Source organism: Meriones unguiculatus, chromosome 5, assembly GCF_030254825.1.
Source record: "Meriones unguiculatus strain TT.TT164.6M chromosome 5, Bangor_MerUng_6.1, whole genome shotgun sequence".
NCBI classification, from domain to species: Eukaryota; Metazoa; Chordata; class Mammalia; order Rodentia; family Muridae; genus Meriones; species Meriones unguiculatus.
The window spans coordinates 48,324,332-48,396,420 of NC_083353.1; the positions used below are offsets into that span (position 1 = coordinate 48,324,332).

Below are 72,089 nucleotides of genomic sequence, written 5' to 3' on the forward strand. Positions count from 1 at the left end.
CCACTTATATCCTGGACATGGAATACCATAGTAGCTAAAGAGAAAACATACAAGCTGCCAGGAGGGACCTACATGTCTCTCGTCATCCAAATAGCTAAAGATGACATGCACTGACAGATATATCTAAATCTTATACAATAAGGACCAGTAAAGCATGCAGATTCCAGGCAGATTATAATTTCTATAGAAAACCTTCTGGTGAGTTTTTCTCTCTTCAGGAACAAGCCACAGAGAATCTTCTAGCCTGTCTCCACCCAGCTGACCCTTATCAGCTGAGTATGGTTTTGAAAACCAGGAGATAGGACCCACACTCTCAGACCTGCAGAATGCGTTAAGGGCCACTTCACAGGACACACACTCTCTGATATGCAAAATGGGTTAAGGGCCACCTCATCCAGCCAAGAGGAGAAGATAGGAGGGAGTAAGCTGTCACAGGACTGGTATAGCCTGTTGTAACATGTAGTATGATTGCACTTTATACAAAGCAACAAAATAAGCTGCTTCCCAGAGGCATGAAACTCAGTACATGGAACCAGAAAAAAATCACTCATTTGTGAAATAGGTCCTAGTAGAAGAGGCTATTGGAGAATAGGAAGGGAAGGCTTTTGTGCAGATTAGGAAATAAAACATGCACAGAGCAAGAAATGACCAAGCAGAACCTGAGAGCTCCTCAGTTAAAGCCAATTGTGAAGGCTACAGCTGCTCAGGGGTAGGGGGAGGAATTGAACTCCCTGTACTGCAGGAATTCAAGAAGCCATGACTTTAGCCTGTGTCAGCCCACAGTTACCCAAATCATGGACAACCCACAATCCATAGCATCAGCACATAGAGGGGGTTGGTGGAGACACTGTCCCTGCTCAATGAAAATGGCTGGAGGTTACTCAATCAGGTTGTCTAGCTTTGGCACAATCCTAACTTTAAAACTAGAAAGATACTAGGGAGAAATGGCTGGTACTTCGGGTAAGGCAAAACCATCAGTGAGCATATGCCGGTGCTGATTCCAGAGATGCCAGAAATAAATGAACTGTGGTAACGTTATAGGCAAATCATGAAGAACCTTTGGGCTAAGGAATCCTGACTGTTTCTGAAAGCCTGGATGAGAATTGTGTTGTTGAACTTTGAAGCCTTTATACAGCATCTCTGAGCTCAGAGTATGAGTGAGGATGTCTTACAGGGTTTCCAAATCAGCCTCCAGAAAGAGCAAGAGTGGATGTACCTGAGGGGCAGCATGGCACAGACTCCAGGCAGAAACACTGGACCCTGCACAGTGCTGAAGCACAACCTGCTCCCCCAGCACCCAAGGAGCCTCAGGAGAGGCTTGGCTTTGCTACTAAGAGCTGTGACCTCCCTCCCAGTGTGCTCATTGCCTCAGTGACAGGAGAGGGAGGTCAGTTCCTGTCCATCTCTTCACATAGGTTCAAGTAAAGATGAGCTTTGGGATAAGCCTGGAAATGAAATAAAGACAGCAGGACAGGGTGAGGGGGTTCAGTTCTCTAAAGTTTCCTCAAAGAAAAAAGATTCACGTTTTTCTCTCATAAAAAATTGCACAGAGTACATGGGGGAGAATATAGAGAAAAGACAAAACATGCAACCAGCTCTTCCCAGAATTCCTGATCTCAGTGAGGCAGGGAAGGGAATCTGCCACTGTCACTGTGCATTGATAGTGTCCTGGAAACCTCATCATCATAGCATTTAATGACACTTCCTATCAGGCCAGCAGAGGCTAGGAGCCGACAGCACTACTTTGTGATCTCTGAAATTGAGCTGAGAAGAATAGAGGCCATGAGCAAACACTAGAATATACATTGCAGTCCTGTGGGGAGCTCCCTCTGTGGAATGAGAGTTTGAATCTATAGACTCTATTACTTACACAGAATTTGGAAGTTTTATACCTCACAGCACAGAAGATGTTACATGAAAACAGTTGTGTGCACACCAAAGTTACAGATGCACAACTCAGGAAAGTGAGCTCTCCAGACCTTTCACTTCCCTGATAATTTATCCTAGGAATAGGTAAATCAGTAAAAGAAATGTAACTAAACAGCTTATCCAGGTATACAGTGTGAGTTATTTAGTTCACAGAAATGAACATAAATTCTATAGTAATTTTAAAGTCTATAAATTAAGGAAATGAGTATGTTAAGAAGAAAACTTTTTTGTTACCCCTTGCAGAACACAGTCCCTTGTGGTGTTGGTCTGTCAGAGCTCAGCATCTCCTCTGTAGCTGCTGAAAACCCCTCTTTAGCCTTCTCCTCCCACAGCCTGCCTGGGTTCCTACCACCTTCTGAATTTGCTCTTGGGTGCAGAGCACTTACCCAGATTGACATGGCAGGGGAGGACTGTGCGCTTGAGGAGATCCTGTAAATCTTAGGTGAAGGGAGAATTTAAGGCCTCTCTGTGACATGTTATTTCTGTGTCTGTAGAAGGTGACATGTTCCTGATGGGGTCATGGAGACCTGGCATCCCAGTGGAGAATCTTCTCTGCCTGGTGATCTTACTCCCTGTGTCCTGATAACAGCCTCCTGGGGAGGGCTGAGAACAAACTTTATCTGAGCTCCCTTGCCACACCTGCTGGAGTGATCAGAAAGTTTGCACCAAATGGACAACCATGTCTTTTGTCACGTTGAACTTTTGATATAATTCTAATTAATTTAGCTCCCTGTGATGCCTCTCTTCTGAGATTCAGGAACTCCCATGAATTTCCTACCCACCCAAGGGTCTTCCTTCTACAGGGTGTGACCTTTCCCCAGGTCAGTCTTCCCTTGGAGCAGCTTTTTTATTAACTGTTTTCTCCAGCATTTCCAAACATGTAGTTGCAGGATTTTAGCTGTGAGTGAAATCTGAAGGTGAATTGTGAAAGAAAGAAGATGCAATGCAAGGCACTCAAGGCAGAGCTGGAGAGCCAGGGTGACCACAGGCAGATGGGACACAGCTGAGGCTGAGGACAAGCTGGGTTCTGCTCCATGAGCAGCCTGAATGTTCAGGTTCATCCTCGCTGACAGAGGCAGGAACTGGGTCTGCAACTATATGCAATTGTGTTTCAGAACCAAAACAGTTCTATGAAACACATTATGAGCCCTGGTAAAAAACATGACACTGTGAGCTGTAGATGAAGCCCTTAGTCATCCAGCCCAGGTCATTATTTTTGCCCAGCAAGTGCTCTTACCCACTGGTCATCTCCTCACCCACAAATGTGGAGTTTTTACAAAACAGACAACCCTTCACTCTGAAGGCAGGTGCTGGAGCCCTGAGGTAGGACTGGCAGTCTTCTGAGGCTTTGATACAGAGTGTGCTGTGAGCTGAAGCCCCTGCAGAAAGTCTCTACAACACAGCATGTTAATAGTGAATCACGGTTCTGATGCCAAGATAGCCTCATCTTAGGGATTCTCACCATCACTAAATAATCAAATAGTCACTGTTCTCTCACACATGGACCTTTAGACAATGATTATATCCTTTAAACTGCTGATGAACATGAAGAGACAAACATTGGTGTACCTAAGGCTCACAAGAATCTGATACAGTAGAATATTGGATCATTTTTGAACGTATGTCTTGAGCAGAAGATAAAGCCATCTAAGATGGACATCAGCATGAAGAAGCTCATGAGCAGCAGGATGGTCCAGGTGGCCCTTTGCTTTGGGGATACTTTTGGAGAAAGGCTGGTGCTGTGAATATGCAAGGCCTGCTCTCTGTGCCTGCACAAGAGAGACACCACAGACCTACTTGAGAGGGCCATGACTCCAAAAAGAATGCTTCCCAGAAGATGAACAGTGCTGATCTAATGTACTTCCTGGGGAAACTGAGGCATACAAAAGAGCAATATTCAGTAATATAGAGTAGGTGGTGTGAGGTCACATTAATGGTAACAACCATGGAGACAGATGATAAGGTTGCTAGAAATGGACGAATAGAAAGAAGACAGGGCAAACAACCACTATAAGTTGTAACATGTGGCCAAGCAGTTTGTCACCTTCAGTGTCTAGGATTGAGGGGGATGGCCTGCAGATCAGTCAGGAGGCAAGAGGTACAAATGGAGAGACCCCCTTAGAAATCTATTTAAGAAGAAAAGCAATTTATATATGATGTCATCCCGTCCTCTGAAACATTAAAATATCTGCCTATGAAGTTTACAACCAGCAGCAGCAGAAGGTGGATTAGGTCACGTAAGCCAATGGACAGGTCAGTGAGGCTGGGCTTGTGTCCACTATTGAATGTGAGGACGTGGAGGAGGGGAAGGATACTGTTACATGAGCTCCTGATGCTTATGTCAGAGAAGAAGGGGTTTCTGAGGTTATTGTTAGTGGACAGTTTGCTGTTCTGATACATCTTATGAGGTCGAGAAGCATAGAGCAAACCTTGCAGGAAAACCAAAAGATTCTGTTCATGCCAGACACAGCCTTGGCCATAGATCCAACCATGCCTCACCTCAGGAAAACCTATCAGCTCAGCCCAATTCATCATTTTCCACTTAAAACCTCAACTTCAGTTCACCCCAGCCCCAGAAGGCCTCATATAAATTAACAACTGCTGTGCATCACAGAACACACTCCCTTTCTCGCTGCCTCCTGTGCAAGCATCTCTGGGAACTGTCCCTGCCTTCATCTGCTGTTCTCTTGCTGTCAGGTACACAAACAGCTAGTTTTGGTGGATTTGAAGGAGGACGATTACATTAAATTAGAAATCGAAAGATAGTATGTTTGTGGGTTTGACAAGGACAGGGCCATTTATTTCAGTTCTCTCTTCATTCTTTTACTCTACTAGCAAATATTCTTAATGAATTTCTCTTACAAAAGTTGAGATTTGTGAACTCCAAAAACAGACTTCTTCAAATTTCACCCACAACCTGACACCTTCATAGAGTGTGACTTGAGTGCTCTGAGGCTGAAGTCGACTCCTGTGGACTATGTGGACAGCTTTGTGCCTGTGTCTGGGACCCAAAGGAGTGACATGAGATGAAGTGTACACACCAAACATGGAAGTGTGCCCAGCCCACGGTGGTCTCTGTGACGTGCAGCTGCCACTCTCCTCATGAGGGATGTGTGCATGTGGCCTGGGAGAGTTAAGGCAGCTCCGTTAATGACTGCTCAGCTCTGTCCCTGTCTGAAACAAAGAAACAGACATGGGGAAAGAAAGCAAACGATGTAACCTCTGTGCAATCCTCTGATCTGCTCCCATGGTCTTCTGTCTCTTTGAATCCTGACATGTGTCTGTTCACCTCGACCATGTTTCAATACCAGACGTAGAGGTGAACAGACACATATGGTCAAATATTAGCAAAGCAGATTCTAACATTTCCTCTCCTTTCGCATGAGAATTCACAGTGGGTTGTGTGAATGCAAATAGAAGTATAGTTACATGAGCTTCCAAGCCATTCCATTATATGGTTCCAATGGAAGGGAAAGCATCCAAGCCAACATGAATGGTAGATGCTCTAGGATTCTGATGTCATTTCTCCATCCAGTTATTTCTCAAGACTCCAAGGTCCTGAGTCTAAACTTTACACCAGGAAGTTTGTCAAATGGTCTGCTGGCAGAATGTCTCTGAGGGAACACATGCATTAACTTTCACTGTAACATCACACATACGGAGGAGGTGATGTAACCAACAGCAGTGCTTGTGGTGGTGGGCACTGGTCGGTATGTTTAATAGACAGAGACAGGAGGACCCCAGCTTTGAATCTAGACAAGATATACCCGTAAGGGCTTTCAAATGGGTACGTGGGTAGAAAACTTGATCTTGAGTCAATTCTCACAACCTATGTAAAGGGAGAGAGAGAGCCAACTCTGCAAATCTGCCCTCTGGCACACATAAGGACATTGAAATTTTCATGTTTTACAGTGAAATGTATTAAAATCTTAAAAAAATATTTCCTTGGTGATGGCCTGTAATGTGGGAAGTATATGCTGAAATAAACCGTTTTCTCCCCAAGATGTTTCTGTTCATAGTTTTATCACACTAGAAAGCAAAGAAGGACACCTGTGACTGCCACAGTTGTCAAGATACAGGTGTAGTAGGATTCTGTCATTCTTATTGTCCCTGTCCTCTGTCCATTTCTGTTCTGGAGATATGAGTAAGATGTGATGAGGTATTAGAAATATAATATAAGATAAACATACTAAAAGCTGTACTCCTAAAGAAGCTAAACAAGAAAGAGGACCATGGGTGAGATGCTCAATCCTCACTCAGAAAGTCAAACAAGAGAGAAATCAGAAGAGGGAGAAAACCGGGAACAGGATAGGAGCGTACCACAGGAGGCCTCTGAAAGACTCTACCCTGCAGGATATCAAAGCAGATGCTGAGACTCATAGCCAAACTTTCGGCAGAGTGCAGGGAACCTATGAAAGAAGGGGAAGATAGAAAGCCTGGGAGTGTAAAGAGCCCCACAAGGAGAGCAACAGAACCAAACAATCTGGGCCCAGGATTCTTTTCTGAGACTGATACTCGAAACAAGGACCATCATGGAGATAACCTAGGCCCCCTGCACAGATGAAGTCCAGGGCAGCTCGGTCTCCACGTGGGTTTCCTGGTAATGGGAACAGGGACTGTCTCTGGCATGAATTCAGTGGCTGTTTCGTTGACCATCCCTCCCCTCTGAGAGGGGAACACCCTTACCAGGCAGCAGAAGAAGACCATGCAGACAGTCCTGATGAGACACAGTGGGTTGCTCCTCCAAGAGTCTCTAGTTAGACTTGTCAGGACACCTATCACACCCTCACAGTGTGGCATGTGGTGGTGAGTCTGGGATCCAATGTGAATGGTCGCCTTGAAGGAACAAGAATAGATATGCAAGAGGTGAGTAACTAGGGCAGAATTGGTGTCAAGAGAGGGCACAGCTACCACTGCAGTCACTCCAAGACTGAGTTTTCCAGGCTTTGTTCTGAGTTGGGTCTGAGGACTCAAGCAATGTAACCTGTGATGGGTTTGGCATGTGTGTGGGTGCGGGGCTCTAGCAAAAGGATGGCAGGAGGCTCCTTCTAAAGAATTCCCATCAGGCTGCTTGTAGGCTTCAATTCTCAACCTGGGAACCCATCTTGGGGCAGGTAGGACAGGCAGACTGGAAACTATAGCACTAGGGAGAGATTAGTTACAAAGGACAGAAGGAAAAGTGAATAAAATGAAGTGAAATAATGCACTCATCTGGTGCTGAGGGTGGCTCCAAGGTCCCTTTTCATTGGAGTCATGTTCTTACATGAGGCGGCCTTTGTCTTAGCAGGTGGCAGGCAGCAGCAGCACAGATGTCTGAGGCCGTTCATGATTGTCTTCTTCACCCGCTTCCAGTTATTTTATATAACTTTGTTTTTAGTTTCTCTCTTAACTCAACTATCACAAAACAATTGAGACTAATATTTGTTTAATAACAAGCTTCACAACAAAATACTGAGCAGTTATTACTCTATTCTTAACTCTCTAAGCTAATCTGGTTTCCTCCCAGCACGTATCCCAGAGATACTTGCACTTTGTAGTTTTCCTGCCTAGCTGCTTCTCCTGGTGTCTCTTAGACTTCTCCCTTGGCTAAATCCCCTATTTCCTCCTCTAACTCCTCCTCCCCTGGCTGGCAGGCAGTTGAACCCTATTCTCTCCATTGCTCATCAGTTTGCTGTCAGCAGCCTCATGGGCATACCTGGGACTATTGAGGAGCACAGTTTATATAACCTCGAGACAGGTGATTCTCAGAACAAGGATTTCATCCAGATGTGAGGGGTACAGAAGGCAGCATTTGAATAACACAGTAACCTTGTACCTACAGAAAATCAGGGCAGAAACCCAGGGCAGGAACCTTGAGGCAGGAACTGAGGCAGAGGCTACAGAAGAACACTGCCTGCTTACTGCCCTTGCTCCTGCTTGCTTGCTCTGTCATACCACCTGCCCAAGGATGGCACCTTCCACACTGAGTGGAACCTACCACATCCATCATGAGTTAAGAAAATATCCTGCAGATTTGCCCATAAGACAGTCTGATGGAGGATTGAGGTTCTTTCTTCCCACATGACCCTAGCTTGTGTCACCTTGATAAAAATTCAGTAGCAGTGCAGCCCACTTCCATATACCATGTGAAAGGACCTTGCAACATGCTTTGAAGGGACCAAATAAAATCTCCTAGTTATCTTCAGTAGTCAACTTGATACATTGACCTGAGTGAGTCTCAATAAGAGAAGTTGTCGTTTTAAAAACAAAACAAAATTCCAATCATTTGAGTTTCTCTCCCCTTATTTTGATGTTGGCTATAGGCAGGCTGTATATTGCTTTTGTGTTTAGCTATGTGCCCTGTATCCCTGACCTCTCCAAGACTTTAAACATTAAGGGGTGTTGGATTTTGTCAAAGCCTTTTTCAGCATCTAATGAGATGACCATATGATTTTTTTCTTTCTGTTTGTTTATATGCTGAATTACATCGATGGCTTTTCTTCCTGAGTTCTTAGATGGAACCTTGAGTTTATGACTTTTAATATTTTTCCCCTTGATACCTGATGTTAGTCACATGGTCTAAATAACTATAAAACAGTCTCACCTTACAGCCTTGATTTTTAAATAACTCTTTTAATATTTTAATACATTTCACTGTAAAACATGAAAAATTCAATGTCCTTATGTGTGCCAGAGGGCAGATTTGTAGAGTTGGCTCTCTCTCTCCCTTTACATAGGTTGTGAGAATTGACTCAAGATCAAGTTTTCTACCCACGTACCCATTTGAAAGCCCTTACGGGTATATCTTGTCTAGGTTCAAAGCTGGGGTCCTCCTGTCTCTGTCTCTTAAACATACCAACCAGTGCCCACCACCACAAGCACTGCTGTTGGTTACATCACCTCCTCCGTATGTGTGATGCTACAGTGAAACTTAATGCATGTGTTCCCTCAGAGACATTCTGCCAGCAGACCATTTGACAAACTTCCTGGTGTAAAGTTTAGACTCAGGACCTTTGAGTCTGGAGAAATAACTTGATGGAGAGATGACATCAGAATCCTAGAGCATATACCATTCATGTTGGCTTGGATGCTTTCCCTCCATTGGAACCATATAATGGAATGGCTTGGAAGCTCATGTAACTGCACTTCTATTTGCATTCACACAACCCACTGTGAATTCTCATGTGAAAGGAGAGGAAATGTTAGAATCTGCTTTGCTAATATTTGACCACATGTGTCTGTTCACCTCGACTTCTGGTATTGAAACATGGTCGAGGTGAACAGACGCGTGTCAGGATTCAAAGAGACAGAAGCCCATGGGAGCACAGCAGAGGATTGCACAGGGGTTACATCGTTTGTTTTCTTTCCCCATGTCTGTTTCTTTGTTTCAGACAGGGACAGAGCTGAGCAGTCATTAACGGAGCTGCCTTAACTCTCCCAGGCCACATGCACACATACCTCATGAGGAGAGTGGCAGCTGCACGTCACAGAGACCACCGTGGGCTGGGCACACTTCCATGTTTGGTGTGTACACTTCATCTCATGTCACTCCTGTGGGTCCCAGACACAGGCACAAGGCCATCCACGTAGTCCACAGGAGTCGACTTCAGCCTCAGAGCGCTCAAGTCACACTCTATGAAGGTGTCAGGTTGTGGGTGATATTTGAAGAAGTCTGTTTTTGGAGTTCACAAATCTCAACTTTTGTAACGAAACTTCATTAAGAATATTTGCTAGTAGAGTGAAAGAATGAAGAGAGAACTGAAATAAATGGCCCTGTCCTTGTCAAACCCACAAACATACTGTCTTTTGATTTCTAATTTAATGTAATCGTCCTCATTCAAATCCACCAAAACTAGCTGTTTGTGTACCTGACAGCAAGAGAACTGTGGATGAAGGCAGGGAAAGTTCCCATAAATGCTTGCACAGGAGGCAGCGAGAAAGGGAGTGTGTTCTGTGACGCACAGCAGTTGTTAATTTATATGAGGCCTTCTGGGGCTGGGGTGAACTGAAGTTGAGGTTTTAAGTGGAAAATGATGAATTGGGCTGAGCTGATAGGTTTTCCTGAGGTGAGGCGTGGTTAGATCCATGGCCAAGGCTGTGTCTGGCATGAACAGAATCTTTTGGTTTTCCTGCAAGGTTTGCTCTATGCTTCTCGACCTCATAAGATGTATCAGAACAGCAAACTGTCCACTAACAATAACCTCAGAAACACTTTCTTCTCTGACATAAGCACCAGGAGCTCATGTAACAGTATCCTTTCCCTCCTCAATGTCCTCACATTCAATAGTGGACACAAGTCCAGCCTCACTGACCTGCCCATTGGCTTATGGGACCTAATCCACCTCCTGCTGCTGCTGGTTGTAAACATCATAGGTAGATATTTTCATGCTTCAGAGAGGACAGGATGACATCATATGTAAATTGCTTTTCTTCTTAAACAGTTTTCTAAGGGGGTCTCTTCCTTTGTACCTCTTGCCTCCTGAATGATCTGCAGGCCAACACCCTCAATCCTAGACACTGAGGGTGACAAACTGCTTGGCCACATGTTACAACATATAGTGGTTGTTTGTCCTGTCTTCTTTCTATTTGTCCATTTCTAGCAACCTTATCATCTGTCTCCATGGTTGTTACCATTAATTTGACCTCACACCACCTACTCTATATTACTGAATACTGCTCTTTTGTATGCCTCAGTTTCCCCAGGAAGTACATAATATCAGCACTGTTCATCTTCTGGGAAGCATTGTTTTTGGTGTCATGGCCCTCTCAAGTAGGTCTGTGGTGGCTCTCTTGTGCAGGCACAGAGAGCAGGCCTGTCATCTTCACAGCACCAGGCTTTCTCCACAAGGCTTTCTTTTGGCCCAAAGCAAAGGGCCACATGGACCATCCTGCTGCTCATGAGCTTCTTCATGCTCATGTCCATCTTAGATGGCTTTATCTTCTGCTCAAGACATACGTTCAAAAGTGATCCAATATTCTACTGTATCAGATTCTTGTGAGCCTTGGGTACACCACTGTTTGTCTTTTCGTGTTCATCAGCAGTGGAAAGGATATAATCAACGTCTAAAGGTCCATGTGTGAGAGAACAGTGACTATTTGATTATTTAGTGATGGTGAGAATCCCTAAGATCCTAAGATGAGGCTATCTTGGCACCAGAACCGTGATTCACTTTTTTTTTTTTTTTTTTTTGAGATCCTCTTTTGGTTTATTTGCCATGTGAGTATCTTCTTTTTTTTTTCAATGCAGTTTATTCAGGAACCATGAACAGATATCTGACCCTGGGGAAATCAACCTGCTGTGTTGTAGAGACTTTCTGCAGAGGCTTCAGCTCACAGCACACTCTGTATCAAAGCCTCAGAAGACTGCCAGTCCTCAGGGCTCCAGCACCTGCCTTCAGAGTGAAGAGTTGTCTGTTAGGTAAAAACTCCACATTTGTGGGTGAGGAGACGACCAGTGCGTAAGAGCACTTGCTGGGCAAAAATAATGACCTGGGCTGGATGACTAAGGGCTTCATCTACAGCTCACAGTGTCATGTTTTGTACCAGGGCTCATAATGTGTTTCGTAGAACTGTTTTGGTTCTGAAACACAATTGCATATAGTTGCAGACCCAGTTCCTGCCTCTGTCAGCGAGGATGAACCTGAACATTCAGGCTGCTCATGGAGCAGAGCACAGCTTGTCCTCAGCCTCAGCTGTGTCCCATCTGCCTGTGGTCACCCTGGCTCTCCAGCTCTGCCTTAAATGCTCTGCATTGCATCTAATTTCTTTCACAATTAACCTTCAGATTTCACTCACAGCTAAAATCCTGCAACTAGAAGTTTGGAAATACTGGAGAAAACAATTAATAAAAAAGCTGCTCCAAGGGAAGACTGACCTGGGTTAAGGTCACTCCCTGTAGAAGGAAGACCCTTGGGTGGGTAGGAAATTCATGGGAGTTCCTGAATCTCAGAAGAGAGGCATCACAGGGAGCTAAATTAATTAGAATTATATCAAAAGTTCAACATGAGAAAAGACATGGTTGTCCATTTGGTGCAAACTTTCTGATCACTCCAGCAGGTGTGGCAAGGGAGCTCAGATAAAGTTTGTTCTCAGCCCTTCCCAAATGGCTGTTATCAGGACACAGGGAGTAAGATCACCAGGCAGAGATGATGCTCCACTGGGATGCCAGGTCTCCATGACCCCAGCAGAAACATGTCACCTTCTACAGACACAGAAATAACATGTCACAGAGAGGCCTTAAATTCTCCCTTCACCTAAGATTTGCAGGATCTCCTCAAGCTCACAGTCCTCCCCTGCCATGTCAATCTGGGTAAGTGCTCTGCACCCAAGAGCAAATTCAGAAGGTGGTAAGAACCCAGGAAGGCTGTGGGAGGAGAAAGTTAAAGAGGGGTTTTCAGCAGCTACAGAGGAGATGCTGAGATCTGACAGACCATCAGCACAAGGGACTGAGTTCTGCCTGGGTAACAAGAAAGTTTTCTTCTTAACATACTCATTTCCTTAATTTATAGACTTTCAAATTACTATAGAATTCATGTTCATTCCTGTGAACTAAGTAACTCCCACTGTATACCTGGATAAGCTGTTTAGTTACATTTCTTTTACTGATTTACCTATTCCTAGGATAAATTATCAGGGAAGTGAAAGGTCTGGAGAGCTTACTTTCCTGAGTTGTGCATCTGTAACTTTGGTGTGCACACAACTGTTTTCATGTAACTTCTTCTGTGTGTGAGGTATAAAAAATTCCAAATTCTGTGTAAGTAATAGAGGCTGTAGATTCAAATTCTCATTCCACAGAGGGAGCTCCCCACAGGACTGCAATGTATATTCTAGTGTTTGCTCATGGCCTCTATTCTTCTCAGCTCAATTTCAGAGATCACAAAGTAGTGGTGTCGGCCCTTAGCCTCTGCTGGCCTGATAGGAAGTGTCATTAAATGGCTATGATGATGAGGTTTCCAGGACACTAACTATTAATGCACAGTGACAGTGGCAGATTCCCTTCCCTGTCTCACTGAGATCAGGAATTCTGGGAAGAGCCGGTTCCATGATTTGTCTTTTCTCTATGTTCTCCCCCATGTACTCTGTGCAATTTTTTATGAGAGAAAAACGTGAATCTTTTTTCTTTGAGGAAACTTTAGAGAACTGAACCCCCTCACCCTGTCCTGCTGTCTTTATTTCATTTCCAGGCTTATCCCAAAGCTCATCTTTACATGAACCTATGTGAAGAGATGGACAGGAACTGACCTCCCTCTCCTGTCACTGAGGCAATGCGCACACTGGGAGGGAGGTCACAGCTCTTAGCAGCAAAGCCAAGCCTCTCCTGAGGCTCCTTGGGTGCTGGGGGAGCAGGATGTGCTGCAGCACTGTGCAGGGTCCAGTGTTTCTGGCTGGAGTCTGTGCCATGCTGCCCCTCAGGGACTTCCACTCTTGCTCTTTCTGGAGGCTGATTTGGAAACCCTGTAAGACATCCTCACTCATACTCTGAGCTCAGAGATGCTGTACAAAGGCTTCAATGTTCAAAAACACAATTCTCATCCAGGCTTTCAGAAACAGTCATGATTCCTTAGCCCGAAGGTTCTTCATGATTTGCCTATAAAGTTACCACAGTTCATTTATTTCTGGCATCTCTGGAATCAGCACTGGCATATGCTCACTGATGGTTTTGCCTTACCCGAAGTACTGGCCATTTCTCCCTAGTTTCTTTCTAGTTTTAAAGGTAGGATTGTGCCAAAGGTAGACATCCTGATTGAGTAACCTCCAGCCATTTTCATTGAGCAGGGACAGTGTCTCCACCAACCCCCTCCATGTGCTGATGCTATGGATTGTGGGTTGTCCATGATTTGGGTAGCTGTGGGCTGACACAGGCTAAAGTCGTGGCTTCTTGAATTCCTGCAGTTCAGGGAGTTCAATTCCTCCCCCTACCCCCGAGCAACTGTAGCCTTCACAATTGGCTTTAACTGAGGAGCTCTCAGGTTCTGCTTGGTCATTTCTTGCTCTGTGCATGTCTTATTTCCTAATCTGCACAAAAACCTTCCCTTCCTATTCTCCAGTAGCCTCTTCTACTAGGACCTATTTCACAAATGAGTGACTTTTTCTGTTTCCATGTACTGAGTTTCATGCCTCTGGGAAGCAGCCTATTTTGTTGCATTGTATAAAGTGCAATCATAGTACATGTTACAACAGGCTATCCCAGTCCTGTGACAGCTTACTCCCTCCTTTCCTCTCCTCTTGGCTGGATGAGGTGGCCCTTAACCCATTTTGCATATCAGAGAGTGTGGGTCCCTTGAAGTGGTCCTTAATGCATTCTGCAGGTCTGAGAATGTGGGTCCTATCTCCTGGTTTTTAAAACCATACTCAGCAAGGCAGATGAGCTGATAAGGGTCATCTGGGTGGAGACAGGCTAGAAGATTCTCTGTGGCTTGTTCCTGAGGAGAGAAAAACTCACCAGAAGGTTTTTTATAAAAATTATAATCTGCTTGGAATCTGCATGCTTTACTGGTCCTTATTGTATAAGATTTAGATATATCTGTCAGTGCATGTCATCTGTAGCTATTTGGATGACTAGAGACATGTCAGTCCCTCAAGGCAAGCCTGTATGTTTTCTCTTTAGCTACTATGTTATTCCATTTCCAGGATATAAGTGGTTTCAAATCTGGAATCCCTGAAGCCGTGATGTTAGGAATATCAATGAGGATGCACATCCTCTGTAGCTGCATGACTCTACTAAGAGTTTTAGGTTTGTAGGGTTGTGGTTTCTGAAGAGATGGTGAAAACAGCACAGCTTGTGCCCCACTCTGCAAAGCTGACAGCTCACTAGCTGAGCAGTCTGATAGTGTGATGTGCTCATAAAGACCAAGTTCCTTTTTCTTCTTTCTTTTCTTGTTAGCTCAGTGGAATTAAAGAAAAAAAAATGTGCATTTCCAGAAATGACATGAGAAAAAGCATTTTAGAACTCTTTAGCCTTTTAGTTAGCCAATGCTGATACACATGCAATGCAAACTATTAGTTAAAATCTACAGGTGTGTATTCCTTCCATGAAATAAGTATAGAATATGCACCTGCCTCTCAGTGCAGAGACCATAAAATGACATTCAGAGTGTGTGCTTCTGATGACATTTGTAAATGTAGTTTGTAATTCTAAAAAGCTGTAAATAAAGCTTGGAAACAATGGAGCCCCTTCAGTCTCTCCGTTGTTTTCCTGGGCTGTCACAGCACAACTCTAATATCTGAGTTATTCAAAGTAGAGACAACTGCCATTTTATCTGCTCATTGGAAAACAAAACTGCCCCCAACCTACTGTGTTCTGCTTCTTGTGACTGGGATTTTGAAAACTAACCCCTGAGCTTTATAAAGAATAATTGAGCACCACTCATTTAATCAACACTCTACTGATATCTGGAGTACATGGTCCATAATCTTATAAAAGATTAACCTTTTCTAATGTTGCTACAGAACATTTATTTCAGAAAATCTGCTTTATTCAATGTTTTCACCAACCATCTGCTTCCAGTCTAAATCCTGACATGGTACCCTGTACTTGTGAAATTTTATCCCCTTTGCCTGTCCTTAGTATCTTCCATGACAATGTCCCATGGTTGTCACACGCCAGTTGGATTTGCCAGGTGTGGTGACAATGTCACATGGTTTACAGAAGTATAAAACAATTTCACCCTACACATATGACTGTCACTGATAAGTTTTTATTATGTCACAGGAATTTATTTACAAAATTACATCTGCTGCATGCATGGTGTCTGTGCTGGAAAGTTTTATGGCAGCTTGAAACAAGCTGGAATTATTTCAGAAGAGGCACCGCAGTTGAGGAAACATCCTCAGCAGACCGGCCTGTGGGCAAGCACCTGGTACAAGTCTTGATGGATGTTGATTTCATATGGATGGCCGTGCTCACTGTGAACAGTGCCGTCCCTGCCTACTGGTCCCAGGTGCTACAAAAGTAGGTTGAGCAAGCTCTAAGGAGCAAGCTGGTGAGCAACACTACTCCATGGCCTCTCCATCAGTTCCTGCCTCCAGGTCCCTGTCTTGAGTTCTCTCCTAGCTTCCATGGCTGGGGAACTACAGGCTGTGTGGTGAAATAATCCCTCCTCTCCCCACAGCAACAGAAACCTTGAGAAGACAAAAGATGGTACTAGGCCGTGAGGTATGACTACGACAGACCTGACCTTGGGTTTTTGGAGAACTGTGGAAAGGTTTTGAAACTTTGGACTGTAAAATACATAGAGTGCTGATACTTTAGTGGATTATTTGGTGTGATATTGGAATGTAATGCTGAGAGCAGAGCAGATGATGGAGGCTTGTTTTATGTAGTTCTGTAGGGAAGCTTGAGAGTCCCTTAAAAATTCTAAGAGGGTCACTCATATTTTGAGTTAAGAAACACTAAAATGTTTGGTCCTTGTGGATCTCCTGTCCTTTCCAGTCGTACTAACTTGCCCTTCTGTCATATGATTCCCTGCACTCTGCCCAAGGTTTGGTTATGAGTCTCAGCATCTGCTTTGATACACTGTTAGGGAAAGTCTTTCAGAGGCCCTCTGTAGTAGGCTCCTGTCCTGGGCACAGTGGTCTATTCTGAGACTGATTCTCCAACCAAGGACCATGCATGGATATAACCTAGAACCCCTGCTTGGATGTAGCCCATGGCACCTCAGTATCCAAGTGAGTACCCTAGTAAGGGGAAAAGGGACTCTCTCTGACATGACCTCAGTGGATGGCTGTTTGACAAACCCCCCTCCCCTGAGGGAGGAGCAGCCTTGCTAGGCCACAGAGGAGGACATTTCAGCCAATCCTGAAGATATCTGATGAGCTAGGGTCAGATGGAAGGGGTGGAGGACCTCCCCTGTCAGTGGACTTAGAAAGGGGCAGGGAGGAGTTGAAGGAGGGAGGGTGAGATAGGGAGGAAATGAGGGAGGGGGCTACAGCTGGGATACAAACTAAATAAACTATAAGTAATATAAAAAATAAAAATTTAATTAAAAGAAAAGAATCACTAAAATGAAACCTTTGCCTTGCTGGAACAATTAAAATCCTCTATTTTCTCAGCTTCAGCACACTGACACTGTGGTCTCAATACTGTTGAGGCTGCATCACATGCTAGTAGCCTAACTTGGTAGCTCAGGAGTCTCTGAGGTGTTGAAGGCCAACTTGGTCTATGGAGGGAGTTCGGGACAGCCAAGAATACACTGACAAACCTTGTGTCAAACAAACAAACAAATAAACAAAGAGTTTCTCAGGTGGTATTGGTTCTGAAACATGGAGGGATCATGGAGTGAAGCTGTAACTTGGCTCCATACAACTGTGTTAGAGTCCTTGAAAACAGCCAAGAGGACACTGATGAAGCCTCGGCCCCTTTGCTGTGCAGAGCCAAGCCACTTGGAGATGTCAGTATCACATACCAGCAGCACCTGCTGTGGGGTGAGCCAGTTTGAACCTAGGAGACAAGCTGTGTGGAAGGCTTTGCCAGTAGTGTGGAGGAGCCCAGAAGGTCACTGGTGAGTTCCAGAAGCCTGGCACTGAGAGTTATGCTGTTAGACTTTGTTGAACTTGATTGTGACTGTGCCCTGGTTCTTTCCTTTTAAATAAGAAAATACTTATTTATTGTTATTTTACAGGAGCCCACAAAGTCTCTTGACTTTGAACTTCTAAAGGGATTTTGGAGACTTCAGGGAGTTTAGAGTTCTAGAGAGACCATGGGTTTTTAAGACAGACTTTGAAAATGTTAGAGAAACTAGAGTTTTTAGAGAGTTGTATTTTGTAGAGTCTTTGAATGTTGAAAGTGACTTAAGAGATTGAAGTTTAAAAATAAAAAAACATTGAACTTTTATATTGCAATGTTGACATTGGTTTAATATCTTGGGAACAACAAAATTGAGAGACAAAGTTATAGTGTAACAGAGAAGTGTTTAGTGTCAGGTAGACAGGGGGTCAGCTGTGGCAGCTGTTTTTGTCTTTTGTTTGTTGAATCAACACACTAGACTCAATTGGGAAGGGAACCTCAGTTGAGAAAATGCCCCCACTAGGTTGGAGTATGGGCAAGTGTGTGATCCATTTTCTTTATTGATGATCAATGAGAAAGGGCCCACATAACTGTGCCTGTGGACTATGGGCTCAGGGTTCTGGATATTTAAGAACACAGACTGATAAAACCATGAGACCCAAGCTAGTAAGCAGCATCCTTCTGTGACACATACCTCAGTTCTTGCCCCAGGTTCCTGCCTCAGATCCCTCCACACCTTCCCTGCACAAGGGATTATCAGCTGTAAGATGAAATAAAGGCTTACCAACCCCATTTGGTTTTGGTCATGGTGGTTTATTTAGTCTGTGTCTAAATCAAAGAAACTACAATAATTCAACAGCATGTACACGACATTTATTAATATAAACCTGGAGCCAGCATATCAGGTACCTGGTGAGTACAGCTCCATTATGGAGAAAGGGAATGTTGACTCCTATGGAGTCTGCCTTTCAAGACTGAGTTGGACCATTTTTCTTTAATTAATTCTGTAATATGGGACAGCTCCAAGTCTGTTATAACTGTAGTTCTATTTACTCCATGACTTCACACGCTGAAGGAGAAAGACATGGCATATGTCCCTGCTGACATTTGCCCACTCTGCCATTTGCTTGGAGAAGCTCTGGACTGAGAGCAGAACCAAGCAAGATGCAGGTACAGAGCAGCGATCAAAGACTGAATAGTCCACCAGAGTTCTCTAAAAGGACTATGTGCCAATGTGCTACTATTTTCTGATTTATCTGTCTTTTATCTACTCTGTTTCAGGAAGGGACAGTGCTGAGCAGTCATTATAAGCTGCCTGAACTCTCCCAGAGCACAAATATAAGGCACTGTATGAGAAAACCAGCTGCCAACACATCCACACAGACGATCATGTGCTGGAACTCTCCCATGTTTGGTGTGTGAACATCATGTTCTTGCTCACCCAGCTTCTCTCTGACAAAAGTACACTGATGTCCACGTGTTCAAGAGGAGGTGACTGGAACCCCGCCTCAGAGTATTGAAGGACACACTTGGAGGAAACAGAAGATCATGAATAGAATCAGAAACATCTGGATCATAGACTACAACCTCCAACATTTTCTATAGAAATTTTCTAAGAAATTAGGATTTTCAGTAAAGTACAGATAGCCCTGAATAGAATAAGTGCATATCCAATCCATGTGACCGCTTTTATTGGGAGGTCTATTTTTTTCTTTCACACATCCTCCTCATTCAGACTCCACCCAAAATAGTAAAACTCTGTCTATAAATTACCTGGCCATCAAGATGTTGTTCGGGAAAACCAAGTAAGATGCTGCTCCTGCTCCAGTAAAACCCAAACCTGCAAAACATGAAAGCACATAATTGCTCCTGTTTTTAATGTTGAGGGAGCTCACACATTGTTGAAGCCACTATGGGACACAGGTTCCAGCCATGGCTCAGCTTATGACAAGTGAGAGCAGGAGGATGGTCTGTGGGGTAGGAGTTAGAATTGAGGTCTTCAGTGGAATAAGCATTCAGGAGCATCTGCATGTTTTCCTGAGGCCAGAAGCCTGGTCTGGAGTGGTGTCTGAGGTCTTACTCATGGTGAGTCATTGTTTTACTTTACTCCTGAGCCACTCTTTGTTTCCACATAAGATGACTTCACACTATTCTGACATAAGGAACACCTCTTTTTTTTTCTGAAATTGGCATTGGAATCTCAGCCAACAGCTTCCTTTTTCTCTTCTACATCTTCAAGTTCATTTGTGGGCACAGGCCCAGACCCACTGATGTGCTCATTGGTCTGCTGGCCATAATCCACCTACTGATGCTAATGTTCATAGCATTCATAGCCATGGACATTTTTATTTCTTTGAGGGGATGGGATGACATCATATGTAAACTCATTGTCTACCTGTACAGAATTTTTAGAGGTCTCTCACTTTGTACCACCAGCCTGCTGAGTGTCCTCCAGGCCATCATCCTCAGTCCCAGAAGCTCTTGTTTAGCCAAGATCAAGCACAAATCTCACTATTACATCTCATGTGCACTTCTTTTTCTGAGTGTCCTCTATATGCTCAATAGCAGTCACCTCTTAGTATCGATTATTGCCACTCCTAATTTGACTAGGAATAACTTCATGTATGTTACTAGGTCCTGTTCCATCCTACCCATGAGTAACCACATGAAAAGCACATTTTCTAAACTGCTGGCCATCAGGGAAGCCTTTCTTATTAGTGTTATGGTCATCTCAACTTGGTACATGGTGGCTCTCTTGTGCAGGCACAGGAAGCAGGCCTGGCATCTTCACAGCACCAGGCTTTCCCCAAAAGCATCCCCAGAGCAAAGAGCTAACAGGACCTTCCTTCTGCTCATGAGCTTCTTCGTGTTGATGTCTGTCTTGGATGGCTTTATCTCCTGCTCAAGAAGCATGTTCCTAAATGATCCAACATCTTACTATATCCAACTCTTTGTGGGCCACTTCTATGCCACAGTCAGCCCTTTTGTGTTCTTGAGCACTGAAAAACATGTTGTTAACTTGTTCAGGTCTATGTGTGGGAGGACATAAATGTTTGAATATTCATTGATCATTGATGGGCACATTTCTTTATAAGAGGACCCAATACACTGGCATCAGAACTGTCAGTCAGTGTTCACATGCTTGGCGTACATGAAAATATAATGGTTTTTTTTCTGTTAAAATTATTTACTAACTTGTGTGGTCACAAAATGTAGCAGAAAATTAAACCATATCCCTTTTGTGATAAAACCAGGGCATTTTTGTTTCATTTTATTTTATCTTATCTTATTCCTCAATGAGTCTTTAAGGGAGTCCTATGAGGTGGCTCTCATGCATCATGGCCTTGGACAGCTCACAGTATTTTGAAGGATGTAACCATGTCTAACACATTTCAATAATTCAATTTCCTGTGTTATAGCTATTGTGACAAATTAAATAAGGAGGCATTTCTTGCCATAAATAGTTATACACTCCAGAAAGAAAGGAATTATTCAAAGAACATTCAGAACAGAATTCTTTGCAAGAAGCACATGTGATGTATACAGCAATGCGAACAACAGCGGGATTTAAAATTCTCAGAGTTATCAGTACTTTTGACCCAAACACAGCCTCTGCATGGCATAGGACCTCCTTCAGTTTTACGGTGTAAGGCAATTAAATAAAGCACCGGGCACCGAGGTGCCCTGGAAACAGGAAAGACCCACACCACTGGCCAGCTCCCTAGAGGTTCAACACTCTACACTACATTTCTTTCAAAACCAAATTCTTCATCCTTTCATCTCTGCTATAAATAGATTTGGATAAAGTCTGTTGCTTGGGTAAACATTTCTACTCATGAGGCAGTTTATCAAACTCTAATAAGGTGGTTTAATAAGCCAAACAAACATATTTCATCTAGATTACTATGCAGGGGACATGGCAACACAGGGGGCATGAAAAGCCTTGTTTAAGTTAATTTGGGACTCAGCTTTTGGACTGATGTCTCCTGGGCCTATTGTTCTCATCCAATGAACTGCTTCCTGGCTTCAGCCTGATTGTCACATCTCTTGGTTGTTTTCTGTGTCAGTTGAACATAGACAAAACACGAAATGTTAAAGGGTAGGAAATTTTTTTCCAAGCAAATGGACCCAAGAAGCAAGCTGGAGTTGCCATTCTAATATCTTAAAAACAAAAAGACTTCTAACCAAAATTAATCAAAAGAGATGGGAAAGGACTCTTCATACTCATCAAAAGGAAAATTCACCCCCCCCAAAAAATGTTAATTCTGAACATCTATGCCCCAAATTCAAGGGCACCCACATTTGTAAAAGAAACATTCCTAAAGTTTTAACCACACATTGAACATCATACATTAAAAGTGGGGGAATTCAGTACACTACTCTCATCAATAGACAGGTCATCCAGACAAAAACTAAGCAGAGAAATAATGGAGCTAAAAGCCATTGTGAGTCGAGTGGACCAAACAGAAGTCTAGAGAATATTTCACCCAAACAGAAAAGAATATACCCTCTTCTCAGAATCTCATAGAACTTTCTCCAAAATTGGCTACATACTCAGTCACAAAGTGAGTCTCAACAGCTATAAGAAAATTGAAATAACCACCTGTAGCCTATCATACTCTCACAGATTAAAGCTATATTTCAACAACAAAAGAAATAACATAAAGCTCACAAACTCATGGAAACTGAATAACTCTCCTCTCAGTGACCACTGGGTCAAGGCAGAAATAAAGAGGTTAAAGACTTCCTAGAATTCAAGGAAAATGAATGCACAGCATAACTGAACTCATGAAACACAATAAAAATGGTAGTCAGAGGAACGTTCAGACTTCATACTAGCAACCTAGTAGCACCCCTGAAAACTCTAAAAAGAAAAGGAAGCAAATGCATCCAAGAGGAGTAGAGGAAAGGAAATAATCCAACTCAGGACTGAAATCAATAAAATAGAAGCAAAAAGACCAATACAAAAAAAAAAAAAATCAGTGAAACAAAGAATTTGTTATTAGAGAATATAAAGAAGATAGACAAACCCTTGTCCAAACTAACTAAAAGACATAGACAAACTATCCAAATTAACAAAAGAAAAAATAAAAAAGGATGACATAACAACAGATACCAAGGAAATCAAAAAAATCATTGGGTCATATTTCAAAAACCTCTGCTCTACAAATATGGATAATCTAAAAGAAATGTACGAATTTCTTGATAGATACCACTTACCAAAGATGAATCAGATAAACAACTTAAATAGAATTCTAGCTTCTAGGTAAATAGAAGATGTCATTAATTGTCTCCCAACCAAAGGGAAAAAAAAGCCCAGGGTCCTATGGTTTTAGTACAGAATTTTCTGTATTTTGAAAGAAGAGCTAATAGCAATACTCCTCAAATTATTCCACAAATTAGAAACGGGAGGAACATTGTCAGATTTATTTTGTGAGGCCATAATCACCCTGACACCCAAACCAGGCCAACTCAACAACAACAAAAAAGAAAATTATAGACCAATTTCCCTTATGATCATTGATTCAAAAATACTCAATAAAATATTTGCAAACCAAATCCAATAACACATTAAAAAGATCATCTATCATGACAATCATACCAGGGATCATCCAAGGGATGCATAAATGGTTTAAAATACAAAAATTAGTCAATGTAACCCAACACATAAACGAACTGAAAGAAGAAAAACCATATGATCATTTTATTGGATGCTGAAAAGGCCTTTGAGGAAATTCAACACCCCCTCATGAGAAAAATCTTGACAAGATCAGGAATACAGTTACATACTTCAACATAAAAACAGCAATATATAGCAAGCTGATAGCCTACATCAAATTAAATAAAAACTCACAGCAGTTCCACAAAAATCTGGAACAATACAAGGCTGTCCACTTTCTTCATATCCATTCAATATAGTACTTGAAGTTCTAGCTAGAGCAATAAGACAACTAAAAGGGATCATGGGGATACAAATAGGAAAGGAAGAAGTCAAAATATCATTATTTACAGATGATATGATACTATACATAAGCTACTCAATAAATTCTACAAGGGAACTCCTACAGCTGATAAACACCTCAGTAAAGTGGCTGGATACAAAATTAACTAAAAAAAATAATCAGTAGCCCTTCTTTATACAAATGATATGTGAGCTGAGAAAGAAATCAGGGAAACATCATCCTTCACAATAGCCACAAATAATATGCAATATCTTGGGGTAACTCTAAATAAGCAAGTGATGAGCTGAATGACAATAACTTAAAGTCTTTGAAAAAAATAAAGAAGATATCAGAAGATGGAAAGATCTTCCATGTTAATTGGTCAGTAGCATCAACATAGTAAAACTAGCCATCTTACCAAAAGCAATCTACAGATTCAATGCAATGCCTCAACAAAATTCTAACACAATATTTTACAGACCTGGAAAGAAAAAAATACTCAACTTAAAATTGAAAAACAAAAAATACAGGATACCTAAAACAATCCTGTACAAAAAAAAAAAAAAAACTTCTGGCAGTATCACCATCCCTGATTGCCTGATTTCAAGCTCTACTACAGAGCTATAGTAATAAAAACCACATAGTATTGACATTAAAAAAATAAAAACAGGTTGATCAAAGGAATTAAATCAAAGACCCAGATGTAAATCCACACACCTATGGACACCTGAGTTTTCACAAAGAAGCCGCAGATATACAATGAGGAAAAAGGCATCTTCAACCAATTGTGCTGGTCTTACTGGCAAATAGACCCATTCAATAAGCCTACATAAAATTCATATCCAAGTGGATCAAGACCTCAACATAAAACCAGATACACAGAACCTGACAGAGAGAAAGTGGGGAGTTGTTGTGGGTGCATTGGTATTTTTTTCTAGTACCTAGCTATATGAGAGTCTCCATAAAATGACTGCCCTTCTTGACAAGGGCTCTGTGAGTTACCCAGGCTGCTCTTGAACTAAGTATGCTCCTTCCTCCTCTTCTCAGTCCTGGGTGCAGGTCTGTGCACCATGCCTGCTGGGGAGACTAAAACACAGAGCATATAGTTGCACTCAGGCAAAGCACAGCCTCTTCCTAAAGTCTTCAATGAGAATGCGGTGTCCATTCCGTCCATTCAGATACTGGGATACAGTCAGACATGGCCTCAGCCTCAGCTATGTTCCACCTGCCTGTGACCACCTCAGCTCTGAGCTTTGCCTCTACTTCTCTGGTTTTCATTTCATTTCTTTTTTATTCACTTTTAAAATTTACTAACATCTTGAATTCAGATTTTTGAAACCAGGAAATACAGAATCAACACTAAATGGAAATGACATGCTCCATGGGAGAGGGGTGTCTCAGGAAAAGGGTTGGTTGCATTTCACAGAGTGTAGGAAAAGCACACTCAGAACCATGGGAAGTCAGCGGAGGCCCAGGAGTCCTCAACCCAGAATAGAAGTATCACAGTGAATAAAAACTTTTTGAAATAAGTCTAATGAGCAAAGTGAGAAAAGTTAGTGTTGGGGGGTTGGTCTGGTGCTGTATACTCTGATGCTAATTGTTGACTCCCAAGATCTGGTTACTGCACAGATGAGAGCAAATTCTCATCTACAACAGTCCTTGAGTAAAACTTGCCTAAGGATTTTTTCTTGTTTAAACAATAAAACCCGACACACATGGCAGGGTGCATGGCTAAGGTTCTAGGTTCTAGAGGACAGGAAGACCATGGGAAGGAGAGGAGAGGAGGAAGAATAAGAGAAGTAAGGAAGCAGAGAGCCACCATGGGGGAGTGTGGAAAGAAGCATATGGCGGGCATGGATGGAGGAAGTTGCCTGATGAAGAATGAGCAAGTCGAGAGGGGCGGAGCCAAGATGGCGATTAGCACACACATTATCTGAGCTGTGGAAGAGCTCAATGTCTGAGTTGGTGATTGGAAGGACCTCTAACCCAGGAAAACAATGGTGAGGATTTCTAAACAACAGGGAACATGATAGGAGGTGAAAACTTTGGTCTCGGGTCACCCAGGGACTTGTTTGAGGAAGGTGAGAAACGATCCTTTGATCTCCCAGCACTCCCCTCCTCCAGACCTCCCTCCTCCTCGGCACAGAGGCACAGTGGACTCATCTTTCTCAGTGCAGACCTAACAACCTGGGGACTGCAGAAGCTGAGGCAGAGCTCCAAGCGCTTTAGCAGCAAATGCCAGCAGTACCTGTCTCGGAGTCCCAGATGTGCTGGGCGGCTGCACCATCCTCCCAGGGCCCAAGTCCGCTAGATGCCATACTAGCTCCGCAGGATCACTATCACTGACGGTAAGGCCCGCCCATACCACACTGTAAGAGAATATGCTATATACTCACCAAAACCAGACAGAAAACCCCATACAATCTAGGCACACCAGGCGCTGGCCCTCCCAAGCTTGGAGAGCACAATGAAGAGACCCCAGGACTTCCCAGAAAGCATCTGGACTAGCAACTCAGTCTCCAGTTACAGTGGAGATTTCTGGCAGCAGAGCAGCACTGAGATGGCAGGGCACAGCAGCCCTCCAGTTTAAGACTAACCAGGGCCAAACCAGAGAACAGAGAGACTGGTTACCCCAATCACTACTGACGTGACCACCTTGATATCTCCAGCTGCAGCAAGACCTCATAGACTGGCAGTGACAGCAGCACAGAGCTGGAGGTGCATATCAAAGAAGCAGGGCCAAACCAGAGAGCAGAGAGCCCGAATACCCCGATCTCTGCCAAGTGACCTGCCTGTAAGTGAGTGCACCCTTGAGAATCTGCAGATGCCCAGATCCTGGGTCCTTCTAAAACAGAAGCCAGGCATCGAACCCCCTCTCACCCATATACCCACTTTGGGAAACAGAGGGACACTTGGGACATTGAAGTTCCTGCTCTGTGGGTCTAATTGAGGAGTTAAGGCAGTTAATGCCAGAAATTGCACTGAGATCATCACTAGCACCTGCGACATATAGAATGCAGAGCCCCTCCCACACACTCAAGGGTTCAACATCAGCCATCACTGTGTCTCTCGAGACACATGTCCACGCACACTTACACACACACACACACACACACACACACACGAGCACGCACACATGCACACGCCTGCATTTGCCCCGTTTGCGCCTGCGTACTTTTCTCCCACAGGTACAGCTAGTCCTCAGCACACGCTGAGGACACAGGACCTCTCTCAGCTTCCTGAAGAACTCTCCAGATGACAGAGAGAGACAGTACCAGTATGATCTGCAGAATCCAAAAACAAACAGGGAAGGTTTCAGATAAGCCAATGGCCAGGGGTAGGCGAAAGAACACTTCCAACATACATCAGGACATCATGACTTCACCAGCAAACCCCAAAATCGATGGATACACCAATTCATCAGAAGCACAGGATAATGACTTTAAAGCCATGCTTACCCAATTATTTGAGGCTCAAAAGGAGGAAACTTTCAAAGAGTTGGCCAGTCAATTGGAGGTAAAGAAAGAAGAAATAGACAAAATCCTTAAAGAAACACAGGCAAACATAGCCAAACAAACAGAGGCACAAGTAGAGATAAAATTAGTGGCATATATAAAGGAAATGAACAAAGAAATACAGACCATCGTAGAGAGACAGGAATCCAAATTCAAACAGATGAAAAAATGATACAAGGCATGAAAACAGAATTAGAATCAATAAAGAAAACACAAAATGAAAAAACCCTTGTGCTGGAGAACTTGGAGAAAGATCAGGAACCACAAAAGTAAGCATCACCAACAGAATACAAGAGATGGAAGAAAGAATCTCTGGAGCTGAAGACACACTTGCAGAAATTGATACTTCTCTCAAAGAAAAAGTAAAATCAGAAAAGTTCCAATCACAAAATATCCAAGAAATCAAGGACGCTATGAAAAGACAAACTCTAAGAATAATAGGAACTGATGAAAAAGAAGACTCCAGGCTCCAAGGTCCAGAAAATATTTTCAAGAAAATCATAGAAGAAAATTTTCCCAACTTAAATAAAGAGATGTCCATAAATATACAAGAGGCCTACAGAACACCAAATAGACTAGACCAGAAAAGAAACACATCACGTCACATCATAGTCAAAACACTAAATCTACAGAACAAAGAAAAGATATTAAAAGCAGCAAGGGAAAAAGGCCAAGTAACATATGAAGGTAGACCTATCAGAATCACACCGGACTTCTCATCAGAAACTATGAAAGCCAGAAGGGTCTGGGCAAGTATGATGGAGACTCTAAGAGATCACAAATGTCAACCCAGACTACTATACCCTCAAAGCTTTCAATCAATATAGATGGAGAAAACAAAATATTCCATGACAAAACTAAATTTATACAATATCTACACAGCAAACCAACCCTACAGAAGATACTTGAAGAAAAACTCCAATCCAACGAAAACAACTTCACCCAAGAAAACAGGGCATACCGATAATATCCCAACAAAAATGAAAAGAAAACAACCAATGAAACAGGGTAAGATCACCGACTCCATTACAAAAGGAACTACCATGCATTGGTCACTATTATCTATCAATATCAATGGACTCAACTCACCAATAAAAAGACACAGGCTAACAGAATGGTTACAGAAACAGGATCCAACATTCTGTTGAATCCAAGAAACACACCTCTGCAATAAAGATAAACCCTACCTCAGAGTAAAGGGCTGGAAAAATGTTTTTCAAGCAAATGGTTCCAGAAAACAAGCTGGAGTAGCCATCCTAATATCTAATAAAATAGACTTTCATCCAAAGTTAATAAAAAAGATAAGGAGGGCCACTATATTCTCATCAAAGAAAAAATCCACCAAGAGGACATCACAATCTTGAATATCTATGCCCCAAATACAAGAGCACCTACATTCGTAAATGAAACATTATTAAAGCATAAATCATACATTGATCCTAATACCTTAATAGTGGGAGACTTCAACACCCCACTCTCATCAAGGGACAGATCAACTAGACAGACAACAAATAGGGAAATAAGAGCACTCACAGAATCCCTAAATCAAATGGACCTAATAGACGTCTACAGATTTTTTCACCCAAACTCAAAAGAGTACACCTTCTTTTCAGCACCACATGGAACCTTCTCCAAAATAGACCATATAGTGGGTCACAAAGCAAGCCTCAACAGATACAAAAGGATTGAAATAATCCCTTGTATACTATCTGACCACCATGGACTAAAGCTGGACATCAACAACAACAGAAACAACAAAAAGCCGACACGAACATGGAAACTGAACAACTCACTACTCAATGAGAGCTGGGTTAAGGAAGAAATAAAGAAAGAAATTAAAGTCTTCCTAGAATTCAATGAAAATGAAGGCACAACATACCCAAATTTATGGGACACATTGAAAGCAGTGCTCAGAGGAAAATTTATAGCACTAAGTGCCTGCAAGAAGGAATTCGTAACATCACATACAAACAAATTAATGGCCCAACTGAAAACACTAGGAAAAAAAGAAGCAGATACACCCAAGAGTAGCAGACAGCTGGAAATAATCAAACTCAGGGCTGAAATCAATCCATTAGAAACAAATAAAACTATTCAAAGAATCAATGAAACAAGAAGCTAGTTCTTTGAGAAAATCAACAAGATAGACAAACCCTTAGCCAAACTTACTAAAAAGCAGAGAGAAACTATCTAAATCAGCAAAATTAGAAATGAAAATGGGGACATAACTACAGACACTGAGGAAATCCAAACAATTATTAGGTCATACTACAAAAGCCTATATGCCACAAAATTTGAAAATCTAAATGAATGGATAATTTTCTCGACAGATTCCATCTACCAAAATTAAGTCAAGATCAGGTAGAAAGACTGAATAGCCCTATATATCCCAAGGAAATTGAAGCAGTCATTAACAGTTTCCTGTCCAAAAAAAGCCCTGGGCCAGATGGCTTCGGCGGAGAATTCTACAAGACCTTCAAAGAAGTGCTAACACCAATTCTCCTCAAACTAGTCCACAAAATAGAAACAGAAGGAACACTACCAAACTCATTCTAAGAAGCCACAGTCACCTTGTTATCTAAACCACACAAAGATCCAACAAAAAGGGAACTTCAGACTTATCTCTCTTATGAACATTGAGGCAAAAATACTCAATAAAATACTTGCAAACTGAATCCAAGAACACATCAAAGATATCATCCACCACAACCAAGTAGAATTCATCCCAGGCATGCAAGGGTGGTTCAACATACGGAAATCCATCAATGTAATCCACCACATAAACAAACTGAAGGAGAAAAGCCACATGATCATCTCCTTAGATGCCGATAAAGCATTTGACAAAGTCCAACACCCATTCATGTTTAAAGTCTTGGAGAGATCAGGGATACAAGGCACATACCTAAAGATAGTAAAGGCAATATACAGCAAGCCTATAGCCAACATCAAACTCAATGGAGAGAAACTTAAATCAATCCCACTGAAATCAGGGACAAGACAAGGCTGCCCATTGTCTCCATATCTCTTCAACATAGTTCTTGAAGTCCTAGCCAGAGTAATAAGACAACTGAAGGAGATCAAGGGGATACAAACCTGAAAGGAAGAGGTCAAAGTGTCACTATTTGCAGATGATATGATAGTATACATGAGCTACCCCAAAAATTCAACCAGAGAATCCTTCAGCTGATAAACACCTTCAGCAAAGTGGCAGGATACAAAATCAACTCAAAAAAATCAGAAGCCCTCCTGTATACCAAAGAGAAAAAGGCTGAGAAAGAAATTAGGGAAACAACACCCTTCACAATAGCCACTAATAACATAAAGTATCTAGGTATAACTCTAACCAAGCAAGTGAAAGACCTGTTTGAGAAAAACTTCGAGTCTCTGAAGAAAAAAATCGAAGAAGATATTAGAAGATGGAAAGATCTCCCATGCTCATGGATTGGTAGGATTAACATTGTGAAAATAACCATCCTGCCAAAAGCAATCTACAGATTCAATGTAATTCCCATCAAAATACCAACTCAATTCTTTTCAGACCTTGAAAAAAAGATTGTCAGCTTCATATGGAGAAACAAAAAACCCAGAATCTCCAAAATGATCCTGTACAACAACAGATCATCTGGAGGTATCTCCATCCCCGATCTCAAGCTGTACTACAGGGCAACAGTAATAAAAACTGCATGGTATTGGCATAGAAACAGAAAGGATAGATGGAACCGCATAGAAGACCCAGAAATAAACCCACACACCTATGAATACTCGACATTTGACAAAGAAGCCAAATCCATCCAGTGGAGAAAAGACAGCATCTCCATCAAATGGTGCTAGACCAACTGGATATCTACGTGCAGAAAAATGAAAATAGAGCCATATTTATCACCCCGCACAAAACTAAAGTTGAAGTGGATCAAGGACCTCAACATAAAACCAGATACTCTAAATCAGTTGGGAAAAAAGTGGGGAACAGCCTAGAACTCATTGGGACAGGAGACAACTTCCTGAACAGAACACCAACAGCACAGGCTCTAAGAGCAACAATCAATAAATGGGACCTCATGAAACTGAAAAGCTTCTGTAAAACAAAAGACACTGTCATCAAAACAAAACGACTGCCTACAGATTGGGAAAGAATCTTCACCAACCCTTTATCTGACAGAGGGCTAATATCCAGTATATATAAAGAACTAAAGAAGCAGAAAAGCAATAAACCAAGTAATCCAATTAAAAAATGGGGAACGGAGCTAAACAGAGAATTTTCGGAAGAGGAACATCGACTGGCAGAGAAACACTTAAAGAAATGCTCAACCTCATTAGCCATTAGGGAAATGCAAATCGAAACAACCCTGAGATTTCACCTTACACCCATGAGAATGGCCAAGATCAAAAACTCAAGTGACAAAACATGCTGGAAAAGTTGTGGAGAAAGGGAAACCCTCCTCCACTGCTGGTGGGAATGTAACCTTGTACAACCACTTTAGAAATCCATCTGGTGTTTTCTCAGACAAATAGGAATAGCACTTCCTCAAAATCCAGCCGTACCACTCCTAGGCATATATCCAAAAGAGGCTCAAGTACACAATAAGGACATTTGCTCAACCATGTTTGTAGCAGCTTTATTTGTAATAGCCAGAATCTGGAAACAACCCAGATGTCCATCAATGGAGGAATAGATACAGAAATTGTGGTATTTTTACACAATGGAATACTACTCAGCAATCAAAAGGAGGAAATCATGAAATTTGCAGGCAAATGGTAGGATCTAGAAAAGATCATTCTGAGTGAAGTATCCCAGAAGGAGAAAGACAAACATGGCATATACTCACTTATATAGACCTATAAGATATGATAAACATAAAGAAAACTACACACCTAAAGAAGATAATCAAGAAAGCAGACACGGGCAAAGATGATCAATCCTCATTTAGAAAGACAAATGGGATGTGCATTGAACAGATAACAGGGGTTTACCGCAAAAGGCATCTGAAAGACTCTACCTAGCAGTGTTTCAAAGCAGACACTAAGACTCACAACCAAACCCTCGGCAGAGTGCTGGGAATCATATGAAAGAAGGGGAGTTAGTATGATATGGAAAGGATAGGAGCTCTACAAGGACCAAATATATCCAGTTATAAGGTCTTTTCTGAGACTGACTCTCAACCAAGGACCTTCTATGGATATAACCTACAACTTCTGCTCGGATGTGGCCCGTGGTAGCTCAGTAACCAAGTAGTTTTCTAAAGTAAGGGTAACAAGGACTATTTCTAACAGGATCTCAAGAGCAGGCTCTTTGACCTCCCCACACCCCCAGGGAAGGAGCAGTTCTGTTAGGCCCCAGAGGAGGACTTTGCAGCCAGCCCTGAAGATACCCGATAAAACAGGGTCAAATGAAGGGGGAGGAGGTCCTTTCCTATCAGTGGACTTGGAAAGGGGCAGGGAGGAGACCAAGGAGGGAGTGTGGGGTTGGGGAGGGAATGAGGGAGTGGGATACAGCTGGGATACAGAGTTAATAAAATGTAACCAATAAGAAAAATAAAATTAAAAATAAAAGTATGAGCAAGTCATTACGGATTATGGATGGGAGGTAGCCTGGGATGGGGCTGTGAGGAAAAGGTAGTTTAGAGGGTAAATATCTGCCTGTCCTTTGTGAAATAGGACTGTTATAAAATCTATCAGGTGTCTGTGTCTTTTATTGATTGTGATACAGGTCAGGTGTACTGCCGTGATAATTATAGGATAATAATAAACATTATTAGACCGTACAGTTAAAATAACAGCAAGAAGATAGGGCTGTCATAAACTTTCTGATCCCTTTCTCAGGTCTGGCAGGGGGACTCTAAGTGTGTGCTCAGCCCTCCCCAGATGGCTGTTATCCAGGACAGAGTGAGTGAGATCAACAGGCAGGGAAGATCCCCCCTGGGATGCCACATTTCCATGCTCCCCTACAGGAACCTGTCACCTTCCACAAGCATTAAAATTGCAGGCTGTAGAGATGCATTAAATTCTCCCTCAGCCTAACCTGTGCAGGATCTCCTCAGGCGCACAGTCCTCCCGTGCTATGTCCATCTGGGTAAGTGCTCTGCACCCAGGGCAGAATCAGAAGGTGGTAGGGACCCAGGCAGTCTGTGGGAGGAGAAGCCCTGGGCTACTGGCTGTGGGAAGTTTTCAGCATGTGCAGAGGAGACACTGAGCTCTGACAGCCCCTCAGCACATGGGACTGTGCCCTGCCCGGACAACAAGAATACTTTTCCTCTTAGGATATTTCCTGCAACTCCTAAAATTAGTTAATTTTTTCTTTGGAAACATCATTGTTTCATATTTACATTTTGTTTTAATTAAGCAACTCACAGTGAAGAACTACATGAATTATCCTTATATGTAGAATATTTTAGTGGTTTAATTTGTGTACCTATTATAAAAATTGATGTTTTTAATTTCATATCTTCATTAAATCCTTTTACTTTTCTTATATTCTTACCTGAAACAAAACTATTTGTGATGTAAGTCACTCTGTATTTTGAGTAATTAAAAGTAATTCCAGTGTGTTTGGAAGGAAATCTCCTTACTGTATCACTATCTAGTAGAGAACATCGCCTACTCAGTTTCAGGAATTTCACGCAAATGCTCTTGGCTCGTGGTGCACTACACAGTAAAACACGTCCTCTGAGAGGACGTCCTTGAGGAGGCGCTGGAATGCTAGAAATTTTATACACAGTGGATACATGGCAGTTTCCCCTGCTGTTGCCTAAAGAGCCAGGATCCAAACCCCAAGAGCTTGAGAGGAACAAAAGTGAGAACCTTGAGAGCACAGGGGACTGTGTTCTGCATGGGCAACAAGAAGAGTTTTCCTCTTAGGATGTTTCCTAAAACTCCTGAAAGTTGGCTTCTCCTTTTTCTCCTTCTCTTCTTGCCTATTCCGTTTTGTTTCTGACATCTGATGAAATTGACATTGGGTAATCAAACGGATCTATTATATAAAGAGCATGGTAATGCAATGGGAATCACTCAGTAAAATGTATTTACAGCTCTGCTGGTACATAGAACTCAGCATATTAATCTTGTAGAAGTTTCACCTTTCCTAATGACTCTTTGCCATTCTATTTTAGAAAATCTCAATTTAAATTTTTTAGGTTATTTTGTTATGTGTGTTACACTTTTTGGGTGTTTGTTTTGTTTGATTTTGCTGTGTCTATATATTTGTATTGCATGCATGCCTGCTGCCTGAGGACCTCAGGAGTTTTTGGAACCCCTGAACCTAGAGTTGCAGATGGTTTTGAGCTGCCATGGGAGAGGTGAGAACTGTACCTGGGGCCTCTGTCAAAGCAGCAGGTTCTCTCCACACCCAGCACCTATGTTTACAGTCTTTAACTGGCCATCCACCTTAGCTCTCATTTTTTAAAGTTACTTTTCATCTTATGTATTTTGTGGAATGGGGTAGGATGTGTATGTCACAGGACACATCTCAGGGTCAGAGGACCACTCTTTGGAATTGGTTCTTCCCTTCTAGAATGTAACTCATCATGACTGGAGGGCAGCACTTCTGAACACTGAGGCTCCCTCATTTCTCCTGCTCTGAGCATTTACTTAGCTGGTGCATCGGGTTTTGTAACTCAGGCACTTTTACTTTCCCCTCATATCTCACATTACATATAAAATGAAACCATCTTATACCCTTGATATTCAAATGATAATTATTTCTTTACTATTTGACTTCATTTTTATATTATTGCATAATTTAGGATTATGATACTTGAATTAAACTAAATACTTGCATTGCATGAGAAAGAACTTTCAAGAAGACCCTTCATCAAATCTTCTGATGTATATCTGAGGCTTTGGTCACCTGAGTCTGAGAAGCATCACTGCTTCCTCAAGGAGGTATGAAATCCTACACACCTGTGCAGCCCATCATTTAGGATGAGTTGGTTAATTCTTCTTTCATTAAAACCTCACAATGGGAATGGCCCTCAATCTATTGTAATTATAATTCTTAATAATTGTTTGCTTTCAAATGTGGAAAGAGACAAAACTTAGACCACATTCCTGGCAGCTTCTGATAACTGATCACTTCTCATGTAGGATTTTGTTCTGCTGTGACATCAAAACATATTTCAGATGCAGTTACAATGTGAGATTCACAAAGAAGGCCTAAAATGCTACCAGGATGCTTTGGAAAGGATTGCTTGGGTAGTCTATTGTGTTCATACATACTCTTCTCTGTTTGGGGCTGGGAGAAACCAAACAGATGTTTTTAAAACTGTATTAACTATCCCAAGTCACAAACATAAGGAACCTTCACCAAAGAGTTCGCCCTGTGCAGGGAACACCATGTTTGGTATGTAGACTTCATCTCCTTACAAATCTCCCTGACACAGGCACACAGATGTCATATGTTCTAACGCTGTAGCTCAGCCCCAGACTGCTCAGGGTCACACACAGGATATGGCAGGAGTGAGTATTATGTAAAGAAGTCTGGATTCAGAGTTTCCACTCCTAAGGCTCCCTGCAGATCCACATGACTAGCACAAAGTCTGACGTAAATGAGCAGAAGAAAGAGACTGGAATAAAATGACTCTGGGCCTGTTTAAGACAAGGGCACAGCTTCATCTGAGGATCTTATTTCTACTTTCTTGCAATCCTCATTGAACTTCACCAAAACCTGCAGAGCTGCTCTGTGTCTGGCAATCAACATGATGCAGATGAAAGACAAGTAAGACATTGCTTTTGCCTCAGGAAACCTCAAATAGGAAACAGTAGGAAAAGAAATATTTTCTTGACACATGACAATTGTAATGTGGGAGAAAGCTTCTATCTGGATGGGGCATATAAGTGTCAGAACAATGGAGAGAGTGGGCATCCCTTCTGGGCACTTTGAGATGAAGGCAATCTTAAGGGGTATAAGGCAGAGCTGTGAAATAAACATCTTTCTAAGGAGAGTGGAGCTGCCATTGTCTGCAGCTGATGATCAAGGCTAGACTGGTGATAAGGAATCTTCTTGCTGTTCTCCCCTCACAATTGCTACCTGCTTCTTTCAGCCTTAAAATGAACAAAATCAACAAACTGTCAGGTAACACCAAGGTAAGAAACACCATTTATGCTGGAGCTGGGATTGGGCTCTCAGGCAACAGCTTCCTTCTTCTCTTCCACATCCTCATGTTTATTCGTGGGCAGAGGCCCAGACTCACTGATCTGCCCATCAGTCTCTTGGCCCTAATCCACATACTGATGCTGCTAGTCGTGAGTTTAGTAGCTTCAGACATTTTTATGCCAGGGAAGAGATGGAGTGACTCCACATGCAAATTTGTTATGTTCTTGTACAGGTCTTTTAGGAGCCTCTCTCTTTGTGCCACTAGCCTGCTCAGCATCCTCCAGGCCATCACCCTCAGTCCCAGAAGTTCCCGTCTAGCAAAATTCAAATGTAAATCTCCACAGCACATGCTAGGTTGCCTTCTTTTCCTGAGTATCTTTTATTCATCCATTAGCAGTCCCCTTATAACATACATAACTGCAACGCCTAATCTGACTTCATCTGGTTTTACATACCTCAGTCAATCTTGCTGTATTGTGCCCATGAGCTACTCTGTCCATCACACATTTTTTATATTGTTGACCTCCAGGGATGTCATCTTTGTAGGTCTTATGACCCTCTCCAGTGGGTACATGGTGATTTTCCTATGCAGACATAAGAACCAGTCCCAGCTTCTCCACAGTGCCAGCCTTTCCCTCAGACCATCTGCAGAACAAAGAGCCACACGGACCATCCTGTGCCTCATGAGTTTCTTTATGGTGATGTACACCTTGGACAGCGTCATCTCCTACCTAAGAAGTATAGATGATGATCTGATTTTGTTTTGTGTCCATATTCTCACAGTCCATGGCTATGCCACAGTCAGCCCATTTTTGGTTCTCAGTACTGAAAAGCACATAAGTAACATTTTTAGATCCATTGTATGGAAGGATGTTAAACATCATATTACTCAGGTATAGGTAAGATTCCTTAAGATAAGCCAGTATTCTGGCATTAGAGCTATGAATTGTAATGTAGTTTACATGAGCTTCAGGTTAAATGAAATTACAGAGTTGTCTTTTTGTTGTTGTTAAACCTATTTCTTATGAGATGTGTGGATGCTACACATAAAAGACAAACCACATGCCAGATACATGAGTCTTTTGTACTTCCCAGTGTGTCTTTTGGGGAGACATAAAGTGACTGTCTTGTTAGGGTCTGGATTATCCACAGCAATTTATAATACATGACAGCTTATGATAGTCTTCATTTATTCAAATCCCTCAGCTATCTCTGTTTTGCCAAATGAGGTTTATAAATAGTTATTATTATAATTATCAAGTATCCAGAAATGTTCAAATCACTTAGCATACACACACACACACACACTCAGAGTGAGAGACAGAGACACAGAGAGACAGAGACAAAGACAGACATAGAATCTATGTATAAAACGCAGTCCTGATGATGGATAAACAGAGTTCAGCTTCTCTGCACTGGAGTGTTACTCCAGCTTTAAAAGAGAAGGAGATTCTGCACATGGTCCCACACAGATTGGCATGAAGCCACTGTACTGACTGCAATGAGAGTCTAGTCAGAACAAATTCTGTGTGGACTACTGGGAGCATGAAGAGCTTGGAAACTTTCTAGGAGTGGAAACAAAAGCAGACTCTCATCCTCAGCTCAGGAGGGAAGGCCATGGGCGACTTGCTGGGTGGAGGCAGACTGTAAAAATGTAATCAACGCCAAGCAGTATGCTGAAGATGGGAAATTCTTGTGTTGTGTGTGTTTTACCATAATAAAGATGTGTTCAGTTACCTTAACCAAGCAGTGAAGTATATTTTCCCTGAAATAATAAAGTGAACAATGGGGATGGAGAGATGGTTCAGGAGTTAAGAACACTGGCTGTCCTTGCAGAGGACCAAAGTTCAATTCCCAGCCTCTAGATGAAGGCTCACTACTGTTAGTAACTCCAGTTCAAGAGGATCTCATGGTTTCTGGTCCTGCAGGCACCAGGAATGCATTCATGCACACAAAATAAAAATAAATAAAACTACTAAAGTAAAACAGAATTTTAAAAATGAAAAAAGTAAAAATATTATTTTTCAAGTTTCAAAACATGATAGATTTTCTTGAATAAAGAGGGTTTTCTCATAGTCCTCATCTTTTTAAAACTTCTTTCTTCATTATACTTTATTTAATTTGTATCCCCCCCACATGGGTCCCTCCCTCCTCCTTTCCCAATCCCCATAGTCCTCATCTTAATCTCAGGTCCTCAGAGCAAGCAGAGGAGTTCATCTGTAAGACCTGGAGTGTCACTGCTCAGGAGTTCAGGATGGCACCCTTCCCAGGAACTCTCACAGACCACAGCTCGATGCCAAAGGAAGAGGTTTTATTGCTATTGAGATAGGGTCGCCCCTCCAAAGACAGGAGACGACCCTGAACATGCATAGCACAGGGTTTTTATACCTGAAAATCAGATCACTCTGCTCTATAGTTTACAGAGGGTTGTAGATAGTTTACAGCTGGTTGCTTCTCAGAACAGTTCACCCCGCCCTTCAAGAGCTCTCTGAGCATGGCTTCAATTCAAATAATCACAGTTGTTTCTCATTCCCAGGTGGCCCCTCACACCTTTGAGATCCAGGTTGCATCCCAGCCTGTGTTCAGCCTTTGAGCAATCTTCAGGCCTGCCAGCCTTGGCTACAGTGAAGTAAGGCCAGCCTGGGCTATATTATAAGCTTCCCCAAAAGCAACAGAATTTAATTTGAAAAAGCTCTCAGCCTCCTCTCAGCTCCAGTGCTATTGTAATGCCAAGTTCATGGGAACCTCAGAGACAAAACAATGCAATAGCAAGAGAGCTTTATTAAGAGAACACTCAAACTCCGGAAGCAAGTCTCACTGATGCAGCAGTAGAGAAGTGGGACCTTGAGCCCTGAGTGAGCAGGGTTTTTAAAGGGAAAGTCTGTGATCAGGGGGTTTCCATGAGAACAAACGGGGGGGCACATATTTCTATGACAGCAAATGGGGGGCATATGCCTTGACATTACAGAATTAGGTAAAAGTTAGAGGGCTGAGGTGACCTCTGAATCACAATTGCCTAAGGCATATGCTTCTCTTAGGCACAATTGCCTAAGACTTATGATCACAATGGCTATTCTTTTAATCTATATCTGAAACATGGGGAGAATTTTCCCACCTGATTCTCAACCAATTCTCATTGATTATTGCCAGGGAGATTGTCTCTATTTTCTATGAAGTATTTATTCTGTGATATTTCCTGAAAGCTGTTGCTAGGAGAGTTAACTTTGTTTTCTACCAGGTGCACATTTTGTGATTTTTCCAGGTACCTGAATTCAGCTTCAGGTTAAGATGGCTCTTTATTTCAAAAATGGAGTTATACTCAGGCTAAGTATATCCAGGCTAACTTAAACTCTTTATTTTTTTCCCTTGCAATCCTTCCCTTGCGGAAGGATTTTCTTTTCTGGTCAAATTTGTTGGATGTTCTATAGGCCTCATGTATTCTTATTGGCTTCTCCTTTAACTTGGGGAAATTTTCTTCCATGATTTTGTTGAAAATATTTTCTGGTCATTGGAGAAGGCAGTCTTCTTTTTCCTCTATTCCTATTATGCTTAGGTTTTGTCTTTTCATATTATCTTTGATTTCTTGGACGGTCTGTGTCAAGAATTTTTTGGATTTAACATTTTCTTTGACAGATACATCGATTTGTTCCATTTTATCTTCTTCACCTGAGATTCTTTCTTCCATCTCTTGTAGTCTGTTGTTTATGCTTTTCTCTGTAGTTCCTGTCTTCTTCCCTAAATTCTTCCTCTCCATTATTTCCTCCATTTGTGTTTTCTTTAATATTTCCAGTTCTATCTTCAGGTCTTGATTTGTTTTGTTTACTTCCTTCACCTGTCTGATTGTATTTTCCTCTTTTTCTTTTAGTTCCTTCAACTCTGTTTCTTTTACTTCTTTCAGTGATTTAATTATTTCTTCTCTGAAGGCTGCAAACTGTTTGGCTGCATCTTCCCATATTTCTTCATGGATGGCCATAATCTGCTTGTCTTTAACTTCCTCCCTTTCTTTATGGATAGCCATGATCTTTTTGGTTTTATCTTCCTATAATTCTTTTCGTATTTTATTTGTTTCCTCTATTATCCTCTTCATCAGCATAGATGTAAGGTCATCTTCTTGATTTTCTATTATGCTGGGTTGTCCAGGGCTGCTCGCCCCTGGATGGCTGGGTTCTGGAGATGCCGTATTGCTCTGTCTTTTGTTGGTTGAGCTTTTACGCTGACCTCTACCCATTGGGCTGTACTAGGTGTTGGCTGTTAGTTTCTGTGCTTCCTGGAGTCCTGATGTAGGGAGAATCCCCTTGGCATGAAGATGATTTTCCTGAAGGAGTCCTCCTCTACTTTTTGGTTATGGTCACTGTATGGCCAGTGTTTCTCAGGAATTGCCACTGCTCACTTCAGGTGTATAGCCCTGAGTAGTAGCTGAGGTCTTTGTTGGGCAGGGGGGCTCACCTCTTACCCATATAAGTGCTCAAGACAGCTGCCCCACTGCTGGGTTTCCCGTTATAAATTTAGTGAGCTGCTGCTATTGTTACAGTTTTCCAGGTACAGTCCTCTTGAAGAACCTGCTGATTCCCTAGCTGTGGGGTTTTCTCCCAACAGGGAAACTCAGTCTGTTATCCTGGGGCACACAGTTCTGTCTGGGAAAGTAAGAGGGGCGCCCAGCAAGTCTCTGGGCCAGAGGCTGAGTGCTCCACTCTGGGCCTGGAGAATGTGCACCTGGGTTGAGTTGGCGCCTGGGGGCGCCGCTTTGGTCTGGAGGCTGGGTGCCTCAGTCTGGACCAGAAGCTGTGTGTCCCTGTCTGGGATGTCGGCTGCAGGCACTGCTCTGGTCTGGACACTGTGGGTGCATCCCTTTTGAAGGACCACGGTTTCCCACAGTTTTGTCAGTCTAGCTAGGGGTAACTGGTTGATCCTTGGCACAGTATCTGAGGGCTGCTGTAATGGCTCTCTGGCTTTTGTAGGTCTGAGGATGCATCTGTGTGCCCCAGTGCCCTAGGGGTACTCAATAATGGTGGCTGAGCACAGCACTCCTGCCTGCAGTAGAAAGCTAGAGCCTAGAGCCTGCGTGAATCCAGAAAGTCTTTTGGTGCTGGGTGTCCTGAGCGTTAGACCTGATGATCCCCCTGGCTGGGGATTTCCTCCTGCCAGGGACAACCAGGCTTTGCTTTTGGGACTGCCATTCTGTCTGGGGTGGCGGCAAGTAGAACCCACCAGCACAGATGCCCACCCGTGGCTCTGCTTTTCTGGCCTTTGGGAGCCTGGGCGTCTACCTAAAGTGGGTAATTTTCCCAAGACCTTTTCAGGGTCGTGGTATCAGCTGAGTGCTCTGAGATCAGTCCAGCCATTTCCCTCCCTGTGGATTTGCACCCAATGGTGAAATTGAGTCTCTGGTGCCCTGGGGCCCACAGTTCTATCTGAGGCAGCGAATCAGGTGCGCAGGCAGGGCTCTATGCAGGCGCCTGGGTCCCTGGCTCTGGCTCTGGCTGGCTCCAGGGGAGCCCGTGGAACCTGAGTCTTTTCCAGGGAATGTCTGGGTGACCTAAGGTCGGTCCCAATTGTTTCCTGCTCCGTGGGGTTATCTCTCAACTGGAAATTCAGTCTGTGATGTGTGGGCCCACAGTTCAGTCTGGAACAGTGACCAGATCATGCTTGAGTTTTGCTCTGGGCTGGCGACCAAGCACCTGGCAGGACCAGGGTCTCTTCTGTGGTTTACCCAGGTGAGTTAAAGCTGATTGAACCCCCCCACCGTGGGGTATCCTCTCATCTGAGGAACACAATCAGGTGTGTTTTATGGCTGCGAGTTCTGCTTGCTGGTCACTGTGCCGATCCTGCTGTGCTGCTGTTCAGAATGAGAGTCCTCCCAGTGCCGCCATCTTGGCCACCCCTACAATTTTCTTAATTGGTTCAAATCATATGGCTTGGTTTCACTTGGTAAAACTAACAAAATAAATGCCAAAGTCTTTTGTCTTCCCCCAAAGGACTGAGAAATTGTTTCAAGTTCTCTGTTAGAATGCCCACTGTCATTGTCTAAAATACCTGATAAACTTTAAAATATTTCATAACCTGAAACATAACTTTTTAAAACTCATTTTTGCAATATCAAAATCAGGTACCCTTTTAGAAATGAAGTCACAAAATATAATCATAATTTTAAAAGTCAAAACCAGATTTTATCAATGCAAACAACTCAGTACTTTTAAAATCAATACCAAGTATATTATTTTGATGTTGGCTGCCAGTAAGAAAAGTTCTTGTAATCAAACACATGGAGGTGCAGTTTTAATATTTTATATAAATGTAGTTTTAAACATTATTATTATTATAAACCTGGTTTTTAATACAGGACCAAAATTATATAAAGTCTTAATATATTTAATAATCAATAATCAGACATCAAAATATATATAGAACATAGTAAACTTATATATTTAAAACAAACAGACAAAACTATAAAACTAATTTTTACTCCCTTTAGCTTTAATTTCAAGGGAGGAACATCTTGCTCCCTGTTGAACACTATTTTATGACCATGGAGGCTTGCAACTTTCTTACCTTAGAAGCTGCTGTGGACACTTTAAGAGCCTCTTGTAGGGAAAGTAATCATCAGTATGGCCTTCATCTGTGGTTTCGACTCCTGTAGTGTCTGGGACATTTTTGTGCATTTCTGATATAATATGTCCGCACTCCTCTATGGCAGACAAAACTTTAAAAAGCTGCTGAAATCATCCCAGGTGGGCTGGTGGGTGAAAAGAACAGTTTCAATGAGATCAATCAAATCCCTAGAATTGTCAGAGAACTTGGATTCTGAGTTCTCCAGTCATCTGGTTCCCCGAGGGAGAGGCTGCCAAGGGGCTCTGGGTTTTTGGTGCTGAGCCAGAACCTGGATAAAGGGCTGGAGCTCGCTGAGGAGTGGGAGGAGGAGGGGTTGGAAAAAGTATTTCCATGGGAGTCTCATCCTGAAAAAGAGAGTAAAGGGGGTGTGAGGGTGCCAAGGCGGTGGCCTCTGGTTTTGTTTAGTCTGTGGAAGGAGGATTGTTAGTGGGGGTCAGAAAGGGCTTAATCCATGGAGGTGGATGAATCATTAGGTCTTTCCAGACTACAATATATGGCAATTGGTCTGGGTGCCCACATTTTTGCTGAAAAACACCATTTTCCACTGCAAGGATGGTGGGAAGGTGGAAAGTTCCTTCTCGTGGCCAGCCCACATTAAAGGTGGTCCATTCTGAGCTGCAAAAAGTCATCATTTTTCCTCTCCTCACATCAACTGAAAGACCGTGAATTCTATTCTTAACTTCTCCAAAATGTGTCAGAACCAAGTCAAGGGGTTTGGAAGTATTCTGTCCCATATCATCAGCCAGTCTTTTCATCAAGAAAATTCAGGATAACGCAAAAGAAGTAAGGAGAGCAATTTCAAAAAATAGTAAATCACATGTACACAAAAAAGAACCAGCCATCCCAGACAAAAAACAAACTAAAGGCAACAACACACAACCTATACCTGGGCTAATATCTAAAATCACTAAAGCAAGAAGAGATATGGCTTCAAAGGCAACTGCAAGACCACAAGCAATTAATCACAAAAATACAAAAGTAACTCCTGCCACAACACCAAGAAAAAGAAAATTAATCCAACACGGAAACAAAGTAAAACCAAAAACCTGGCATTTCCTGTACTTCTCTGCCACAGAAGTCCCAGAAACTCTATGAAAACCAATCCTCACTCTGGTTTCCCTATCCCAAGATTTCCAGGGAGGCAAAAACTTACAAGGCCAAAAATGTCTTTTTGACCCCTGCAGCCCTGGACCTCAACAGGTCTCTCTTGTCCACTTTTGGACACCTCTACAACACATCGAGGCTTTTCAGATCAATGAACAGAAACAAACACTTAAAGCAGGCAGACAACATAAAAGACATTTACCCATGGGATTAAGTTCTCTGGGTCAGGAGTCCTAGAGGTCCTGAGGCACCCTGGACCAGACCCCAAATGTAATGCCAGGTTCAGGAGATCCTCAGAGCCCCCAGGAGACAACTCAATACAATAGCAAGAGAGCTTTATTATGAGAGCAATCAAACTCAAGACCGAGTCTCACTGATGCACCAGTAGAGAAGTGGGACCTGGAGCCCTGAGTGAGCAAGGTTTTTTAGGGAAAGTCTGTGATCAGGGAGTTTTCATGACAGCAAACAGGGAAGCACATGTTTCTATGACAGCAAACGGGGGGCATATGCCTTGATGTTACAGGATTAGGTAAAAGTTAGATGGGTGAGGTGACCTTTTCTGAATCACAATTACCTAAGGTATATGCCTCTCTGAGGAACAATTGTCTAAGACATATGATCACAATGGCTATTCTTTTAATCTATATCTGAAACATTGGGGAGAATTTCCCACCAGATTATCAACCGATTTCCCTTGATTATTGCCAGGGAGATTGTCTCTAATTTCTATGAAGTATTTATTCTATGATATTTCCTAGAGATGGTGCTGGGAGAGTTAACTTTGTTTTCTGCCAGGTGCACATTTTGTGATATTTCTTGGTACCTGCATTCAGCTCCCAGTCAAGATGGCTCTTTATTTTAAAATGGAGTTATTCTCAGGCTAACTATACCCAGGCTAACTTAAACTCTTCATTATGACTTTCTAGGTGGTGTATATTATGAAGTTAAACTGTGAAACTCAGTATAAATCACACATAAAAGTCACCCAGCTGAAGGGGAATTTTAATCTAGAAACCTGGCTACTCTGGCAGGAGATCACATGCGAAGACCTAGTTCTGTGCGATCTGGCTGAAATACAGACACACTCTTAGTACACACTCTTTTTTTTAAACTTTTATTAATTACACTTTATTCACTTTGTATCCCCCCCATGTACCCCACCCTCTTCCCCTCCTAATTCCACCTTCTCTCCCCCTTCTTCATGCATGCACCACCTCAAATCCACTGATAGGGGAGGTCCCCCTCTCCTTCCTTCTGATCTTAGTCTATCAGATCTCATCAGGAGTGGCTGCATTGTCATCTTCTCTGGCCTGATAAGGCTACTCCCCGCTCAGGAGAAGGTAATCAAAGAGCAGGCAAATCAGTTCATGTCAGAGACAGTTCCTCTAATGATTACTGTGGAACCCACTTGGACACTGAACTGCCATGGGCTACATCTGTGCAGTTGTTCTAGTTTATCTCCTTGCATGGTACTTGGTTGGAGTATGAGTATCTGGAAAGACACCTCTGTTCAAATTATCTGGTTCTGTTGCTCTCCTTGTGGACCTCCTGTCCTCTCCAGATCTTACTATTTTCCACTTCTTTCATAAGATTCCATGCTCTCTGCCCAACAGTTAGCCATAAGTCTTAGCATCTGCTTTGATAGTCTGCAGGGCAGAGCCTTTCATAGGCCCTCTGTAGCAAACTCCTAACTTGTTTCCTGTTTTCTTCTTCTTCTGATGTCCATCCTCTTTGCCTTTTAGGATGGGGATTGAGCATTTTAGTCAGAATCCTCCCTCCTGATTAGCTTCTTTATATGTACAGATTTTAGTAGGTTTATCCTATGTTATATGTCAATATAAATGAGTATATACCCTGTGTGTCTTTCTGCTTCTGGGACAGATAATTCAGGATGATCCTTTCCAGTTCCCACCATTTAACTGCAAATTTCATAATTTCCTTATTTTTTCATATTTCCTTATTGCTGAGTAATATTCCATTGTGTAGATGTACCACAATTTCGGTATCCATTCTTCAGTTGAGGGACATCTGGGTTGTTTCCAGCTTCTGGCTGTTACAAATAAAGGTGCTAAAAACATGATTGAGCATATGTTCTTATTGTGTACTTGATTCTCTTTTGGATATATGCCTAGGAGTGCTATGGCTGGATCTGAGGAAGCGCTATTTCTGTTTGTCTGATAAAGCACCAGATGGATTTCCAGAGTGGTTGTACAAGTCTACATTCCCACCAGCAGTGGAGGAGGTTTGCCTTTCTTCTGAATCCCTCCAGAATGTGTTTTCACTTGAGTTTTTAATCATGGCCATTCTGATAGATGTAATTTGAAATCTCAGGGTCATTTTGATTTGCATTCTCCTGATGGGTAATGAGGTTGAGCATTTCTATAAGAGTTTCTCTGCCATTCAATATTCCTCTACAGAGAATTCTGTTTAGCTCTGTTCCCCATTCTTTAATTGGATTACTTGGTTTGTTGCTTTTCAGCTTCTTTAGTTCTTTATATATACTGGATATTAGCCATCTGTCAGGAAAAGAGTTGGTGAAGATTCTTTCCCAATCTGTAGGCAGTCATTTTGTTTTGATGACAGTGTCCTTTGCTTTACAAAAGCTTTTCAGTTTCATGATGTCCCATTTATTGATTGTTGCTCTTAGAGCCCGTGTTGTTGGTGTGCTGTTCAGGAAATTGTCTCCTCTATTAATGATTTCTAGGGTCTTCCCCACTTTTTCTTCTAACCGATTTAATGTGTCTCATTTCATGTTGAGGTCTTTGATCCACTTGGACTTTAATTTTGTGCTGGGTGACAAGTATAAATCTATTGCATTTTTCTACATGAAAACATCCACTTAAACCAGCACCATTTGTTGAAGATGCTATCTTTTTTCCATTGTATGCTTTTGTCATCTTTGTCAAAGAACAGTTGTCCATAAGTGCCTGGGATTATTTCTGTGTCTTCAGTTTTGTTCCCTTGATCCACCATTGTGTTTCTATGCCAGTATCATGCAGTTTTTCTAACTGTTGCTCTATAGTACAGATTGACATCAGGGATGGAGATACCTCCAGAAGATCTTTTATTGTTGAGGATTGTTTTAGCAGTTCTGCGTTCCTTGTTATTCCATATGAAGTTGAGAATTTTTCTTTCAAGATCTGTAAAGAATTGTGTTGGTAATTTGATGGGAATTGCATTGAATCTGTAGATGGCTTTTGGTAAGATGGCCATTTTTACTATGTTAATCCTGCCAAGCCATGAGCATGGGAGATCTTTCCATTTTCTGATGTCTTCTTCTAATTCTTTCTTCAGAGACATGAAATTTTTTTCATACAGATCTTTGACTTGCTTGGTTAGGGTAACACCAAGGTACTTTATGTCATTTGTGGCTAATGTGAAGGGTGTTGTTTCCATAATTTCTTTCTCAGCCCTTTTGTCTTTTGTATACAAGAGGGCTACTGATTTTTTTTGAGTTAATTTTGTATATGGCCACTTTGCTGAAGGTGTTTATCAGCTATAGGAGTTCCCTAGTAGAATTTCGGGGGTCACTCAGGTATACTATCATATCATCTGCAAATAGTGATACTTTGAGTTCTTCTTTTCCAATTTGTATTCCCTTGATCTCCTTCAACTGTCTTATTGCTCTATCAAGGACTTCTAAAACTATGTTAAAGAGATATGGAGAGAGTGGGCAGCCTTGCCTTGTCCCTGATTTCAGTGGGATTGCTTTAAGTTTCTCTCTGTTTAGCTTGATGTTGGCTCTAGGCTTGCTGTATATTGCCTTTACTATGTTTAGATATGTGCCTTGTATTTCTGATTCTCTCCAATACTTTAAATATGAATGGATGTTGAATTTTGTCAAATGACTTTTAAGCATCTAAGGAGGTTATATGAGTTTTTTCTTTCAGTTTGTATTTTGGTCTATCACATTGATGGATTTCCGTATATTGGACCACCCCTGCATACCTGGGATGAAGCCTACTTGGTCATAGTGGATGATATCTTTGATGTGTTCTTGTATTCAGTTTGCAAGTATCTTGTTGAGTATTTTTGCATCAATGTTCATAATGGAGATTGGCCTGAAATTCTCTCTTTTTGGGGGGGTCTTTGTGAGGTTTAGGTACCAAGGAGACTGTGGCTTCATAGAATGAGTTGGGTAGTGTTCTTTCTGTTTCTATTTTGTGGAACAGTTTGAAGAGAACTGGAGTTAACTCTTCTTTGAAGGTCTGGTAGAATTCTGTGCTGAAACCATCTGGTCCTGGGCATTTTTTTGGATGAGAAACTCTCAATGACAGCTTCTATATCCTTGGTATATATGGGACTAATTAATTGATTTACCTGGTCTTGATTCAGCTTTGGTAATTGGAATTGATCAAGAAAATTATCCATTACATTTAGATTTTCAAATTTTTTGGCATATACACTTTTGAAGTATATAAGTCCTAATGACTGTTTGGATTTCCACAGTGTCTATAGTTATATTCTCCTTTTCATTTCTGATTTTATTGATTTGGATGGTGTCTCTCTGCCTTTTAGTTAGCTTGGCTAAGGGTTTGTCGATCTTGTTGATTTTCACAAAGAACCAGCTCTTGGTTCCATTGATTCTTTGAATTGTTTTATTTGTTTCTAATTGATTGATTTCAGCCCTGAGTTTGATTATTTCCAGCCGTCTACTCCTTTTTGGTGTGTCTACTTCTTCCTTTTCTATGATTTGTAGGTGAGACATTAAGTTCTTTGAATGAGTTGTCTTGAATTTCTTCTTGAAGGCACTTAGTCCTATGAATTTCCTCTCAGCACTCCTTTCATTGTGTCGCATAAGTGTGGATATGTTGTGCCTTCATTTTCATTGAATTCTAGGAAGACTTTAATTTCTTTCTTTGTTTCTTCCCTGACCCAGCTGTCATTGAGTATCAAGTTGTTCAGTTTCCACGTGTATATAGGCTTTTTGCTATTTCTGTTGTTGTTGATGTCCAGCTTTATTCCATGGTGATCAGATAGGATACAAGGGATTATTTCACTCTTCTTGTATCTGTTGAGGCTTGCTTTGTGACCAACTATATGGTCTATTTTGGAGAAGGTTCCATGAGGTGCTGAGAAGAAGGTAAATATTTTGTGTTTTGGTTTAAGGTTCTGTAAGTGTCTGTTAGGTCCATTTGATTCATGACCTCTGTTAGAGACATTGTTTCTTTGTTTCATTTCTGTTTTCTTGACCTATCCTTTGTTGAGAGTGGGGTGTTGAAGTCTCCCACTATTAATGTGTGGAGATCTATGTGTGGTTTAAGTTTTATCAATGTATCTTTTACAAATATGGGTACCCTTGTATTAGGGGCATAGATATTCAGGATTGTGATGTATTCCTGGTGGAATTTCCCCTTGATGAGTATGAAGTGTCCTTCCCCATCTCTTTTGATTAATTTTGGAAGAAAGTATATTTTATCAGATATTAGAATGGCTACTCCTGCTTGCGTCTTGGGTCCATTTACTTGGAAAGCAGTCTTCCAGCCCTTTACCCTTAGGTAATGACTATCTTTGTGACTTAGGTGTCTTTCTTGTATGCAACAGGTTGCTGAATCTTGTTATCGCATCCATTCTGTTAGTGTCTCATTATTGAAGAATTGAGTCCATTGATGTTGAGAGAAATTAATGACCAGTTGCTGTTAGATCCTGTGATGTTGATGTTGGCTGTGGTCATATGTTTGTGTGCTTGGTTGATTTTTGTTTTACTGTAGTGAGGTTACTTATTTCCTGTCTTTTCTTGAAAATAGGTAGGTGTCTTGAATTGTATTTTTCCTTCTAGTGTCTTCTGTAATGCTGGATTTGTGTGTAGGTATTGTTGAAAGTTGTATTTTTCATTGAATATCTTGTTTTCTCTGTCTATGAGGATTGAGAGTATTGCTGGTTATAGTAGCCTGGGCTGACATCTGTGCTCTTTTAGATCCTGCATGATATCTGTCCAGGCCCTTCTGGCTTTCATAGTCTCATTTGAGAAGTCAGGTGTGATTCTGATGGGTTTGCCATTATATGTTACTTGGCATTTTCCCCTTGCAGCTTTTAATATTTTTTTCTTTCTTCGGTATACATACTGTTTTGATTGTTATGTGGCGGGAGGACATTTTTTTCTGGTCTAATTTATTAATTTTTCTGTATGCCTCTTGTATTCTTATTGGCCTCTCTTTTAAGTTGGGGAAATTGCTTCAGTGATTTTGTTGAAAATATTTTCTGGGCCTTTGAGAAGGGAATCTTCTTTTTCCTAGATTCCTATTATTCTTAGATTTTGTCTTTTTATGTTGTCTTGAATTTCTTGGACGGTGTGTGTCAGAAAGCTCAGATGAGGAGGTCGTTGTGGACAGAAGACAAATTACACAGACACCATAGCAAAGCACCCTGGCTATGAGGAAGACCAACTGAGGCTCTCCACCACCAGAACTCAAGGGGAGTGTGAGAAATTTGCATTTCCAGGTCCTCTTCAGACTTACAGAGCCAGAGAAACTGCCAACACTTCTGGGAAAGCCAAAGTCAGAACCACTGGTGCAGAGTATGGATGGCTGTCTAATCAGCCATCACCTCTTGGAGGTGGCTGGAAAGGGACATCTGGTCGCTGAGGAGGCTTGACTCACACTGTTCTGGGCCCAGTATTTCCCCAGTACTGCCTGTTGATGGCCACATGGATGGCTTTTCCCTCAGGGAGCTCTGTCTACCTACACACACAGTCCTGCCAACAGGGAGAGGGGTCAACCAACCAAGAGGTGAAGGAGATAACTTGAGTAGGCTTGGAGGCATGAACAGGCCTGACTTGTTGGAGGACCAGTGAGAGTGTAGGCTTGGTCTAGAGTGGGCCTGGGGTTTCCCTACTGCACAGTTAAGAACTGAATTTGATTCTTTCAAACAACCTTTCCATCTCAGAGCCATCATCAAACTCCTAAACCTCCAGCCCTTTGTGGAGAAATACTTGTGAGTCTGGAATAGAAATTGTTTTATGGCTGGGGACAGCCAGACGAGGAAAGAGCTTTCTGTGTAAGCCTGGTAATCTGAGTTCCATCCCTGAAATCCACCTAGAGGCAGGAGGATAAGGCGGATTCCACAAGTTTGTCTTCCAGCCTCCATAAGTGCACCATAGCTCGTTTGTATGCCTTCCCTCCCACACACACTAACAATCAACACATGATTGATTTGAAAAAAGACAACAAAGAAAATGTCTGGCTGGATTTTGTTACTAAGAGTTCTGGGTAGGCTTGACGGAGCCATGCCTAGTGGTCAGCTGGTGATGGAGGCGATGGTGGAGGAGATGGAGGTGGTAGAAATGATACCAGAAGGGAATGAAGACATAGCAGTGAGACAGAAGAAGAGACCATGGCGGTGGTGGCAGTGCCACAGGTGATAGGAACAATTGTAGAAGTCGTGGTGAGGATGGGTGACTTGTCCTCAGTGTGGGTGGCAGAATAAGTGAGGAGGGGGTAGGCAACATATAAAAAAAAGAGATGAAGGGGCCTGTGGTGGTGAAGCAGTAGAGGTAGAGCAGGCAATAAAGGTGGTGGAGGTGGCAGAATTGAGGCACGAAATGGTCAAGGTGACGGAAAGTGGTAATGATGGAGATGTATACAGGATAGAGATGGCTGTATTTTTCCAGAGGGAGATGGAGGTATTTGGTCAAGTTTTGATACCAGTGGTAGGGACTGACCACATGGTAGTCAGGGACAGAGATGGTGGGGATGACAAAATGGTGGGTGGTAAAGTTGGCTAGGATGATGGAGAGGGTATATATGGTAGAATTGGTGGGTTTTATTGAGGTGATGGAGACAGTATGGGTGATGGGCTTGATGCAGATGGTGGAGGTAGTCAAGGTGATGGAGGCCATGAAGATGTGGGAGCTGAAAACAGAGGGGTCAATGGCAGTATCAGAAGTGGTGGGGATGATGGAATTGGTGGAGGGATGGAGATAGTGTAGGTGATAGATGGAGAAGGATGGAAGTAATCAAGTTTACGGCTACGGAGTTGGTGGTAGAGGGGGTAAGGAGACATTTATGTGTGAAATATGTGAAGCTCGGTGAGTGGGTAATTCCTTTCCATATTTGATGCAAAAAGGGAAAATTAACTTTTTCTTTAGATTAAGCAGTGAAATCCTTATAATACAGTCTCAGCAGAATCAGGGAGGAAAACCCATGCTCAGCTACTGCCAGTGTCATTTTGCTCTGGGGTTTGTGGAGTTCAGGGTAGGGGCAGAAAAACCCGGATGCTCTGCTAAGTCTGACCGAACACTGTTGGATGTGTGATTTGTGAACACAGCCCTAAGACTAGTTGGGAAAACCTCCCAGGATTAAACTGGTCCAGCCGAAGGCAGAGGGTGGTGGCTGTGGAGCAATAGGCTAAGACTATTGAACTCCTTTGGTTTTCCTGATGAGAGAAAATGGATCCCAAAGCCTTTGCAATGGCTTTGCAACCCTCCAGGGTGCTGGCCACCATGGTTGCTGTTGGAGCCTTAAGGATTGCATTCTTGCTAAGAATCCTACAATGACTGTGTCCCCATTTTACAGATGGAAAACTGTGGCTTTTTGATGGTCACCATTTTTTGTTTTTTGTTTTTCAAGACAGGCTTTCTCTGTGTAGCCCTGGCTGTTCTGTCGTTTACTCTGTATACCAGGCTGATCTCAAACTCAGACAGCCACCTTTCTCTGTCTCCCAAGTGAGAGATTAAAGACTTACACCACACACACACACACACACACACACACACACACACACAAAAAAAAAAAAAAAAAGGCCAGCTGATCAAAGACCATATAGTTCAGTTCAAAAATCGATTCAAAAATCAGAATTGTATGTAATCTTTATGGTATTAGTAGATTTCCCTGAATCTTAATATAATTGCTGGCTCTCAATATGTAGAATGAGTTGTTTGGCATATAGATACTGCTGACTTTATTCCTGATGGTTTAGAATTAACTTTATTATTTATGCAACTGCAAAAGGCTTAACAAAAGTAGAAACCCTCCGTTACATATCACGCGGATTCGGTCTCATACAGGCTTTCCAGCTCCATTGGTACAAGCAAATGAGGAAACTGATCAATTACAACACCTCAACATTTCATGAAAGACACAATGTTAAAAGTAAAAGTTAATTTTTTTTTCTATAACTTGGGCAACAAGCAAGGAAATAATAAAAAATGTCCCACATGTCCTCTGTATAACCACACTCGACTGCGTGCTGGAAGTAAGCCTGGGGATACGAAAAAAGTGAAATATGGCAGATGGATGTGTTTCATTCTGCAGAATTTGGAAAAGAAAGGTATGTACACCGTACCATAGGTGTATAACCAGGGTTTCAACGGGCAACTGCTTTAAGTGCTGAAAAGGCTTATTGTGTAATTACACAGTTATTGGAAATAGTGGAAATTTTGGGGATACCTTCACAAATTAAGACTGATAATGATCCTAAATATATATCTAGTAAGATGAAGCAATTCTTTCCCTATTATACTATAAATCTTTATACTATAAATGATTTATAAAACTTTATACTATGAATGATTTATAAAATCTTTATACTATAGTATAAAATGATCTTTTTATAACTTATATTATAAAAATTCATAAATCATTCATACTATAGTATAAAGATCATTTAAATGATCTCTATATAATTTATACTATAAAGATTTATAAATCATTTATACTATAGTATACTCTAAATGATAGTATAGTATAAATTATAGTACAGTATAAATGATTTGTAAATCATTTATACTATAGTATATTATAAAGGATAGTATAAGTATAAATTATATCATTTATACTATATATAGCATCATTTATACTATACTATCATTTATACTATATATAGTATCATTTGTACTACACTATCATTTAAATGATAGTATAATATAAAGGATAGTATAGTATAAATTATACCATTTATACTATATATAGTATCATTTATACTGTACTACCATTTATACTTTACTATCCTTTATAGTATACTAAAGTATAAATGATTTATAAATCACTTAAACTATACTATAATTTATACTATACTACCATTTATTGTATACTATAGTATAAATGATTTATAAAACTTTATAGTATAAATTATATAGAGATCATTTAAATGATCTTTATGCTGTAGTGTAAATGATTTATAAATCTTTATAATAATATAAGTTATATAAACATCAATTTATACTATAGTATAAAGATTTTATAAATCATTTGTAGTATAAAGTTTTATAAATCATTTATAGCATAACGATTTTATAAATCATTTATAGTATAAAGTTTTATAAAATCATTTATAGTATAAAGATTTATAGTATAATAGGCAAAGAATTGCTTCATCTTACTACATATATATGTAGGTTCATTATCAGTCTTAATTTGTGAAGGTATCCCCAAAATTTTCATTATTTTCATTATTTCCAATAACTGTGTAATTTACACAATCAGCCTTTTCAGCACTTAAAGCAGTTGCCCGTTGAAACCCTGGGTATACACCTATGGTATGGTGTACATACGTTTGTTTTCCAAATTGTGCAGAATGAAACACATCCATCTGCCATATTAAATGTCCATCCTATGGGCTTAGAGTTGCTCAAGAGTGTTTCGGTTGTGGAAGTACATTGGGGACATGCTGTTGAAGACAGAAGCTATCTTCAAGGACCTTTGTCCTACATTCAAGTTCCGGGAAGCGCCAGGATGGATGGACCATACATGGTCAATCACACAGACATCTGTGTGTCTCACGATGTGATACTTGTTGCCACAGTCTAGGGAAAAAGAACACAAGAGATGAAGTCTTACCACTGTGATACTAGGATGGAAAGATAAGGCTTCCCAGAATTCTCCCCAAAGGCTGTTGCAAGGCTGATTAACTGTGCAAGAATATGCAAAGGGCAGAGACTTGAAGAAATGGAAGCAGCCTTAAGATCTGTCCAGCTGGTACATACACGAGGGAGGGGCTTGAGGCTGCCATGACACACGGACACAGTGGGTTGCTCCTCCAAGAGTCTCTAGTTAGACTTGTCAGGACACCTATCACACCCTCACAGTGTGGCATGTAGTGGTGAGTGTGGGATCCAATGTGAATGGTCGCCTTGAAGGAACAAGAATAGATATGCAAGAGGTGAGTAACTAGGGCAGAATTGGCGTCAAGAGAGGGCACAGCTACCACTGCAGTCACTCCAAGACTGAGTTTTCCAGCCTTTGTTCTGAGTTGGGTCTGAGGACTCAAGCAATGTAACCTGTGATGGGTTTGGCATGTGTGTGGGTGTGGGGCACTTGCAAAAGGATGGCAGGAGGCTTCTTCTAAAGAATTCCCATCAGGCTGCTTGTAGGCCTCAATTCTCAACCTGGGAACCCATCTTGGGGCAGGTAGGACAGGCAGACTGGAAACTATAGCACTAGGGAGAGATTAGTTACAAAGGACAGAAGGAAAAGTGAATAAAATGAAGTGAAGTAATGCACTCACCTGGTGCTGAGGGTGGCTCCAAGGACCCTTTTCATTGGAGTCATGTTCTTACATGAGGCGGCCTTTGTCTTAGCAGGTGGCAGGCAGCAGCAGCACAGATGTCTGAGGCTGTTCATGATTGTCTTCTTCACCCGCTTCCAGCGTTGACGCCGGTTGCGGGGGGAAGCTGTGCCAGTGTCATGAGGCTGGCCAGGTGTGATGTCGTCCTCAGTCTCTTGCTGAGGGAGACCTGTGCCAGCATCCTGAGGTTGGCCAGGTGTGATGTCGTCCTTGGTCTCTTGCTGAGGGAGAGCTGTGCCAGCATCCTGAGGCTGGCCAGGTATGGTATTGTCCTCGGTCTCTTGCTGAGGGAGAGATGTGCCAGCGTCCTGAGGCTGGCCAGGTGTGATGTCATCCTTGGTCTCTTCCTGAGGGAGACCTGTGCCAGCATCCTGAGGCTGGCCAGGTGTGATGTCGTCCTCGGTCTCTTGCTGAGGGAGAGCTGTGCCAGCGTCCTGAGGCTGGCCAGGTGTGATGTCATCCTCGGTCTCTTCCTGAGGGCGTGCTGTGCCAGCGTCCTGAGGCTGGCCAGGTGTGATGTTGTCGTCCTTGGTCTCTTCCTGTGGGGAAGCTATGCCAGCGTCCTGAGGCTGGCCAGCTGTGATGTTGTTCTCCTGGGTCTCTCCCTCCTCGGTCTCTTCCTCCTCCCTCACTTCAGGCATGGTGTCCTCCTTGATGATGTTCACTCTCAGGGAAATGATTGCTTCCTGAGCATCGATGTCTTCCTGTGTTAGAGTCTTTTCCTCTGCGACTATAGTAGACTCTATCTCTATGACTGTCGTCATCTCTGATAAATCCTCAGAGGAGGAGCTTGAGCTGTCCTCTTCCTCCAGGAAACTCCAGGATTCAGATTGGTGACTGTAGGACATGTGGCTCTCTAAGTCACTTGTACCCTCATTCTGGGATGTTCTAGAAGAGTTTGTGTATAGACCCAGAGATATATCGTCACTATCAGTGTGGCTGTCACGTGATCCAACCCGTGAAAAATAAACATTCATTTCCAGGATGCTGCCCTTGATGGACTTAGCAATAGGACAGCCCAGGTGGAGAGGGTGTGTGTCTGGATGGCAGCATAGGGTGGCAGGCATGCTATGGCATCTGGCAAGTTTCCTGGAATAATGCTCCTCCTCTTTTTCCTGGCCCTTAGATGGCAAGGTAAAGGTATAGGGAACAGGTTCAGCTCTCCTTAGGGATCCAGGATAAGTGTAAGGCTCTGTCAGGCGAAGGACAGTGCCTGGCTGCCTGGTTTTCACAGGATTCACCTGGTTGTGGCCATAGTCTCCCGCAGGTGACTGGTGTTGCAATATAAGATAAGTTGCCATCACCTCGTCATATTTTTGGTCTCTCAGGGATTCAATGATTACTTCAGGCTTATAGCACATGACTCTCATGGTCCCAACAATGCTAGGGCTCAGGGTGCCTGGGAGGCTAGGGGTGGAAGTAGGTGGTGAACGTGCCTCACTGGCCCTGATCATGGGGCGCCTCATGATGTCCTTGATGGTGGGCCTTCTTCCGGGATTGATTATCAGTAATTCCAAGATGACATTGAAAATGTCGATAGAAACATGCTTAGGAATGGTGAAGTTGCCTGAGGTGACCTCGTTCCTCATGCCTGCCACAGATTTGGCTTGGAAAGGGAAGTGCCCAGCCACCATGAGAAAGAGGAGAATCCCTAAACACCACATGTCGATGGGGTAAGCATCGTATTCCCCGGGTGCAAAGAGTTCTGGGGCACAATAGGGCAGAGTGCCACAGAAACCCCGCAGCTTTTGCCCAGGAGTTACTTTCACAGCGAGGCTAAAATCAACCAGCTTGGCATTCCCCCTGCAGTCCATAAGGATGTTGGTGGCTTTTATATCTCTATGGACAACTTGATTGTTATGACAGTAATTCACTGCATGCACCACCTGAGTAAATATCCTTTCAGCCTCGCACTCCGGTAGAGACCCCCGTTCCAGGATCCTCCACAGCAGCTCTCCCTCTGAGGCATGCTCCATCACCAGGTAGGTGATCTCTTCCGTCTCGATCACGTGAAAAAGTTTGATAATATTGGGGTGGTTCATGGATTTCATAACGCTTATTTCACTGTTAAAAATCGAGTTGTACTTCTTCTTATTTTTAAGGAGTTTTACAGCCACACAGGTCACAGTGGGAACATGGAAGGCGAGTTTCACTTCAGAAAAATGTCCGTGTCCCAGAGTCCTCATCATTCTATAGTCGGTGTTGAAGGGGTCCTCCACAGAGGAGCAGGCCTCCATGTCCTGCTTCAGAGTCAGGCCCTCCTCCTTCATATGGCTAGAGCCAAAAAGTTCAATGAGAAAGTTGACAGACTTAAAATCAGGCCTAGGAGAGTATTTAGAGCTATGAATTCCTACATCCAAAAGACTAGGAAAGGAAGGAAGGAAGAGGTCAGACACATTTCAGACCACCTAACTGGGTACTTAAATGCTTAGATAGACAAGAATGAAGTATGTTCCAAAGCAGTGTAGAGCAAAATATGACAGATTGGTTTGACAGGAATCAACTGCAAACTGGCAGAACCAACCAAAGGATTCTAGAAACTAAGAGCCACTGATAAGAAAGGACGGTCATCCCCTGACCCTGAGCTCACCTGTACTGGAAGAGAGCAGGCACGAATAAAATTAGATGCGACAGAAGTATATAGAACAACAGACACCTCCCAAGCCCAGCGGTGTCCGTGCGGGGCAGCCAGCCCCTGAGTCCAGGTACAACTAGCTCTGCAAAGGACCTACCAAAATTTGGTTCTTAGGATCCAGGTCAGGTGGCTCACAATTACTCCAAACCCAGCTCTAGGAGATCCTACACCATGGGCCTCTGAGGGCATCCATACACATGTTCACATGCCCACACGCAAGTGCACTCTCTGCTACTACACATCAATTACATGGTGATAATGTCTATCTAGATAATGCTACAGGCAGTTATGATCTCCGACAGAAGAGCTGTACATCAAACCTAGTTCCAAGAGTACATGCTCTTGAAATGGTGAGCCAGCTCTCCAGATTACCCCATCCGCAAAAATCTTTACTTTAAAACAAAGAGGGTCCCTTACATGAATTGGAGGAGACTTTCTGTGTATAAAATAAACATAATAAAATGTTCTCAGATAGAAAACAGAATGAACTTACTATGATGGTTCAAAATCTTCAAAAATCCAGGAATGTCTTGTCACGGTGCAGAAATCCAGTTACTCTCTATTCTGCTCTGTAAGACAAGAGGAGTGGAGAATGGTGTGAGTGTGTGAGGGAGGGAATAGAAGGAGAGTTTATGTTTATTAAACAAACATAATAAAATATTGTAGGTTAGAGAACAGAAGGCACTTACTATATGGTGGTCAAAACAGCTTCTAAAATGCGAGTATAGTCTGTCATGGGCACAGAAGTCCAGTTGCTCTCCAACCAAGAGCTTCTGCTCTGTAAGACAACAAGCAGGCTTAGCCAGAGCCTTAAGTGGATAGGTGTCACAATGGCTCCTTGTGGTGTCAGAGCAAAGAATGGACAAGTGGTCACTAGGCACATCCCCATGGTTCCCTCACATTCTGTCCTCAGGGACAGGAAAGCTGGTCTAGGGCAGTGGGGCAGTAGGAGCCTGAGGAAGCTTGTTACACTCCAGTGTCTGTCCACAGTGATGCCCAGAGGCCCACCTCTTCCTGCTAGGCCCACTGCCCAAGGTCCACAGTTTGCCCCACATGGTGCCACCTGCTTGGAACAATGTTCAAACACTTGATTCTTTGTGGGACTTTGACACCCAAACCTTAAGGAGGACACACACACACACACACACACACACACACACTCTACATCTAGACATGACACAACTAGCTGTGCCCTGACTGAGAGTCCTTCAAGGGTCAGCTGATGGACCTTAGACAAGAGGTTGGGGTGAAAGTCAGGAAAGTCTCATAAAGGATAAACACTTGGCAGTTGGAAAAGCTAGAAAAGTGAAGGCAGGAGGATCAGTTCAAGTCCTCTTTGGCCACACAGGAATGCTGAGGCCAGCCTGTGCTACAGGAGACCCTGCCTCACCAAATACAAAAGCAATAGCAAAGAGAAGATGAGGAAGGACTGCTTTTGTTTTCTGCATGACCTAGGTTCCCAACTGCTTCAAAAGTTCAAGGTTGCTGTTACACGCAGGGCCTAGCCACAAGTGCTTGTGACAACAACGCTTGAGGGTGGAGGGCTGATCAGCCATTTCCATGCTCCTGAAGCTAGGCTGCTGTCACCTCCCACCAAAAGTCATCAGATTTTCACATTAAGTGGACCTCACAGCATGCACCCAAGCTGCGGGACATACGCCAGAGAAACTGGGTGGAAGTTTACAGGAGGTCAACAAGGATGTTCACTCTTCAGAGAACGTGCATCACTCACTTGAGCACTGGATAGCAAGTCTAGTCAACTAAACCATCACACAATGAAAGGGAGACACAGGTACTGTTCAGCAACGGGCAACAAAGTGCAACTTGCCAGTTCTGTAATCAGATATCAGATTTTTGGAAGTCACAGACCATAGACCCTCCTCTCATCACCAATACCTTGGCAAAACAGAAAGGAACCTGAAGGGCTTTGTTGCTGGACCATGAAGGTTCTGTTACCCACTGCCTTTCCCCAAACATGAACAGATTAAGGTTGGAGGAAGGAGTTTTATCCAAGCCTAGACTTGGAAATTTGGGTAGACTGCCCTTGACAATAAAAAGTCCCCTGCTTCTCCAAAAAGACAGGTGCTTATTTTGGGGCTTGGGGTCTGTGCAGTGCTGGGCAGATAATTCCAGCACTAGGCGGTTTTTGTTCCTGAATATGTTCTTTGACCTGTAGGACCAGCAGAACTCAAGAGCACAGACTCGACTCTTTGCTTCAAAATCATTATTGCCCTCCCCTCCGGTGCCTGATAACACCCTAGCTTGGTGCCATAATCACCCTCCTTAAAACAGAAGATAACCCATGAATGTACAGCTGCAGGCAGAGAGAAGGACAGAAGTAGGCTGGAGGGACAGGGCATGGCAAGTCTCACCAAGGAAAGTCCCATCCTTCCTCAAAGAGCAAGCTCCTTTTAGACTTACACTTATTCTATCCCTGAATTCCTTTTCAGCTGCCCTGTTCCACAATCACCATCACAAGATCTGAGCTGATGCTTGTCTCTAGCCCCTTTGTTGGACTCATGCCTCTTGACCTGCCAGGAAGATCCTGAGATAACCAGCTAGGAGGAGACTTTGTGCTAGAGCCCAGAGACACAGTGGTGTCCTTCCTTAAGAGACCATCACGTGTGTCCATCAGTCCTCTGGACAGGAGTCCACGGCACTTGGCCCGTACTTGTACTTGGGAAGCAAGGTGCTGAACAGCAAAGGGAAAGAGTGAGGGGCTTGGAAGGGGTGGGCAGTAGGCAGTGTCATCAGGGGAATGTATTCAAAGTTCTCCATGTACATGTACGGAAGTGTCACTGGGCGATGGATCACTCGTGTTGTGTAGTTGATATAAATACTGTGATAGCGAGATACAATCAAAGTGAGCATGAGATAGATGAAGAATATAACGGTAAGCATAATCATGCCTGAAACCAATGAATGAATAAATAGAGGCGATTGCCACAAAACTGACAGTGTTAGAGGGAAACTCAATCTGCTGAGGGTCAACAGGTCTGGTTGTCCTAGGGGAGCTGGCCAATGCTGTGATTCACCAACTCTCAAACCATTCAATCTAGCAACCAATGGCTGCCACACTTGATGGGACCAAACCCAGTCCCAGTGAGTTCTCTATGTGGCCAGGTTCCACCATTCCTCACAAGGACTCTTTATGATGTCAGAGCAAGGAATGACCTAGCCATGCTTGGGCACCAACCACACTGATTCCCCCAGTTTCTGCCCATAAGGACAGGGAAGGCATGGTAGCAGGAAAGGCAGGTAGCTAAAGGAGTAGGGACCTGAGCCAGCCAGTCAGTTCTGTCCAGTTTTCCCTTGGTGCCAGTGACCCTCTTCCTCCTGTAAGAGCCCAGTTTATGTGCAAATATGCGAAGCTCAGTGAGTGGGTAATTCCTTTCCATATTTGATGCAAAAAGGGAAAATTAACTTGTTCTTTAGAATAAGCAGTGAAATCCTAATAACACAGTCTCAGTGGAATCAGGGAGGAAAAAGCATCGTCAGCTACTGCCAGTGTCATTTTGCTCTGGGGTTTGTGGGGTTCAGGGTAGGGGCAGGAAAACCCGGATGCTCTGCTAAGTCCAACTGAACACTGTTGGGTGTGGGATTTGTGAACACAGCCCTAAGACTAGTTGGGAAAACCTTCCAGGATTAAACTGGTTCACCCGAAGGCAGAGGGTGGTGGCTGTGAAGCAATAGGCTAAGACTATTGAACTCCTTTGGTTTTCCTGATGAGAGAAAATGGATCCCAAAGCCTTTGCAATGGCTTTGCAACCCTCCAGGGTGCTGACCACCATGGATGATATTGGAGCCTTAAGGATTGCATTCTTGCTAAGAATCCTGCAATGACTGTGTCCCCATTTTACAGATGGAAAACTGCGGCTTTTTGATGGTCACCATTTTTTGTTTTTTTGTTTTTCAAGACAGGCTTTCTCTGTGTAGCCCTGGCTGTCCTGTCATTTACTCTGTATACCAGGCTGATCTCAAATTCAGACAGCCACATTTCTGTGTCTCTCAAGTGAGAGATTAAAGATTTACAACACAGACACACACACACACACACACACACACACACACACACACACACACACACACATAAAAGCCAGGTGATCAAAAGACCATATAGTTCAGTTCAAAAATCGATTCAAAATTCAAAATTGTATGTAATCCTTATGGTATTAGTAGATTTCCCTGAATCTTAATATAATTGCTGGCTCTCAATATGTAGAATGAGTTGTTTGTCATATAGAAACTGCTGACTTTATTCCTGATGGTTTAGAATTAACTTTATTATTCATGCAACTGCAAAAGGCTTAACAAAAGTAGAAACCCTCCGTTATATATCACGCAGATTCGATCTCATACAGGCTTTCCAGGTCCATTGGTACAAGCAAATGAGGAAAGCGATCAATTACAACACCTCAACATTTCATGAAAGACACGATGTTAAAAGTAAAAGATAATTTATTTTTCTATAACTTGGGCAACAAGCAAGGAAATAATAAAAAATGTCCCACATGTCCTCTGTATAACCACACTCGACTGCGTGCTGGAAGTAAGCCTAGGGATACGAAAAAAGTGAAATATGGCAGATGGATGTGTTTCATTCTGCAGAATTTGGAAAACAAAGGTATGTACACCGTACCATAGGTGTATACCCAGGGTTTCAACGGGCAACTGCTTTAAGTGCTGAAAAGGCTTATTGTGTAATTACACAGTTATTGGAAATAGTGGAAATTTTGGGGATACCTTCACAAATTAAGACTGATAATGAACCTACATATATATCTAGTAAGATGAAGCAATTCTTTGCCTATTATACTATAAATCTTTATACTATAAATGATTTATAAAACTTTATACTATAAATGATTTATAAAATCTTTATGCTATAAATGATTTATAAAACTTTATACTATAAATGTTTTATAAAATCTTTATACTATAGCATAAAATTATCTTTATATAACTTATACTATTGTAAAGATTTATAAATCATTTATACTATAGTATAAAGATCATTTAAATGATCCCTATATAATTTATACTATAAAGGCTTATAAATCATTTATACTATAGTATACTCTAAATGATAGTATACTATAAATGATATCATTTATACTATATTTAGTATCATTTATACTATACTACCATTTATACTTTACTTATATTATACTTTATAGTATAAATATATTATACTTATACTATAAATTATATCATTTATACTATATATAGTATCATTTATACTATACTATCATTTATACTATATATAGTATCATTTGTACTATACTATCATTTAAATGATCGTATAATATAAAGGATAGTATAGTATAAATTATACCATGTATACTATATGTAGTATCATTTATACTATACTATCATTTATAGTATATATAGTATCATTTATACTATACTATCATTTATACTATATATAGCATCATTTATACTATACTACCATTTATACTTTACTATCCTTTATAGTATACTAAAGTATAAGTGATTTATAAATCACTTATACTATACTATAATTTATCCTATACTATCATTTATTGTATACTATAGTATAAATTATCTATAAATCTTTATATTATAAATTATATAAAGTTCATTTAAATGATCTTTATACTATAGTGTAAATGATTTATAAATCTTTATAATAATATAAGTTTTATAAAGATCATTTTATACTATAATATGAAGATTTTATAAATCATTTATACTATACAGTCTAGGGAGAAAGAACACAAGAGATGAAGTCTTACCACTGTGATACTAGGATGGAAAGATAAGGCTTCCCAGAACTCTCCCCAAAGGCTGTGCAAGGCTGATTAACTGTGCAAGAATATGCAAAGGGCAGAGACTTGAAGAAATGGAAGCAGCCTTAAGATCTGTCCAGCTGGTACATACACGAGGGAGGGGCTTGAGGCTGCCATGACACAGGGACACAGTGGGTTGCTCCTCCAAGAGTCTCTAGTTAGACTTGTCAGGACACCTACCACATCTTCACAGTGTGGCATGTGGTGGTGAGTGTGGGATCCAATGTGAATGGTCGCCTTGAAGGAACAAGAATAGATATGCAAGAGGTGAGTAACTAGGGCAGAATTGGTGTCAAGAGAGGGCACAGCTACCACTGCAGTCACTCCAAGACTGAGTTTTCCAGGCTTTGTTCTGAGTTGGGTCTGAGGACTCAAGCAATGTAACCTGTGATGGGTTTGGCATGTGTGTGGGTGCAGGGCACTTGCAAAAGGATGGCAGGAGGCTCTTTCTAAAGAATTCCCATCAGGCTGCTTGTAGGCCTCAGTTCTCAACATGGGAACCCATCTTGGGGCAGGTAGAACAGGCAGACTGGAAACTATAGCACTAGGGAGAGATTAGTTACAAAGGACAGAAGGAAAAGTGAATAAAATGAAGTGAAGTAATGCACTCACCTGGTGCTGAGGGTGGCTCCAAGGTCCCTTTTCATTGGAGTCATGTTCTTACATGAGGCGGCCTTTGTCTTAGCAGGTGACAGGCAGCAGCAGCACAGATGTCTGAGTCCGTTCATGATTGTCTTCTTCACCCGCTTCCAGCGTTGACGCTGGTTGTGGGGGGAAGCTGTGCCAGTGTCCTGAGGCTGGCCAAGTGTGATGTTGTCCTCGGTCTCTTTTTGAGGGAGAGCTGGGCCAGCGTCCTGTGGCTGGCCAGGCCTGATGTTGTCGCCCTCGTTCTCTTCCTCCTTGGTCTCTTCAGTTATGATGGTATCCTCCTTGATTTCTTTTGTTGTGATGGTATCTCGTATGATGGTGTCTGGTATGATGGTGTTTCCCTCGTTCTCTTCCTCCTTGGTCTCTTCAGTCATGCTGTCCTCCTTGATCTCTTTTGTCGTGATGGTGTCTCATATGATGGTGTCTGGTATGATGGTGTTTGGTACGATGGTGTCTGGTATGATGGTGTCCTCCTTGGTCAATTTTAGTGTGATGGTGTGTGGTAGCATGGTTTATCGGGGCAGGTGGGACAGGGAGATTGGAAACTATATCACTATGGGGAGAAGTTTTTTTTTTTTTTTAAATATGGAACACTTCACGAATTTGCATGTCATCCTTGCGCAGGGGCCATGCTAATCTTCTCTGTATCGTTCCAATTTTAGTATATGTGCTGCCGAAGCAAGCACGAGAAGTTTTACTTTGTGGAAAAGATCATATTTCCTGCCAAGAAACGGGGAGTAAAGGACAATCACTACCCAGAGGGCAGTCTGTGATGTTTATGCAGGCTGGGGGAGAGAGCAAGGGATCAGTGTGCCACATAAAGCTTTAGGGCACCTCTGCACCTCAGCCCTTCCCCTCCCCTCATTGCTGGAGGCTACAAGAACTCACACCCTGCATGGCTTTTACATAGGTGTTGAAGATTCAAATTCAGTCTTTATGCTTGTGCAGAAAGCACTGTTACCTCACCCCTACCCAGCCCAGACCCCTCCACCCCTTCAGCCTCTCATTGGGTTTCAGAAGATTACTGTTTTTTCTTCTTGTTCTGAATGGTCATTCTACACCAATTAATAATTCTCCACTGTGCCATTCCTCAACCCCTGGCAAACACCATTGCATTTTCCTTTCTTGAAAAATTACAGTACAGTATTCTCAGTTCCACCCCTAGATATACAGAAGCTTGTCATTCTGTGACTGACATGTCACGGGAAGTATGTGTTCCTCTGTGGTGGACCTACACCTACAGGTGGCTTTCCTTCCTGTTTAAGCTGAGTAATAGTCCATGATATATAAAGGCCACACGTAGTTGGTACATTCATCTGCTTACGGACAGAGAGTTATTTCCATCGTGGCTGTGGTTAAGTGCTGTTAATATAAACAAGCAAGCATCTGAGACTTTGAATCAATTATTTTTCCATAACTATGAAAGAACTGTTGATGAATGATATGCGATTTTGTGATAATGCATCCATATTTAATTAGGTAAAATACAAAGTGTTAAGGTGATTGGCTTATTAAAAAGTGCTACACAGTGTAGCTTATTGATAAGTGCACAGAGCATCCTAATCTGTGATGTGTAACAGGTGGCCCCTGCTGACACCAAGCAGAAATGCGCATGAAGACATTTGGCTCAAATTTCCACAGGTGTTGTAACCCACATTTCAATGGAAGCAGTTTAACAAAGCAGGAGTCATTTGTTCAGTTTTCTGGAGGAGCATGAACACTAGCCTGGGATTCACCATCTGTCAGCGAGCATCTGTCAGTTGGCTCCTTAAGTGAACTGGTCCTTCAATTACTTGTTAAGCATGTGCTGTCCTCCCCACCAAGGATCGTAAGAAGCAAGCAATTCGTTTCTCAGTGCCAATGAACAGCAAGGGGCTGACGGTGGTGTAGCCATTGGAGACCATCATGTGGATACTGTGGTGGACTGGGTCACTGTCCTGCATCAGTCTTGAGGCAGATATGATGCAGTCCAAATAGTACATCAGGACGAAGAAGTTCATGACCAGCAGGATGGTCCTGGTGGCCCTTTGCAGTGGGGACACTTTTGCAGAAAGGCTGGTTCTGTGAAGGCGCCGAGCCTGTTTCTTGTGTCTGCACAAGAGAGCCACCATGTACCCACTGCAGAGGGCCATGAGACCTAGAAAAGACACATCTCGAAATATCCTCAGTATGGAAAATAAGGGTCTGCTGCTATACTCCATAGGTAAAATAATGCAAGATTCTTTGACAAATATGAGACCATGTGAGGTGACATTGTACTCAGCAACATAGGAGAAGGAGGAGTGAGCACCACAGGACATGTAAAGGCCCATAGCACAGGAAGGGGGGACAGGCTCTGCTGTGGGGATTTAGGTTTGAATTTTGCCAGACAGGTGCTTCTGGGACTGAGGATGATGGCCTGAAGGATGCTCAGCAGGCAGGTGACACAAAGAGAGAGGCCCCTCAAAAGCCTGTGCAAGTGTAACAGGGAGTTACACTTGATGTCATTCTACATATTCTGAGATGCAAGAATGTCAGCAGCTGCGAACCCAATGACTGTTAGCATCCCAAGGTGGATGAGGGCCAAGAGACTGATGAGTGGGTCAATGATCCGGAGCCTGCTTTCAAGAAGGAACTCAAAAAGGTGGAAGAGGAAGAGGATAATGTTGAAGGAGATCCCAATGCCTACCTCAGAGAAAAATGTATAATGTGTCAACAACTCCATAAAGGGTCTTGATTCTTCTCATTGTATGAGACAAGGAAATAGAAGAAATATCTGAGAAGAAAGGCAAGAGAAATTATTCATCACAAACAGTAACAGCAACATTGGTACCAAACACTATTGCCTTTAGGAATATTGGTGGGCCCAGCCCAATATACCCCTCAGTACTCAAGTTTTCCTGAGCGCCAAACCTTCTCATTGTCAGTCATGCCTGGATTGTGTACCTATAGGTGGGCTCCCTTGCTGCTTCAAGTTTCCTGTGTATTAAAATGATCATGTATTACAGAAATGATTCCTTACCACTGCCTTATTTTGAGTTTTTTGGGGGCATTCCCTGGTTTTTATTTTGTCATCTTGTCAGATATAGGAAAAGCTTCAAAAGTTTTGATTATTTCCCCTTTCTGTTTCCGTTGTTGCACTAAAACACCATAATCAAAACTGGCATAGAGGAGGACAGGGTTTATTTGGATTAACTCTCAGGTCATAGACCATCGTTAATGAGAGGTGAAATCAGGAGCACAAAGCAGATAGTCAAGTCATAGCCACAGTCAAGTGCAGAGAGAGGAGGCTGAAGCCAGGGCTTAAAGGTTAAGAGCTCTGGCTGGTCTTGCAGGGCCTTTGAGGTCAGTTCCAGCATCTAAGTCAACTGGCTTACAGCCACCTGTCACTCCAGCAATAGGGCATGGATGACCTCATCTGGTCTCTATTGCACCTGAGCTCATCTGCATATAATGCAAACAAATAATTAAATATAAAATTAAATAAATCTTGAGTTAAATTATAAGGAAATGTTGATGAAAGACATTAGATAGAGTATTTACTGTAAAATACGTGTTTGGCCTGGAGAGTCGGCTCAGTGGCTAAGCCTACATTTAGAATACATGTTTCCATGCCAAATTCTGCCCTCTGTGAGCACTGCACATGCAAACAGCACACTGATATATACAGAGACATAACACACACACACACTTCAAATAAGTAAATACAACACAATTTAAGGCGCCTGTTTATGTTTTCATTCACATTTTTTAAACAGGAAGACAATGTTGCTGTAAATATGTCCCCTCACGTATGGAAAAGGAATTTCATCAGAAAGTTAAGGTGTGTAAGGTGCTTGCTTTCTGTAGCTTATTCTGTGTCTGTGTACTTAAGGATCCATAAGTTCCAGAGAAGAGGGATGTGTTTAGCACCCATGAACAAGTTATGCTATTTAAAGTTTCAGAACTGAGGTAGACAATTGTAAAAATCTCGACAAGTGGACTTCGCTTCCATTTTAATTGGCATAGATTTGTACTTGTTGAGGGGTACAGTATTGTAGTTCAGCACATCTGTGTGTCCTGCTCTGACCAAGTCAGGATAATTTCCACCTTTTCACATACTGTCATTTCTCTGTGTTTGACACCTTCAGGTCTTTGTGTTCCTTTGGAACATGCAAGCACTTGGTGTGGACAACAGCTATGCTGCAGTGCTCTAAGGCATGAGCACCATGACCTCACACAGCCTCTGCTCTGTACCTACCTTTCAGGCCTGTTCCACTGTCTCTTTCTGGCCTTGACTGACCATTCTTCTAGCTATTTTGTGTAATCAGCTTTCATCTTGACTGAGAACAGACAGTTTGCTCTCATCAAAAGCTCAGCAAAGATGTCAATCATAGACATTTATCTGTTTCAGTCTTTAATGGGTCAAAGTTGATCGCTAGGAGCCAGCACAACCTTTGTGACATGCATGTATTTTAGTACATGTGTTTAATAAAAGGGAAAAAGGAATATTGAAATATATTGTTTGTATATATTATACACTGTAATATCATGAGAGTAATTTCAGATATAGCTACCTGCTCCTTTACCTCATTTTAAACACACAAGATTTACAGACATAGCAATATAATCCTCACACCATCCCAAACTTTAATTACTTGTGAATCAAAGGTGGTGGATGCTGTCATTTTCAGTGTGGTTTGGCTAACTGCCCTTACAGATATTAAGGGACAGGGTTGTCTGGGTGCTGTGGGCTTACAATAATGATTATGATTTGTGAGTTTACTTTATAATTACTTTAAAGCCACTGCAAAGTTTTGTCTACAGGTTAAATTCACAGATACAGCAATGGGAAAAGTAGCCCTTTTCTCCAGAGTACAGTCCAGTTATACTCTGTTGGCATCCCAGGCACCAGGTCACCTTCCTCAATGCAGCCCCAGGAAATGCTGTAAAAAATATTCCATTAGTTATCTATTACAGACAACTAAACCAGCAATCACGTTCCTCAGGCAAACATGGCTCACATATGTAAACATCATGGCTCATTAAAGGAAAGACATACAATGACGTCTGAGCCAATATACCACTGTTTTCTTTAAAAGAAAAGACTTTAAAATGTTTCATTTTTACTTTATGTGTAAGTGTAGTTTGCCTCCTGAATTGCTGAAGTGTCCCTTGCCTAGCCACTGTGTCCTGCACCAACAGTGCATTTTGCACATGGAGAAATCACACTCTTTCTGCCTCTGCTGCTCTGAAGAAAGGGAAGGAGATCACGGTCACAGAAAATGAATTTCTGAAATGTCACATCTGACTAACCCGCATCTGGGAATTTTGTGCACTGGGATGGAGGTGTGGGCCTCTGCATGCAGATTAGAAAGCATGCCCAATATAGAGAAAGAAGCAGCAAGTAGAAATCTGCACTTTCATTGGTGAGAGCCAGCAGCGAAGGCTGGACCTCAGAGCAAAGTGTTGCTAAAAGTCCCATCATGCAGGGATCTAAGAGCAGTCTCTTCAGTTCCACAGAGTGGCATCCCATGAAAAGCTAAGTCCTTCACCATCCTGTGAGACATAGAACCTCCCACAGCCCCAAACTAGGGACACATTTCATAGACAGTGGACTTGATGCAGTGGTCAGGACAGAAGCAGAGAGCAGAAAGCCCTAACAGACCCTGCTCCAAGTTTGGTCACTTATGACCTTTCTGGTGGACAGAATCCAGGGAGAAGTTTGAGGGCAGGATGTCTGTCTTCTCCTCTGCAGCACGGGTTCAAACATATCTGTTTCTGACTGAGAAGATGGTGCACAGTGTGGTTGCCCCACACTTACACGTCATGTCCAGACTCATGCCCACAAAGGACTTTGGTTTGCCGTGATCATGATGCCTGACAGCAGCATGTCACACCATCACCACCTAAGGTGAAGCAAAACTGGGCAAAAGGCCTGAGGGGTGTGTCTGTACTGTTTGTGGTTGGGATTGGACTGCAGTTAAATGGAGAACCTGTCCTTCCTATTGTGCTGTTCTGCTTGGAAAATTAGGGACACTGGGGAGACATGGCTGGCACCACAGTGAAGGCAAGACAGCCACCAGCCAGGTGTAGACGCTGCATGCAGAGATACCATGGAGGGGCTGCAGTCCGGGATGCTATGAGCCAACATCTGGGAGGGTTCAATTAAGGACCAGCAGCTAGCTCCGAAGACAGCTAAGAAATGTCCACTGCATTTGTCCATGGATAGGATTGTGAGGTTCAGCTTAGGGTCACACCCGCAGTTAAAATATTCGTAATAACTACTGTTAAAAATCTCTCTGTAGAAGTCAGTGGAAAGAAAATACTCTTTAAACATAAAGAAATAAGAAGACTTAGAGGAGTGCTCTACAGACTCCAGCTGTTGACACTGGTTCCTACCACAGCCCAACCTGCTTCCCCCACCACCCAGTGACTCTTCCTGAGCAACTGTGACCTTCCTTCCAGTGTTCTCATTGTCTCAAGGACAAGGGAAGTAGGTCAGTTCCTGTCCATCTCTTCACATAGGTTCTTCAAAAGATGAGGTTTGGGGAAAACCAAGTAGAGGCAACAGGACAGGGTGGGGCTCAATTCTTCAAAGGTTTCCTGCAACTAAGAGATAGTTGGGCATTTCTATTCTGAAAAAGGAATGTTTATACAGAGACTGGAACACAGAAAAGATTAATGGACACAGGTATCATCTCCATTAGGACCATCTTCACTGTATAGTTGACAATCATTGTCCTGGCTAAATCATCATCACAGCACCTCAGGTGACTATTCCAACAAGCAGAGCAAGGTGAAGGGATGACATAAAATTAAACAAGGAATGCGAACATTCTTAAGAAATTCTAGTAGGTAAAAGTCAGTGAGGAGGTGGCTGTTAGACAAGGTTTGAACATATAGCCCATTTCTTTTCCTAAGGCTTTCAGTGCCTCTAAGTAGTCACACTACAGAAGCCAGGGTAACAAAAATGATTCTTTTATAGCACATATGCAACAGAAGTAAAATTAAGTGCATTTGTCTGCATTCGAAATTAAAACCTCACCTCCTCACAAGATGCGCACAAATGAGCAATTCTGAAAACCTCTAGATGTTATACCAAACAACTTAATGTCCATAAAGTAAAATTGGTAATTTACTTCAGCAAAGTAAATAGGAGTTAAAATTACCTGACATCCTATAAAGGTTAAAATTTTAGGACCTTAAGCATTGGAACATCCTGGGAAGAAAACATGTCAGAGCTCAGGTCTCCTCCACAGGTGCTGAAAACCTCCCTGCCACCCAGTGCTCCTCCTCCCACAGCCTTCCTGGGTCCAGGCCACCTCCTGACTGTGCACTTGGGTGCAGAGCAATTACCCAGATGGACTCTGTGCAGAGGAGATCCTGTGCAGCTTTGGTGAAGGGGTTTTTAATGCACCTCTGCAGCCTGTAGTTGTAGCTGCTGTCACTGACAAGTTCCTGCTGGAGAGCATGGAGATCTGGCCTCCCAGGGGAGCATCTTCCCCTTGGAGCTGACTCTACTGTCTTGATCAGCAGCTGTCTGGGGCGAGGAGAGCACAGACTTTTCTCCAAGTTTCCTTGCCACGTCTGCATGATGGATCAGGTCACAATGTCGTCAATCCACTCTTGCTAATTTTCCCTCAGACCAAATGAGTCCAAACTAATCTTCTACTCTCAATTCCTGTGCTATTTCCAGAGAGTACTGGAGACGTAAGGAACTAAGCAGATATTAAAAAAACAAAACAAAACAAAACAAAACAAAACAAAAAACCCAAAGACTGCCTGGGGTTGTAGCACAGTGGTAGAGTACTTGTGTGCCAAGTGCTAGGCTCTGGGTTATGTCCCATTACCACATCATGAGT

General features: G+C 42.3%; 2 protein-coding genes, 1 non-coding gene and 1 pseudogene across 3 annotated transcripts; 2 read left to right on the forward strand and 2 right to left on the reverse strand.

The window, feature by feature from the left end:
* Window positions 1–10,073: 10,073 nt before the first annotated feature.
* On the forward strand, window positions 10,074–20,441 carry LOC132654142 (vomeronasal type-1 receptor 45-like; the record flags this gene model as incomplete). The annotated part of the gene is made up of 2 exons (XM_060383399.1): window positions 10,074–10,120; window positions 19,586–20,441. Coding segments are annotated over exons 1-2 (903 nt in total), but the record flags the coding sequence as incomplete, so codon positions are not given.
* A 15,471-nt stretch (window positions 20,442–35,912) lies between these two features.
* Window positions 35,913–36,857, forward strand: LOC132654037 (vomeronasal type-1 receptor 54-like). Its single transcript, XM_060383328.1, has one exon. It carries the CDS (start codon window positions 35,913–35,915, stop codon window positions 36,855–36,857), a length of 945 nt encoding a protein of 314 aa, XP_060239311.1.
* A 19,682-nt stretch (window positions 36,858–56,539) lies between these two features.
* On the reverse strand, window positions 56,540–57,443 carry LOC132654038 (sperm motility kinase-like; annotated as a pseudogene).
* Window positions 57,444–64,845: 7,402 nt separating this feature from the next.
* Window positions 64,846–64,952, reverse strand: LOC132654469 (U6 spliceosomal RNA). Its single transcript, XR_009592110.1, has one exon. It is a non-coding gene; the product is annotated as a U6 spliceosomal RNA (small nuclear RNA).
* Between the last annotated feature and the right edge of the window lie 7,137 nt (window positions 64,953–72,089).

What these genes read in the sequence shown, in the direction of transcription:
- LOC132654037 (XM_060383328.1), top strand. Translation starts at nt 35,913, where the DNA reads ATGAACAAAATCAACAAACTGTCAGGTAACACCAAGGTAAGAAACACC.